We start from the raw sequence: 67978 nt of genomic DNA on the forward strand, positions 1-67978 counted from the left end.
GGAGAGGGTCACTAAAACCACTAGATAAGGAAGTGGGAGACTATCTTTGTATTAAAAGACCACAAGGCTCTCTTTTCCATTGCTAGAGATGTCCATGAAAAGGAGGTCCTACTTTGGGGTAAAACTTCACATGTGCCCTTTACCTTCATATTTATCCAAGACAAGCTAGAAGGTAGGTGGAAGTCCTTGCCTGACCACTTTACTGCATGGTAATTACAGGCTGCTAATAGTTGTGGGCGAAAATGGGCTGGTCATGGTGGTAGTCACACCCCAGGCATATAACTTATCTTTGCCTTAAGCTAGCCCTGTCCATTGTTTCTGTGCATCTAGGTTAACACGCCTTTGAAATAAGCATAATCGCCCTTAAGAGAACACATAATCTTGTTAACTATCCTATAATTCAATCTCCGCCTTGCTTTCTCCCACTTTCATGTAATCTTCCTGAAATTCCCTCCTTAATTCCAAATGCATTAAAGAAACTAAAACTGTCACTGTCTGGAGCACTTGAGATCTTTGCTTCCCAGCAATGGTCGTCAGTTTGGCTCCAATGAACTCTTATAAAAAGAGTCTGGACGTTTCTTACGTCAACACAGTAAAGAGTACAGGGGACTCTTTCCTCACAGACAATGGCAACAAGAACAAACACTTCCAGACTGAAGCTGAGGTTCTGGAAAACGGGCTTCTCAGCCCAGCTCTTAACTACATCCCGTTGATGTTCATTCACTGAGCACATCAACCCCTGCCGTGTGGTTAGGCTCTGGACTGGATCAAAATCCCGGTCGTCTTCTGGCTCCTTGGCTCACTGGGAGGAGCACTAGGGCCTGAGCCTCCATCAGGCCAGGAACTGGGGTTATCATCTTTGCTTCTCCAGCACCTCGGGCCAGAGGCCCGATAGATAGGAACTGGATGCTGGAGAAACTATGAAAGCCTGGGATTGAGGTCCCCGTGGTGGCTCCTGGAAGAATCTGCTGCCCTCATGTGGCCATCGGGGCTCAGAGCTAACAGAAGGAGAAATTCAAGGCAAATGGAGTCCCTTGGAGGGGCCAGGTGGTTAAGGACAGTTGAGATGAAAGCAGCAGCCTTCCTGGGGGGCAGCAGTCCTCCAACCTTTTGGTCTCAGGACCCCTTTACACTCATGAAAATTAGTGAGGGCCCCAAAGACTTTGTGTTATGTGGATTGTCTTATATACTTTTTTTATACCTGGATACATGGTGCAAATTAAGTCCCCCTGCATTCTGCAGCGTGGCCTTCTGGAGCCGGGAAAGGTTCCTTATGCCCCTCAGGTACCCTGTCCGAGTCCTCATGCACACACAGATGGCTCTGACCAGCTCCATTTTGCTGTTTGTTTTGCTACTGCAGCCCTCTAGGATCTGACTTGTGCTTCTGGAAACTTCTTTCAGTGACCCCAAGCCCCTTCCACTTCTGTATGTCCACATACACCAAGCACATAGTAAATTCCCTGGTATAAATAAATTTCCTCCTGAATTCAGAGCAGATCATGCCCAGAAGGGTCTCTGTCTGTGGTGCCAGCCCCTCCAAACTACCCTCAGTGCACAGAGCCCAGGCCAAGTACATAAAAATAAATTTCAGATGGATTTAAAGTCTTAATGTAAAAATAAAAATTTAAGCTTTTAGAATACCTCCAGAGTAGGGGAGGATCTCCTCAAGAAGATTCAAAGGCATGGCCACCCTGGGTGTCTGTTACAGCCGGTCAGAGCTCTGATTCCAACTGCCCAGCGCTCAGAAATGCCACCACCAGGCCAACCCACGTTGGGCCTCCGGCCTCTCACGTTGCCTCTGCTTTCTACAAACAGCCCAAGGGAAAGGAGACTCCTGTTCCTCTCATGACAAATGGCCGGCTTCACAGCACTCACATTATTTCTGGAACAAGAAGAGCCGCCAGTCTGAAGCGCACACACAGTACCTGCATTTCCTCAGTCGTCTGACAGCTGTGCTCCCAGTGAGCCTGGAGGCCTGCTCTGCTGCTTCAAGGGGCTCAAGTTCATTCCAAGAGATTCTCCTTGCAACCCGTGAATGCTCTAGAAAAAAGGAAAAACCAGCCTGTCCATATCCCCACCCCGTGCCGAGATGGCCATAGAAGGAAAGGAAGGTGAGCTTCTGAACACGAGCTCTTACCTTGGCCCCACTGCACGCTAGTATCCGTCAAGGACACTTGCTCTATGTTTTGGCAACCGCCTTGCAGGGCTTCTGGCGACATGCACAGTTGAAGCCAGCAAAAGCCATGTGCTCAGCACTGGCAGCATGTCACACCTCCAAGCTGTCAGCCACCAGGCCTCGTGGCTCTCTACACACCTTTGCTTAGGGAACTTTCTGGTTAAAGAAATGATTAGAGATGGGGGCAGGGGAGCAGTTAAGCCTCACTCCTTCATAACTGAGCGATCTCCTTTCCGTGCCCAGAGACCCTTTATCCCAGGAGTGGCCTTGAGATGCAGGGATGAAGCGGACACTGACAAACAGACCAAACTCCAGTATTCCGACGGGATTCATCTTTTTATTGATATTAATATTAAGCCACTTCCCAGCGGAACTGCTGTAACAAGATTAGGACTTGGTTTCTAAAGGTAATAAAATAACGACATCATAGACAAAGCACTGGGAACATTCTTTGCAGAGAAATTGGCTTTTCTCCTCCAGCCAGTGACCAGGTGCTTGGTGCCTCCTGGGCATGAACTCCTGGTCCTGTTATATGCACACACCTTCCTTCATCTTGGCCTTTGGAACATTCCAGGCTATGAGCCGCCTGGTCGCCTTCTCCATGCGCCTCCCCCATCACATACCCTTCCTTGTTCATCTGGACCAAGTTCCTGTCCTTCCTGTCAGTGAAGCGAGTGCTCATGAAGGGGTGAGCCATGGTCTGGTGACAAAACTAGCACCAAAAAGCTGGTTCTTCACAAAGTAAACACAGTACTTTTTTTTACTCTCGTTTATTTTTTCCTAAAGAAAGAAAAATCTTAAAAATATATGGCACTAGAGTGGTAAAACTATACAACTGCATCCAGTTAGTTTCCTACAGCGTCCAGCCACAGAGCCCACGCGTCCCCTCAGATGTAGAGCTGATGGGAGGCCAAGGTGTCCATGAAAGGGCGCACCAGGTTGTCTGTGGAGAAGTAGAAGATGAGCCCGAACGTGATGGAGATGGGAAGGGCAGGCAACGCTTTCTTGAACACCGCGAGCAGCAGGAGGGTCAGACACAAACCCTGCAGGACGCCAAGGGGAGGGGAGCAGTTAGCGATGGCCTGGGCCCCGGGATCAGGAGCTTGTCAAGGACGTGTTGGACAGTAGCCCTGGATGCCCATCACCTTCCCCGGTCCTTTCAGCAGCTCCGTGAGGGGCCCGAGAGCCAGAGTTCTCACCCCCGTCCTAACGCCCTACACGTTAACGGGTGAACCAGAAAGTGGCCTCCTGACTCGTACGTGGTGCCGCCTCCACCTGACTGCCTTCCCTGTCTGGCTATAGTAGTGACACATAGAACCTGATGGCAGCATGTGAACATACCCAGCCTTAGAGTCAGAGACCTGAGTTCAAATCACAGCGTTGTGCCCACAGGCAAAGCCCTCAACCTATTTTCTCTTCCATAAATCGGTGTCGTGACACAGGCGCACAAAACTGGCCAAGCCCTTGCCACCCTGGCGTACGTGCTCAGTGGCATCAGAGCCCCTCGGTCACCCCTCCCCTGCACCGTCACTGCATCTTGTTGCTGCCCAGAACCTCCTGTACACCTCGGTCTCACGTTGAGGATCTTGGCAACTCTGCTCCGCCCCCATCACTTCTGCCCCTAAGGACCACAGCATCTGAAAATTCCCCTGGGCGCCCCTGTGAACACCCCCAGGGCCCCCACTGCCCACTTACGATGAGGATGGCCACAAAGCAGGCCAGCGTGGTGTTCCAGTCCCCACTGCCCGTGGCCGCCGCCTTGCCCACCAGCACACTGTAGAAGATGAAGTCTCCGAGGCCGAGCTTCACGCCCCCTGTGTGGGGAAGACAGATTCAGTCCATCATCTCAGAAGCCCCAAGAGGGAGCGGCAGAGGAGGTGGACAGCAGCCAGACAGCCAGGGACCCAGGAGACACAGTCCTGGGGCACTCAGGGGGCCAGACAAGATAGTTTCACCACCCAGCCCACCTCACCGACTCTGGGAGAAGGAGTGGCTGCCTCGGAAAAACAGGCAGCGGGAAAAGGGGGAAACCGTGGGCTGGGTGACTTGCAATCTGGGCTGTGAATGCTGACATGTCTGGTAGATAACTCAGGTAAAACTGATACTTGTCACTTATTTTAATAAAAAATCAAACAAACTGCATTGTCCGGGGATGCTGGGAGGTCATACAACTTAGTGCTGAGTTTGAATTGTAAGTCTCTTTCAGGCAATTTAATTCCACTACTTGTAAGAACAGGTACAACACCTAGAGGTCCTCTCGAGACCCTTTCCCCTTAAAAATAAACAAACATTTGCAACTGGCTTATCATTACTGAAAAGTAAATGAGAGCTTCTAGAACTCCTTCATGTTTGTTTCCCTTAATACCACTGCCCCTGGACACTTGTATAGGGTAATTTTGCTCACCACAGACAATAAAAACGTTTATATAATAAACTTGACTAGGCCTGCATCAAGGAAAACTGCCTTCCTCTTCTCCCACACCCTCCTCCCTTCCAGGCTCCAAACAAGGGGTGTCCCTCTCCCTGGTCAAGGCAGTGTCTATCCCCAGCTGTGGCTGAACCTCTGGGGGCTCAGAAGTTCCTCCTCAGGTAACTCTCTCTGACCCCCGACACCTGGTCAAGGGCCCCACTGATACCCCGCATCCCGTGTTCTCCTGCACAGTCCCCCCGACTCGGAGTGTTCGTGATCAGTGCCCACCCCCAAGATGGGAGTCCCAGCAGAGCCAGGCGCCCCCAGTACTGGGCAGGCACACAGCTGGTGCTCAGTGAACGTTGCTAAATACGCACTTTAGCCTGAATGTGAAAGTCCCCACGGCCTGCCACCGAGACCTGCCACCACACCCTACCTCTGCGCGTTTCTCCTTGGCTCATGCCCTCCTCCCCGGACTGCAGGGAGCCCCATTTGCACCCCCGCCCACCCTCTGCCCCAGGCCCACACAGACCATCTGGACACGGGCACCTTACTTTCCTCCTCTTCCTCCAGCTCCTCCCCGGGGTAGCCAGGCAGGGGCGGCTCAAAGACTTCAGGGTACGTGGGCTCCCCCAAACTGTCATAGGAGTCTTCTTCTGGGTGTCCAGTGAGAGGAGATGGCCGTCATCACCATGGGGGTGGGGAGACGACAAAGGAGAGAGGAGCAGTCCAGTGAGAGGATTCCCCTGCGCTCAGGCGTCCCTGCCCCCCCACCAGCCCTGACACAGTCTCCAGACCACGCAAGAGGAACGGGGCTGGGGCAAAGGACCGTAGTCAGGCCCTCACTCAGTCCACAAGATGCCAGGAGGGCTGGTTCTCCCTTCTGCCCACCCAGACCGCGTGTCTCCCAGAGAGGCCAGGCAGGCTGAGCTGGGTGCAGGAGGAGCTGCCTCGTGACGAGAAGCTACCAGCCCCCCGCACTTACCCATCTCTGGGTCGTAGGGGAGCTGAAGGGCTCCCTGAGAGGAGGGGTCCAGCTTGGCCATGCCCACCGTCCACACCATGGCAGCTGGGGGAGAAAAAGATCACCCTCAGGCGGGGCTAGCTGGCTGCCTGGGCCTGAGAGGCAGGTGGGCCGACCTGCGTCCCCAGGAGCCTGCACAGGACCCTCAGTTCCATGGTATCTGCTTATGCCCCATTGTCCCCAAGAGCCTGCACAGGACCCTCAGTTCCATGGTATCTGCTTACGCCACATTGTTAGGGGGCCACTGGGGGCACGGTCCAGACTCACTGACCAGGTGCGGGCGGACAATGCCTCTTCCTGTCTTTTTTTTTTTGCCTCCTCATGAAAACAGTAGTAATAATGTCAGTGAACAGATTGGGAAACTGTTTTTCATTGTGGTAAAACACATGTAACATAAAACACATCACCTTAACCATTTTGAGCATGCAGTCGAATAGTGTTAAGTATATTCACGTTGTTGTGAAACAGATCTCCAGAACGTTTTCCCTCAAGGTTCATCCATGTAGCACGTGTGGGAATTTCTTTTTCAAGGCTGAACAGCATTCTGCTGTGTACCTATCCACACCACATTTTGTTTACCCGTCCATCCATCGACAGACACTTGGGTTGCTTCTCTCTTGGCTACTGTGATAGTGCTGCTGCAAACATGGTTGTACAAAAATATGTCCAAGACCCTGCTTTCAGTCCTCTTGGGTATTTACCTGTCCAGCGGTGGGACTGCAGGATTGCATGGTACTGACTGTTTTCTCTTTCTGGCCTGGAAACTGTCTTGAACTCCTGTACCATCTCTCCAGCTGAATGTCCAGTGAGCGTCTCAAGCTCAATATGCCCTCGACAACTGCCAATTCCATCCTTTCTGTTGCTCAGGCCTAAAGCTCTGACATCATCCCTGGCTCTCTCACATCATATCCCACCATCAGCCAATCTTGCCAATTCTGCCTCTAAAATGCCTCCAGAATCCAACCGCATCCTAACACCTCTACTGCTGGCCCGGGCCAAACCCCATCCCCTCTCTCCTGGGTTGTTACTCAGTCTCCAAATCTGGCTCCTGCTTCCATTCTTGAACCCCATACACTTGCTCTCCACTCAGCAATCTGTGAGGTCCTGTTAAAATGTCAACTCAGGTCAGTCCTAAACCTTCCAGTGGCATCACATCTCACTCAGGAGTAAAAGCCGAGTCCTCCCCACAGCCTGCAGGGCCTCCCGGGATCTGGACCTCCCCTCTCCTTCCTTCCCCCCACCTGCCTGGCCCTGGGGAACTCCCTGGGCACACCAGGCCAACACCCATTCCAGGGCCTTTGCACTTGCTACTGTTCCTTCTGCCTAGAATTCTGTCCCCAGGTTTTCCTAAGGCAGGAAAATGCCACCTTATGACAAAGGGCTTCCTTGACTACCTTATGCAAAATAGCATTCCCCCACTACCCTGAAGTCCTCAGGTCCCTTCCCTTGCTTTCTCCTTCCACAGAGCACTCACCTCCTGACTTAAGTATCTGTCTGGTTAGTTACTGTCTGTCTCCCCTGCTAGAACGTAAGCTCAACAGGGGTCTCAGCTCATCCTTGGAACATGCCTGGAATGTGCTTCCACACTCGAATCTTCATTTGTTAGAGATTATCCAGAACTCTATAGCTGTTTCATAAACATTTTTCCAGTGCACCCTGCAGACAGCTGAGCTGTGGAGATTCAAGCTCTCTACTTAAATTAGTGCCACCAGCAACAGACAGGAGGGCATTAAAACCACAGGGCCGTGAGCTCTTGGGGGCCCGGCCCATGTGGGCCTTGTCTCCAGTTGCCTCTCCAATGCTCAGCACAATGCCTGCCACAAAGTGGGGACCTGACACACATTTGTTACGTGCATACATAAATCAAACCCCTACACCCTGGCCTGAGCCCAGGAGCATCCCACGCACCTTCCCTTCAGAGACTTAACTTCAACCAGCCATGCAGCTGTGGAGGAAGCCCAGTGAAGGGCAGATGCACTCTGCTTCCCCAGACCCCTGCCCTGGAGAGCCCCTCTCTAAAGCCCCTTCCCCCTGGAGGGCTGAGGGGGGGACCATGGGCTCTTGGAATGTGGTCTTAACCCACCACACGCCTGTCACTGGAAGCAGATGGGATGCAGCTGTGGGGCCCCTACTGCTCTAAATTTCCAAGCTTCATCCTGTGTGTGACAGCAAGACACTGTCTGCTGTCGTCTCTAGAAGGTGGAGACCCTCCTGGGATCACCACGGCTGCCTCCTCCTCCCTTTAGTCAGGGAAAGGGTAACAATCTCCTAGACAACTCTGAAAGCCACGGCCAGGAAGCTGCCCCTGGCTCCCACCTTGGGCGCTTCTGACCCTACGTTGGGAGGAGGCATGGGGACCACTCACATGAGTATATCAGGGCAGGAAATATGGGCTCGTTTCTCTCCTGGGCAGTCTCCACCAGCATCCTCAGCGGCCCTTTGGGGCATAGCACAGCCATGAGATCTGGGAAAACAAAGTTAAGACAGACATTTATTCCCAAGCAACCCCCAAAGAGAGGAGCCAGCCCTCTAACAATAGTGTGTAGGAGGTGAGTGTGTCCCAGAGCCGTGACTGTGAGGCCCTCAGGACGGGCCCTGCCATCCTATCACTAAACCCATGGGTCCCCAGCCAGTCTCCAGAGTCTGCTCTGGCTGGAGCCCAGAGCGGGGTCTAAGAGGGCTAACTGCAAACAAGGAAGAGAATGAACTTGAGGTCCCACTTCTTCGGGCCCTAAAATGGAAGAAACAGGACTGGTGATGGTACTCACACTAACACTAATGAAATAGCAGCTAACACTCTGGATGTTCATTATGTCGAGGGGCTGTGCCCAATCCGTGCCCAACAATGGACAGTGTGTCAAGTGCTTAACAGTGTGAGGGCTCAGTAAACATTTGCTATTAATAAACCACATCAATAGCTGTGTCTACGGCACACCACATGTTTTATGAAGGTGAATCTCTCAGAAGGGAGACCACCCAGGCCCCGCAAGGAGAGAGGAGGGGACCTTCTGACCATCTGCCACATGTGTGCAGCAGTGAGGACGTGGCCCTGGATGCTGACCCCGCTGCCCACCACCAGGCTCTCGGCCCATCTGTGCCCCCTTACCATACACAGAGATGGCACCCAGGATGACCCACGCAGACCATTCCGGGAGGTACTTGATGAACACCAAGGCCATGAGCGCGCTGATCATGATGAGGTAGGCCTGCTGCAGCACCAGGGGACCCTTCCAATGGATGCACACCATGCCCACCGCCCCGAAGTTCCAGACGATCAGGAACAGGGTGGGGTAGTCCATGGCCACGTTGTAGGTCTTGAGCACTTCCCTGCAGGACCGAAGTAGAGCCCACGGGGCGCGGAAGGTACTCAGAGGAGAGGTTAGACCCTGACTCATTCAACAGCCTCTGCTCCTCAACCATTAAGCCCCAGCCTGGGTTTTTCCAACTTCTGGTGTCACTGACTAATATCCCCTTCCCTATTTCCATGAGTCCTACAGCTCATTGCTGGAAATAGTTTCTAGAACAAGGTGGGGAGTAAACCGATGTCTCATTCTTGGGTGGTTCACATAAGTGAGCACTGGGACAACCCAGAAGGATCTGAGCCCCCGGAGAAGGTCCCTGGAGAAGAGTTTTCTCCTGTCCTCCTATTTCTTTGGGCCCCTGGGTCAGGCTGATATCCCAAATCAAGGGCAACAGAGATTCCTTTTGCCACAAACTAGGAAGAACCCAGGCCCAGCCAGCCCAAAGATTAGAATGTAAATTCTGAGGGGTTCTACCATCCTTGGGTTCACAGAGAGCCTCGTCCATGATGGCTCTGTTTGTTTTAAATTAGGAAGCAGAAAGAGAGGCGTGGCCCACCATGGAGCCCACTCCTGTGTCAAAAGGCCTGTGGGAAGAGGGACCCAGGCCCTTGGAGCAGAGACACTGGGGAGGGTGTGGAACCCAAGGGGTGCCCTTCCCCACCCAGGTCCTTCATAGCCGCTCGTGCCACAGGGGGAGGGGCCCCAAGGACCCTGTGCTCGCCAGCTGCCACTTACCCGAGGTAGATATAGGTGAAGAGGAAGAGCAGCATCAGAGAGGACATGATCAACCAGCCGTGGATAAACTAGACGAAGAAACAGGTGGAATGATCACACGGTGCCCAGGGAGTCCCTTCCCACCCGAGTCTACAAATGTTCCTCTTCTCCTGGCCAAGCTTGGGAGGGTCAAGGATGAGGGTAGGGCTGTTCCTAAAGCCAGTCCCTTGGCAGCCATCAGTGGCACAGCAGTGACATTCCTTCTAGTCTCCCCACCCTGAAGACAGGCCCAGCTGGGGACACTGGGGATCTCAGGGGAGACCTGTTCTACCAGGAGTGGAACTGGTGGCCTTGGTCAGGATGTGTGTGGCTGCCTCTGGAATATGCTGACACTTTCTCACAGCCACCCCTGCCCACCCAAGGTCACTGCTATCACCTGAGTGTCATGGGACCTGCAAGTAAACCTTACTGAATGGTCCCTGGGATTGGTCACCTGACTCCTACTGACCACAGCAGCACTCTCCGTGCTCCTAGCTGGTTTCCACTTGGGCTGTATCCTCTGCTCTGAACAAGCAGCCTTCTAACCTGCTTCCACCATCCAACTCCCTCGGCACCCCAACTTAAAACTCAGGTTCATTTACACAGGTAATTATTTACTGATAAGCTTCAACTCCCACACACTTCCTGACAGCCCCGACCATCACTCACTTCCCCCTTTCTCCCCACAGCTGGGAGGGGGCTCATCTCCTTAGACTGAGCCTCTTCATCTCCCTCCACCTGCTCCACAGACGATGGCAGCCTGGATACAACATGCTACACTCACCTGTGCGTGAACGGTTTTAAGTTAGCTGATGTGTAGTTTAACTTCCTTCTAGTCCTCAGGGCTTCAAAGCCCTCCTCGGGAAAATGCCTGAAATTCACATCTAAAAGCTTATGGCATCTCTGGGGGCAATGCCCACGATTTGGGCCAGGTGGACGCCACTCTCTACCACCCCCTGGGGCCACTCCACAGCTACAGGGGGCCACCCAGCACAGCATCTGTACATCCCTGGCCTAAAGGGAAATGGGAAAATAAAAATAAGCCTGGAGGGGAAGTATAGGGTGAAGGGAGCCTGAAATAGAACATCTCACTTCTTCAGAAGGAGAAGCAAAATAAAATTAAATTTGAATATGAGAAGTAACATTTGAAAGTTTCAAGGAGGAACTCAATTAAATGGGATATGTGTATATTTAAAAGACAAGAGCACTGGGTAATCCATGGTAGGGGCAGGAGAGGGGTGGTAAGAGCACCAAATATCAGAGTCTATTTTGCAGGAAAAAAGGAACTCTGATTCTTTTTTTTTTTTTTAAAGCCAATGGCTGCTGCATAAGAGTCACCACCTGGTCGCATGGTAGGCGGGCAGGAACAGGGACAGGAAGATGGAGGGCAGGGCTCCTGCTCACCTTGTAGCAGCGGTACTTGTAGAGCACGACCAGGAAGATGGTCATGACCACGATGACACTGATCATGATGAGAGTGTTGAGCACAGAGTTGAGGAGACGCTGGCCCACCGAGGGTGTGTCTTCGGTGAACGGCGTGTAGATGCTAAGGGAGAAGGCAAGGGCCTCAGTGTTTACTCCCTGCCTGTTCTGTGTGTCCCCCACCCTAAAGGAGCCTTGGACCACTGGCGAAGATGCCCTGAGAACACCTGCCCTGGTGGAGTGCTGTTGGTCATCTCCACCAGCTGCCCTGCCTTCCAACCCATCTCCTGGTCTCCTGACCTCAGCCTGATGACTGGGCCCAAGGCCAGGGGGTGGACCCTTCATCCCTGCTCCTTACTGCCACTGGCATGGAGATGCAGGTGCAGTGGCTGGTGGAGGCCACAACCCCCCGACCCAGCCCCGCTCTCCACCCTGCCAGGGCCCCCAACTCACAGCTGTCCGTTCTTTTCCGTGTAGAAGCGCACGGACTTGATGGTGGCCACCACCACGATCATGCACAGTGTGACAGGCACAAACAGCATAATCACGTGCTTCGCCCCGTATTTGAGGGTCAGCTCTTCCTCCAGGCCTGGCAGCCGCCCGGGGACCCCACTGGAGACGTAGCGGTCAGGGTCTTCCTCCTCGTGGTCCTGGCTTCTCTGTGGAAAGCCACACTGTGAGGGCCACAGAATGCCCCCCAAGGGTGGCCTATGACGCAGCGCATGGTTATTGAAAGAGGAAAAGAGAAGTTTGTTGCTTTCCAGATATAAGGACCAGTCTACAGGCTGTAGTTTAGATGAGGGGGTGTTGGAAATCCCAGGACATCTGGAAAATTATGAGGACAACTGGAGAAGACGTAGAGTTGGTACTAACCACCGCAGATGCAAGAAGGGAGGCCAAGGTAGCCACAGAAGAGGGCAGTCTGCAGGCCCCTGGCTTAATGCTAATGGGTTTGGAGCACATCTAAAGAGCTCTCACCTAACGTCAGTACAGGGACTCAGGATGCCACTCAGCTCTGTTCACACAGCCACTCTGATTCGGGCAGAGTGAGGCCAGGGGATAGGAGGAAACCAGAAAGTAAACATTTTTGGTTGACAAGTCACAAACTAGAGTGGTCAGCACACATAGGGACTTTCTTTGATTATAAATAAGACACTGGGAATTTGGAGAGGGAGAAATTACTTTGAACTTTTGCCCCCCAAAATCAAGCATGCAAATCTGCAGCTCTGAGCCAGAGAGGCTAACCAGGAGTGAAGCATCTGGGACAACGTCGACTATGGGAAGCTGGGAAAGTACAAGTGAGTAAGCAGCTGGGGGGGGGGGGGGGGCTGGACACCTGCTAGATGCAGGCACAAATGAGTCCGCAAGAATTTGTTTTGGAATTGTGGCAACTCAGGGTCATTAGCTATCTTGGTAATTACATCAACAGCCAAAGACAAAGCCAAAAGAAACAAATCAAAAATGACTATTGCTTCAGTATTGGCACTCTGCAGAGATTCCAATCTAGATACTCAGCTGCGAAGGAAAAGAAAAAAACTCAATGAACAGGAACCGAAACAACTAAAATGCGCAAAAACTCCAGGAGATAAAAGATGAAGAAAGTAGCAAGAAAAGGCTGAGTGGCTGAGCAGTGGCCTTGAGCTGGTGCGATCTTGCTCAGGGCACAGAGGAAGACAAGAAATGAGCTCCAGTTTCAGCAAGGGGATGTTAGGTCTAGCTGGAAGAAAAAATTCCAAATGGGAAGGTTTTTAAATACTATAATGGGCAGAATAAACGAGATTCAGGTAAATTCAGACATTGTTTTGCCCTGAAGGGGAAGGAAGTGGCTTGGCTAGGTGACTCCTACATTGCCCCATTCATAAAGTTATAATCTCCTTCCCTGCAGGCTGCAGAGATAGGATCACAGTGCAGCCCACCCTTCCTGCTATGAACTGAATGTCTGCCCCTCTGAAACTCATATGTTGAAGCCTGACCCCAATGTGATGATATTAGGAGGTGGGGCGTTTGGGAGGCGATTAGGTCACTGGAGTGTAGCCCTCAAGAATAGGATTAGTGCCTTTATAAAAGGGACCACAGAGAGCTTCTTCACCCCTCCTACCACAAGGGGACACAAAGAAGACAGCTGCCTATGAACCAGGAAGCGGGCCCTCACCAGACACCAGATACCAGATCTGCTGGCACCTTGATCTTGGTGCCAATCTCCAGAACAGTGAGAATTAAACTTTTGTGTCTATAAGCCACCCAGTCTATGGTATTTTTGTTATAGCAGCCAGAATGGAATAAGACACACCCCCAGCTCAAAAGTGGAACGTGACTCAGGTATGGTCATCTCTCGGTCACATGTCTGCCATCTGCCAAAAAGGTTGCCCTCCAGCAGTTTTCCTCCTGCCATCCTTGAGCCTGTGTTACCTGTGCCAGCATCCAAACTCACTTTCACCTTCCTGCACTTGGAAGGTGAATATGCGGGGGCAGGGACTGGGGTGCAGAGACTCAGTCCACTGCAAACTTTAACAGTCTGGGAATGTGCAGAGTCTACGATAGAGCCCTCACAGGCGTGAGGCCTGGCATGGCAACCACCCACCTTTATGGACAATTCTCACTTTTACTTTCCCCTCCCTCCCGCACCTGGGAATGTCTGGTTTCCATCCATTAGGTACAGGAACCCCAGGGGCCTGTTTCGAGGTCTCAGCCCGCTGGTGGGAACCTACCCACTGGGCAGCATTCTCTCCGTCTTCCGGGCCCTGCCTGCCTTCTTGGCAGGAGCGAGGTACCGGGCTCTCGGCTGACATCAGGGACGTCCGCTCGTTGCACACTTCTTCCTCGCTGTCAGAGGCCATGAACGTGAGCATGGCCCTGCCTCCAGAAGTGCCTGGGAAAATAAACACGGGAGGTCTCATTCCAATTCCCTGGGAGGCAAAGGCAGAAGAGGACTGAGTGGGTGGCTAGAGGCCAGCAGGACACTGTGTCAAATGACTGCTGTAAAAACAACAGTCCCCATGAGCCACTACTGAGGTTGCAATGGCCTCAAGAGAGACTGGCCTTAGCAGATCCAGACCACAGGAGGCAAAACACCCAACTAGAAAAATCAGGGCCCCTCCAAACTGTCAGCACGCTCATTCATTCAATCAACATCTGTTGAGCACCTAGTATGTGCCAACGGCCGTGCTGGGCTCTGGGGATAAGATGAATAGAAGATACACTTTTATCCTTAAAAACAAAGAAAAAACCATCTGATGTAATAAATTTTATGACCCCGGTGTTCACCAGGTGGTGCAGAAGCACAAAGAAGAGACTAAACCTGAGATCAGGAATGTTTTCTAGGGAAGATAACATTGTCTGACGGACACAGAATTTTCCAGGTGGGAGGGAAGGGCACGAAGAAAACTCCCGTCAGGGCCTGGCACTGCCAGGTGGGGCTGTGGAGGTGTGAAGGGTCCGCTGTGCCATGTGAAGGAGGTACACGGCGCCCTCCACCCCACCAAGAATAGCATGGCAGACAGATCTGTGTTTAGAAATGTCAGTCTGGCCACTGACTGGAAGAGGGTAGAGGAGGGATGGGGACTCCCCTGAAGGCGTCAGCAGGGTGGATGCAAGTGAGGGGACAGAATCCACAAAGGGTCAGGAAGGAAACAGGTAGGACCAGATGTGGGAATAAAACAGAGTACAGGATGAGGCTAGGCGCAGAGGAAGGTGGGGGAGGCAGGAGGTCACCTCAGGGAAGACTGTGAATTTGGTGCAGGAACCTGGGTGTCTATGGGTTAAAAGGGAGAAGTAACTAGGAGGTGGCTGAGTGCCTGGGTCTGGGGTGCAGGGAGAAAGATGAGAGTCATGAGTTTAGAATTGAGACCACGTGGGGCGAGCCTGTGTGTGTGTGTGTGTGGTGGGAAAGTACAGCTGAGGCAAGACCCACGGGAAGACTCAGGCTGAAGGGAATACACAGGAGGGAGGTCTGTCCCCAAGGTCACTGTGCTGTCCTGAGCAGTGTATGTACACAATAGCAGCATACAGAATCCAGTGCAGCCCAAAGGGGCTGGGAAGACTTCAGATAACCCTTGATGGATCTGACTGTCCCTACCAACATGCTGGGCAGGGACGGCTGAGCTGTCACTAGGGCCAGCTCTCCCTATCACTGTCTCCTGGAAACCCTCTGTCCTATGATATATCCATCTGAGGGGGTTTATTACGTGACCACTAAAGAAATCTTATTTCAAAGAATATTTAATAGCATGAAAAAATACAACAGGCTGTTAAATTTAATAAATATAAAACTTCACAAACATAATCATTTGAATTTTCTTAGAAAATGGGTATATATATAAAAATCTGGCCAAAAAAATATTACAAAACATTAAAGCAGATTATCTTTAGATGGTGAGATTGTGAGTGATTTTTACTTAATACTTTTCTGCATTTCTAAAGCTTCTATAATAAACGTGGATTGCATTTGTAGGTTTTTTCAAGCTATTCATTTTTTTAAAGGGAAATAATGAGTATCAATATTTGACAGATTTTCTTCTACTCCCACCTCTCCTGATCCCCTCCCACTGGACTGGGGGAGCAGATGGGCTCACGAAGCCACTTTCCACCTTCTCCGGCCCCTCTTCCTGCCTGGCTCCTGAAGAACAGAGCAGCTGGGATGCATTCCCTTTGCTTCTCAGTTGCAACAGAAGCTTAATGGTATCTGAAATCCTTGCAGGGAGAAATCACCACCCAAATCTGTGCAGATAAACAACCTTGCTCAATGTTTGTCCACCTCAGAGCAGCAGTGACATCAACTCCGGAGGGAGGCTGACTCACAGGCAAGTGGGGGTGGGGCTGGGTGACTCTCCTACCACTGATGGCAAAGCCTGTTACCCACATAGCAACCAGTGCTCCATCCTCTGAAGGGGCCGCAGGAAGATGCAGGGGCTGATGGGCCCAGGGGCTGTCCAGTGCACAAGACTGTTGTTCTGGAAACCGAAAGCTGCCTTGGATTAGGACACAAAACCAAACATCCAAAACAGCCACTGCTCACCCCCATCAATCAGCTGAATGGGACAGAAATGCTGAAGTAGCCAAACCAAGGGACTGTGACCCAGAGAATTTCCCCCACCATGCTCCTATCAGCACTTCCTGCGATTATTATGGAAACCTGGTGACCCATTTCTTCAACCTTCTTTCCATTTCAGAGAAATGTAAATGTTTTGACCTTAAAATTTAAGACCAGTGGACCTCAGGAGGAAACAGATTTTAAAATGCCATAGTAAACACTGGTGCCTCATGGGAAAAGATGGAAACTGCAGCTCTCAGAGCAATTTGGGAACAACTGCACTTGCCACAAACACTTAGGGCTGCAGAGAAAGATTTGGATCCCAAACAGTTTGTTGCTGATTGTTTGGTTTTTTGCAGGCCTCGCTGAACAGGCCACTAGTTATGGTCACACCTCGCTGTGCTCCCATGACTCCTGGGAAGTTCCCAAAGGGTTTGCTAAAGTGAGGAAATTCCCTTAGAATTTTCCTTAGAAATTTCCACAGCTTCCCTGCCTGTCTGTGTCCCTAGACCCGGGGCATTTGACCATGTATTTGGCCCTGGATGACCTTCATCCATCTTCCATCTACCTTAGCCCATACCATGATGGGCATCACTTGCTGGACGGTTCTCCCCAGATGGGGGAGGAGGCTTCTGCCACATACTCCCTGGCTGCAGGGCCTCAGACAATTTATTCAACTTCACATGGCCAATTTCCTCTTCTGAAAGAAGCAAAATAGGCATACCTTGTAAGAGTACCGTAAAAACTAGAAATAATGTGTAAAGTGCCTGATACATGGTGGGTGTTCAATAAATGGTAGTTGTAATGAAGATGAAATAGAGGCAGGGACACAGTGAGAGGGAACAATGAAAGCCTGCTGATGTCCCTCTTGGGAGGGGCCGAGGGAACTCTGGCAATGTGAACATTTTGTCAAATGAAAGGGGACGTCCATAGGACCAATGTCAGAGCTGACAAGGACCTTAAAGGCCATCTGGTCAGCGTCCTATACTGGGTGGTCCAGGGCCATGGTCATGCAGGTGGCCACACAGCACACCACGTGGGCTCTCCAAGTGCACACCCACATTTAGAGGGCACATGCCTTTTCTACGGGCAGGTATGTGTCTTTTCTTTAATACACAGCTTCTCTAAAACACAGACAAGAAGTCAGTGAATTATAAATACTCACCAGATCACCTCCCACCTTACAAACTCTGTTGTCTCTCTCCTGCCCCCCCACCCCACAGTCCAGCCTGGGGGACTCCCTCTGCTACTAGTGCTCCACATGGGGGCAGAGGGAGTGGTGGCTCCAACATGGGCATGGCACAGGGACGGGGAGTGCCCACGTGTGGGCATGAGGCAGGAGTGAGGACACTGCTTCTCTGGGTCAATCAAAAGGGAAGGTGGGAAAGTGTCCTGCTACGGCACTGGTGAGATAAAAAATGGTCTACACACTAAACAAATCTGGTTTTCCAAGAAAACTCAACGAAGGCATAACATTAACAGAAAAGTAGGACGCGAAACTTCATCTGCAGTTCCCTACCTCTAACATAGTCATCTAACAGATGACTGACTATACATGGATGTGCATGAAGTGCTGGAAGGAAATGCATGTTAATAGTTATCACTGCACTGAAGGCTAATGGGCTTTTAAATCGACCTCCCTCCCTGACATCTGGTCTTTACTAAGGACTGATTCGAAATTACTCTTTCCTTGGATTTTAACAAGACATCTTCATCACCTCCAGGCCTGGAGATCAACACTGAATACACAAGGCTTGAAGCCCAGGTCAGACCAGTCAGCTCAAGGTGAGAAGAACCTCCAGGCCCTGGCCAGTGGCAGCCTGGAAGCCATGCCAGCCTGAGAGCCCTAACATTCTTCCCCCCAGCCCCTCCCCCAGCTGCTGGAGTCAGGGAACAGGTGGAAATGCTCACAAACATTTGAGTCCTAACGTCAAAGCAACAGCTGACTACCAGCCAAAGATGTCTTTAGTAGAAACATGCATGTGACCTACACACACTGCTTTGGTTTCTTTAAAAAAAAAAAAAAAAAAAAGTAGCCTGGCCAGGCGTGGCTCAGCTGTTGAGCATCGACCTAGGATCCAGAAGATCACAGTTCAATTCCAGGTTGGGGCACACGCCTGGATTGTGGACTTGATCTCCAGTCGGGGGCGTGCAGGAGGCAGCCGATCAATGACTCTCTCATCATTGATGTTTCAACTTTCTCCCTCTCTCTCTTCCTCTCTCTGAAATCAACAAAGAGATATATATTTTTTAAAAAACATATATGTACATATGTGTATATATATTTTTAATTTGTTTAGTTTTTGCTTTGTCAGGTAGTCAGGAGACCACAGGCATTTCCTGGCAGCAGTGCAGGGATACGGGTGGGCGTGAATGTGGGAAACCTCTTGCTCAAAAAACTCAAAAGATTAAGACAGCCAGCTGGGATCAAATCCTGTGCTCAGTTACCAAAGCCATGTAACAGGAAAAGTTGCTTAACTCCCTGAACCTGTTTCCCCTTCTGTAAAAATCATAGCTACTGTACTGTGATTGAAGCTGTTAATTGTGATTACTGTACAAAACAGCTTTTTACTCTACATGAAAACTCATAAAATAAGGTATGTTATGTCATGATCATCATCAATAACTAACAGAGAGGCCAAGGTAGGTGGGGAACTCTTATTTGACAAACCCTGTTTGTGCAGTGGGTCTGTGAGCAGCCCCAGAGGAGCTGAGGGCGTGGTGACAGGCATGACAACCTGCACCAGGCCTCCAGGCACATCTGAGTGGCAGCCTCTGGCGAGGCTCTTCCGCATCCTCAACTTTCTCAAACAGACAGAAAACAGGACATTCATCTCTGACACATTCACCAAGTAAGATTCTAGACCTGGTGCACAGGTACATCAACACCAACCGATACAGAATTTCCCCTGAAAACCTGAAACAATCTCCATTTCACTGTGTAGCAACATTCCTCCAAGCCCCCCACTTCCATCCTCTGCCCTAAATGCCCCCTCATGCACGCAATGCATGAACCTGGACAGCCTGCCTCCCAGTGGGTGGCTGAGGCTGCAGCTCTGAGCTGGAGCCAGGATCCCCAGCCCCTTCACCAGCTGGGCCCCCAAGACACAGCTGCTGACATGCTTCCCCACTCCCACACAACCACATTGGCACAGAGGGGAACCTGAGGCTCACACACCTGCAGCAGCTTATCCAGAGCCTTTAATTACTGCCAAAAGTCTTGGCTGAAGGCCTTGGAGGCTCAGGTGTCTACAGAATGAACTATGCAGCTACGAGGGGCATCCATAACGGAAGCCAGGGTCTGTCCTAATCAAATAACTCTTAGCACAGGCTTGGCAGCCCAGGATGGCAATTCTGAGTTAAGTTGGCTCTGCAGTTGTTCTGGTGGGATGCCTCTCAGGTTCTCCACCCCTAACGGGGATGCAGTTAGTCCACCAATCAAAAGTTCACACCTTAAAAAGGGAACAGTCGTTAAGTCAACAGACAGGAACATTTCATCCAACTATCAAGGGCTGAGGTATGGTCCAGGGCTGGACAGCGAACTAGAGGCCAAGACAATGCGTTCTAAGCCTGGCTCTGCTATATCCTACCTGGGCGACCTTGGACAAAGTTCCTTTAGCTCTGTAGTCTGAGTTTCTTCATCGATAAAATGTGGGCAGGGGACTAGCTACTGTTTCAGGTTCCTTCAGCTTCAAATGCTTGCTTCTGGGAGTCTCCCCACAGCTGTCAATGCCTGATAAAACAGCCAAACACCGCTGATGGCGAAGTCGCGGGGCTCCAGGCCCTACCCTGCGGGTCGGTTCCGCACACACGCGGGAAGACCCCCGCTCCCCTCCTGGGTCCCCTCCTGCCCGCGCAAAGCAGTACCCAGGGCCCGGTGACGGACTGGGAGCGAAGCAGGTCCCAGCCGAGAGGGAAGAGCCAGTGTCCCAGTCCCCACGCCTCCGAGCCCCACGTGCGCTGCTCCTTTAAATGCTCCGGCCCTTTAACAGCTCGCACCGCGCCCACCTCAGCGGGGAGTCGGGCGGCGGCCCAGACCCAGCCCCGCAGAAGGCCCGAGGCCTCGCCCCGAGCTCCTCTCCGCCGCTAGTTCCGGGCCGGCCCCCCGGGGTGGATGTCCGGGCGCCCTCCCCTCTGCCGCCCCCGCGCCGGCCGCGGAGGCCTGGACGGCCGCGCGCGCAGGGTCCGCAGCCCCGGAACTGGGGAAGGGACCGCGAGCGGCCGCGGCCAGGGCGCGCGGAGGGCAGGGCCCGGCTCGCGGGTCGCGGCTCCACCCGGGGCCTCCGCGCTGCGGGCGACCGGGCCCCGACCGCTAGCCCCGGGCCCCGCCTGGATGCCGGCTCACCTGCTCCGCGCTGCTCGCCGGCTGTGTTTACGCGGTTGGCCCTGCGCCCGGCCCGCCCAGGCGGCGGCGCAGACCCCGCCCCCGCCCCTGCCCCGCCCCCGCCCCGCCCCGGCGAGACCCCGCCCCTGCTCTGGTCCTGGACGCAGGCCCCGCCCCGCCACGGCGAGACCCCGCCCCTGCTCTGGCCCCGGCGCAGGCCCCGCCCCGTCGGTGACGTTGCGTCCCCGCGTCCAAGCCCCGCCCCCCGGTGCTGGCGCGCGCAGGCCTCCAGCGCGCTGCGCGCAGGTCGGTTTAAACCCGACCCGGGCCTGGGCGCCGGCCGCACCCCGAGCGGAGACCGGGCCTGTGTTCTAACGGGGCCCGGCGACACCGTGGCGCGGGCGGTAGTGCGTTTTAGATCCCCGGGTCCTAACCTTTCCCGGATTCCCGCCCCGTGATCTACTTCAAAGCCAGAGCGCGAGGGAGAGCGAATGGACATTTATTGGGTCTCAAGGACATGTGCTTTGCCATGTCGTCTTCTTTCAGTTATGGGAGCAACTCTGCGAGGGGCGGGCATTCCTACTGCTTTTTCACGCACGGGGAGATGGGGGTCCGCGCGGACAAAAGCGTTTCCCAGCTGTGCCCGGGTCGTGAATGGCAGAACTGAGTGTGGGTGTCCCGCGTGGTCTGAGGCTGCAGCCCTCGCTACCCAAGGTTCCTGGTCAGGGGATCGTTGATGGATTCATGCCCTTCAGGGGTTCTCCTTTGAGGTCATCACTCTCAGCTGCTTTTCACATGCTGGTTTCTGAGGGTGAATAAGCGCCGTCCTGACCCTGACCCTGACCCTGACCCCTGACCCCTGACCCCTGACCCTGACCCTGACCTCAGTTTGGGAAGGGGTGGCCTCTGCTGCAGGTTTTGGTGCCCCGGGGACTGTGTTTCCTTGGAGCGCCCTTGGGAAACCAGACACTGCGGGGTACACAGTGTGGGGTAGACAGTGTGGGGTAGTGGGAGCCCCAGGAGGTTAAGAACCAGATGCACCTGGCTTTGAAATCCATCTCTGCCACTTATTTGCTGCATGACCCAGGGCAATGACTTAACCTCGCTGGGCCTCCCTTTCCTCATCTGTGAAGAGCTATAATGATACCCCTCAGTGGATCGTGGAGAGGAATCAAAGAGAAATAAGGGGTAAAAGTGACAGGAGCACAGGTGACACTCAACGAATGTTAGCTGTCTTCCTTCCTCAGCCTCTCCTCTGTTGGAGGTGGGGTTTTGATTTGTTCGACATTGAAATGACAGACTGTGTTACTGTTCACAAACATTCTGCACCTCTCACTTCTGTTGTATCACGCTTTTGCGTCCTGGTGAGCACAGGACTGGCCCTGTGACTTTGACCAATGTCAGCAGAGGTGCTGCATGGCAGTTCTGGACAGAAGCTCTAAGATCCTGGGCAGGTGACACCCACTCTTCTTCTGCCAGGAGGTCAGCTGTGTTCCAGACAGAGGCTGCTCCACGAGGCTGGGTTCACAGCTAACATGGGAAGGGCATGTCATATGAGCAATAAATAAACCTTCCTTGTTTTAAACCAGAGTCACTTGTTACTGTAGCATAGCCTAGCTTGATCTGATCGATGCCTTTGACATTCAGCATCTTACAATTTTCATGAAATTTTTTCTAAACTTTTCTAAAAAGGTGTATTTACTGCATTTATGTTTTGGTAGTGGGTACTTCGTAAAGAACTAGTTCTTTTTCTTGTGCAGTTTGCATACTGTGGAGAAAATACAGAAGAGCAAGTAGAAGAAAAGTCACCTAACATTTTCATTCTTGTCTGATGTCTTTTTCTAGTATTTCTTTTGATAATTTTCTTAAATGAGAATTTGGTAGAAATTTTTGAGGTTGGAAGCCTTGCTTATCATGAAAAGGAGATTAATAGAATCTTAGATGAACGCTAATAATATCAGACCTTTTCTATGGCACAACATGGAGTGAGGCTGGCATGGTTTCTTTGTCTCCCCTGTGAGCCAAGTAGAGCCACATTCCATGACATTTGGTGCCCAAATAGTCTCACCAGTAGGGTTTCAGAACAGAGCCAGTCTGCCAGGCACAAAACCCAGCCATAGGCTAGGTACTGGCGACAGATCAACAGGTATTCCTCGTCATGTGTGACACTATGGGCACAGGGATGCTTGAAGGTCACCCTGAACCAGCCCTTCCCTTGATAGGATTTTGCCAGTATGTCTAGGAATTGCCAGCAATTGCCTGAAAGATTCTGGTCAATTCACCTAATGACCTCATATTTACAGCACTTCCTCTATGTGACAACTAAGGTGGTCTCAACCCTCCTTGGAGGATGTTTTATATTATTTTAAGGAGCTTTTGTCTGCTTCTACCATTTCAATAATTTAAGCCAGCAATTCTCAAACCTTTTGGTTTCACTACCTCTTTACACTCTTTAAAGTGAGGACTCCAAGAAGCTTTTATTTATGTGGATTATACCTATCAGCGTTTACCATATTAGAAATTAAACAGAAATTTAAAATATTAATTCAATCAAAAGTATTAACAACCAATGACATGCTAACATAACATTTTATGAAAAAGAACTATATTTTACAAAAATATAGTGAAAAAAGTGGTACTGTTTTAGATTTGTGGTAGGCAGAATAATGCCCCCAAAGATGCCCATATTCCCTGGAACCTATGAATATGTAACTTTAAATGGCAGAAGGGGCTTTGAATGGCTCCTTTACCCATGCATGATTTTGTAACATCATGTATTGATTATTTAGAAAAACATTGTTCAATGACTTATAAAGATCCTCCAAAGGTTGACACACTTCATTATACAATATAAAGAACACAACAGCATTTGTTAAAATCACCACCAACCTCACCTGAAAAATCTTTAAATATTGGGAAGCTATTAACCTTACTAGGACACACTCAAATATTCTAGAACTCTCATTTCCACTTGAAAGCTCAAATTTTTGTCATTAGCAACAAAAACCATCGGTCGTCTCCCTTGAAAGGACAGGCTCACTTTGTTCATTTTCAAGAAAATATCTACCAGATAGGCACATCTGAATAACTCGAGGTTGTCCATCCGAGTTGCAAGCAAAAACAGCGTGCGATAGAAAAATCAGCCAGCACAGCGTGCACATTGGTGTGATCACATAAATGGTTTTCCTGGGGACAACCGAGGTACTTCAGATTGTGGCAAAAATGCTTGATGCCTTCAGCCCTTTTCATTCCCTCGACCATTAAACAGAGTGCGCAAGCAAGAGTAGAGATTAAATAAAACTGATCATTTTTACTGCTTTAGGAAGTCCATTCTCAATTGAAACTGGCATTTTAAAGAAGTCACTAATTCGTGGCAGTTCCCGGTACTGTTTGGTGCCTCTGACTTCGTTTGTACTCAGGCACCAGCAGTATTACCAACCGTTGCGTTCACTCCATCGGGACACATGTCAACAGAGTGAAATAGAGTAGTAACAAAGTCTTAGCATTCACATGAAGACCACCTGCCCACACACGCCCTAGGGGCCTGCAGATGACACTTGGAGGGCCTCTGATTGGGGCTTTTTTGGCTCAGGGTTCCTCCACCGTCATCCCTGAGCTGTAGGACATGTAAGGATGGGCTTAGCATGTTGGTGTTTGTTTCTTTAAATCAGGTCAAGGGTGTGCATGTCACCTTGTCACGCCTCTGACAAGATCGATGAAGCTCACAACACATACTGTGTAGACAATTCGGCAAATGTGTGTTTTTTCTTGTAAGTAGCCTGGCTTCCTCTTTCTATTTAATTTGGCTCTGTGTGCCACCCTAGCCATGGTGGCTTATGAAGGAAAGTGGTCGCTATCAAATAGTCCCACGCAGTGAGGAATTACTCAGTTGAACGTGCAGGGGAAAGGTGTAATGCATGTTCAAGTATTTCAACAAGGAGGCCACTGGACTGAGCTGGCTCTCAGGCCTCGGCCGGCTAGGCAAGCAAACCAAAACCTCCGCCAGAGTTAATGCTTTTGAAGCCGAGAAAATGAAACTGAAGAGCAGCCACTCAGAGACGGCCTACTTGGCTTTGCCAAATAAGGCAACTGCTTACACTGTGGCCATTCAAATAGTTGCTTTGCTTTGCTTCTGCAAGTTCTCTATAAAAGCCCTTTCCCTAGCCCTGGCCCGTGTGGCTCAGTGGATAGTTTCAGCCCATGGGGTGGGTTCCCTGTCAAGGGCAGGTACCTGGCCCCAGTCAGGGCATGTGTGGGAGGCAGCCAATCCATGTGTCTCTCTCACATCAATGCTTCTCTCTCTCTCTCTCTCTCTCCTTCCCTCCCTTCCACTCTCTCTAAAAATCAATAGAAAAAATATCCTTAGGTGAAGATTAACAATATATAAATAAAAGCCCCTCCCATAACTCCAGTTGAATTCGTATGCTCAAATAAACTCTGGGGGAAAAAAAAATTTTAACATGCCTCAGTTTACCTTCAGACATGCATATGTCTGGACAACATTTAGTTTCACTATACTTTGTTTACCTCAACATCTACCTCAAAAGGTAATGTTGGGTTATGATGTGCTAATAAACACTTATTTTCTCTGGCCTTGCAAAGTTTGTTTCTATGGTGAAAGTAGTACATATTCATTAAAGAAAAAAAATTTAAATTCTAAGTAGGGAAAAGAAGACAGTAACTAATAGTCCCACCTCCCAAAGATGACCGATGATAACATTTTGATGCATTTCCTTCCAATTATTTTTTAAAATACACTATGTGAACCATTTGATAGCCAACTCCCCCCCGCCTTAACACTGCGTTATATTCATGCATTATTATGTAGTCTTTAGAAACATTATTTGAAATAGTAGAGCAATATTCCAGTGAATGGATATATTACACTATATTTAACCATTCACTTACTGTTGTACTTTTTAGACTACTTTCAAGTTTTAAAATTTTAGGACATAGACTTCTTTTTCTGTGTTTAAAATTATTTCCTTAGGCTAAATCTGCAGAAATTCAATTATTGGGTGCTTTTAAGGCATATTATCAAGTTGCTTTTTAAAAGACTTGAATTAAGGTTTACTCCCCCACAGCAACACATGAGGATGTTTCTTGCCTCTACCCTGGCCATTTTTAGATATTACCATTTTTATAAAACTGTGGATTTGAAAGATTTATTTTCAAAGCAAAACTCTGCATTGTTATAATTTACATCAGTTACTAGAAGGTATGATTCTTTTTCTATGTTTGCTTACCATTTATATTTTCTCTTTATGAATTGCCGGTTGAGTCCTTAGCCTATGTATCTTTTGGTTTCTTAATGCTTTTCTTAATACTTTATATGAACTATTTGTAACAAAAATATTGGCCCCATTTAAATACTTGCTATAAATATTTTTTGAGCCAATAAGAAAGATCAGATGTAACCGTGTTTCCATGAAGCAGAGATCTTGCCTGTATTGAAGTTAGCAAATATCAAGAGGCACATGCCAGGCAGGGCAGGCCTGGGCCGTCCTGAGTGGCTCCCAGGTCTGTCCTTGCCTAGCAGACACTCTCTGGCTTAGAGTACAGGTTTCCACCGCTTCTCACTGGGCCACTTCACATTTAAGAAAGACCCACGTCAGTAGTACCTATTTTCACTAACCAGAAGAAATCCCAAGAGGATTTTCACTGTAATGAAAAAAAAAATCTGTTACTGGACTAATGTAGGTTTTTCATAGAAGTGGGCGGCAAAAGAGTGAACTTTTGGAAAGCGGGAGATACCGGTAATGTGTGAGGTCTCCAACGAGGGGCAGCTCACACAGCAGGGTGGGGGGAAGCATTTAGGTTGTGAAAATTTCCATTTTATATTCCAGGTTGTTGTATAACTAATGTGACCTTCTCTAGTTATAAATCCACGGAGTCTAGGCTTGTTTACCATAAGCAATTCTAGGCTGGAGACATCGGGCTGAAAGAATTTCATTAATAAGCACTCTCCTCCTAGCAAATACCCAGTTATCAGTATATTTACAAAGAGATTAGCCCGGGTCACTGGCCTTCTTTCTTTCCCTGGGAGTGTCCCCTTAGTGATCGGAAAAGGAATGGGTTACACTGGCCAGCTGCTATCCTTCTCTCCTCCCCATCTTTCAAGGCAGCTGTTTGCATTTTAGTTTCCTTTCTTTCTTTCTTTCTTTCTTTCTTTCTTTCTTTCTTTCTTTCTTTCTTTCTTTCTTTCTTTCTTTCTTTCTTTCTTTCTTTCTTTCTTTCTTTCTTTCTTTCTTTCTTTCTTTCTTTCTTTCTTTCTTTCTTTCATAGTAGCTTTCCTAATGGGTGTGAGGTGGGTATGCATTTTTACTTTTTAAGCTTTTATTAAAAGCCTGGTGTTATTGAGTCACAATCGGATTTCTTTTCTTTCAAATCCTAAGTAGGCACTTTCCGGTTCATCTGTATGTTTTCTTTGTGCAAATGTGCTTTCAGTCTCTGCTTTAAGTGTAGCTGAGTTGGTATCTTCAGATGGGAGGACAATTTAGCCAGCAGAGACATCTGCTCCCACAGAGAGTGCCTGGAATGATTCAGCCAAATTTCCTGGCATGGGAGGGTGCCTTCCTCTTTTACCATCCCTGATCGTCAGTCCCAAAACTCTGTGCTCCCCCCAGGAGAGTCCCCTTTCCAGGTAGATCTCTCACTTGGCAGTCTGAGGTGCCTGGATATATTTACAGATTATATGTTACATGTGGGAATTTAGTGGTAGTAGCCTTAATCTCACTGAGAAATAATGAAAAGATTCTAAAATCCAGTGATAATGGAAGGTACCCATTATTAAAACATTATAAACTATAGGGATGTATTCTAAAATCTCGTGCAAATTAGTAAACGCAAGTTGCACAGCTTTTCCTCTTTCTAACCCCAGGCAGGGATCTTAAGGACTTGGTGTTTCCAGGGCCTCACTCAAAGCCTTGGTTGCTGCCTCCCCTGAGGGCTCAGCACCAGCCCTGCGGCCTGGTCCTTGACAAGGTCTCCAAAGCAGCTTCTCTCCGCTAGAGGGCGGAAGGCTCCTTCGTTCAGTTCATTCTTTGACAATCCAGGGAGGCCTCTTGCTCTTTTCTGGCTGGACAGGTCTCTGGGCTCTAGTTTTCCACCATCTCTTGGACTTGGGTGTTCAGGGACCTTGCTGAGTCGGGGACCTTGGCAGTGACCCCCTCAGGGTGTCGGGTCCCTGGACTGTGAGGGTGGAGTAAGACAGATAGATGATCTTTCCCAGAGCATTCAAGGCCCACGGGGGACAGAAGAAGGGGGAGAGGGGGACAGGGAATGCCTTTAGCCTCACATTTTGAATTCTCAGAACTAAAGTAAAAATTTAAAATAAAAGAAAAATTGCAAGGTCCAAAGGAAAAATTCCTTCCTCTATGGCACTTCCTAAAAAGTCGAAAAGTGTGTGGGAGGCACAGGAAGCCATCCCCTCTGCTTCCTCACTTGATTCTGTGACCTCCTGGTAGCATTTGAGACATGTAAGCTTTAAGAGTCACGAGTTAAAAGAGCAGACACCCCCACCCTCGAGGTTCTAGGGTGTAGCCCCAAAACCTGCCTTTTTGGCCAACACCTCATTTGATTTGCAGGCAGATAGATGACCCCCAAACCACGCTTTGAGAAAGTTTCCACTGGACTTATGTCCTCTGGTGCCCTTCACTTAATCTTAGAGTTCTAATGTAAATTTCATATTCCATATGGGAAAGATCCACAAGTTTATGGATCCATAAAATTATAGATTAAAGATCCATAAAGGAATTCCATAAATTTTAATATTTCAGTTAGAGACCCATTTTTTTGTATGACCCCAAGCCACCTGAGCAGGCAATAGCTTTGTTCTGAAGTGTGGTGTCTCCCAGCTGCCCCCAACTGCTTTCATTGAAGTCACTGAGCTCTTGGAAGAACTCTTCCCTCCTGGGATAGAAGCCCCCAGATGAGAGTCTGGTCGTGCCTCTCCCTCCCCCTCACCAGGGCTTCTCTCAACTCCAACTCCAAACTCGGCAAACACAAACACACACTGTGTAGCTCTAACAAGTGCCACTGTTCTTGAAGCACAGCCCAGCAGCCAGAGGGTAGCTAATTTGCAGGCTTTGTATGGGGCCTCCTGCTCTGATGGGACTTGGTAAAAGTTAATGTCAACAAGTTTAAGAATCGGTCATTACCCTCCCATGTCTTCGATAGCCAGGGTTAGAACATGCTGAACAAAACCCCCCTGTGAGAAGTAGATGCACGAGTGACAAATAATTGGAAGAGGGACTCCTAGCACCTCTCAGTCTGACACGAATGGTGCCTTTAAGACACACAGCAGCACAAACGGCTGCATCTTCAGGGTACATGAGATTGAACACACACACAACCTGATCCCCCATCCCAGCTACCTCCTGCTCCCAGCTTCCAGCACTTCCTCGCTTGATTCTCACACTAACTCCTGAGCCTCTGGTTAGCAACCCCTGGCTATCTGCCCTGAGTCTGGTATTGAGATCTCCGATTAAATCTGTCGCCAGTTTGTAATTACCTGGTCCTGAGCCCCGACATGACTCCAATGTCAGAGGCAGCCTCTTAGAAGACTGCTTCTGGGCTTGTCTTCTGAGAGGCCATCCCATTGGCCCCCAATCAAGCATTACCTCAGAGGCACAAATGACAGCCACCTAAAACAGCTGCTTGGAAACACGAAGAGGTCCAGAGCAACAGGGAAGGAGGCTGACAAGTTGGCCTGGCCCTTAATAAGGTGGGGCACCATGGTCCGGGTTCCAGACCCTGCGTGCTGGGAAGCTGTCTCATCCATGGCTCAGTGGTGCTGGGACTCAAGGAGGCTCACGAGAGATTGATGTCTGAAGCCACCGCTTACAATGAGAAGTAAGATCAGATACTTATATATTAGCCTCAGCATTTCAATAGGCAGGGGCAGGGAATGGAGGTGCCTTTCCTTGGTGGCCGTGGCTCAGAACAAGTGTAGTGGGAAGCATGATTCCAGTGTGACTGGCAGGGATCTCTGCTCACATTCAGCCCAAGCGGATATTCAGATGGAATGCCCTCCATGACTCCGCCAGCTGGTAATGGGTAGAGCCTGTTCTGTCTGGTCAGTGTCTCTGACACATCACTTAACTATTTTGAACATTACTCTTTTTTTTTTTTTTAAATATATCTTTATTGATTTCAGAGAGAGGAAGGGAGAGGAAGAGACAGAGATAGAAACATCAATGATGAGAGAGTCATTGATTGGCTGCAGCCCGCACCCCGGGCATGTGCCCTGACTGGGAATCGAACCCCGATCTCCTGGATCCTAGGTCGATGCTCAACCGCTGAGACACGCCCGGCCGGGCTGAACATCACTCTTAATAATGGGTGCACATATACCTGCTAGAGGAGTCAGAATTTCCAGTAGCCCACAGGGCTGTCTCTCCTCTGAACTCACTGTAAGCTCCTTATTAAGTGGCAAGAGGTTCCACTGACACCCTGATTTTAGCCCAGTGACATTGATTTCAAAGTTCTGACCTCCAGAAATATAAGATAATAAATTTGTGTCGTTTTAAGGCACTAAGTTTGTGGTAAGCTGTTACAGCAATAATAAGAAAATAATACACACACCAACTGCACTACCACACCTGAGACAACAAATAGTTAAAACGACAAATAGTTAAGACAACAAATGGTTAAAATAAATTAGTATAAAAGTGTATTAAAATAAAATAAAATAAATGAATAATATAATAATATATTAATATAAAATAAATGAACAGTATATATTAAATGCCTATTTTCAGGCAACAGTGACTAAAATGAAGGGCCACATAGAATGAAAATGTCATATGTGTGACTGCTTAGCATCTTTTGCATAAATACTTTTCCTATTTTTAGAGACTTTTCGGCCAGAACTACGTTTCCCAGGATCCCTTGCAGCCAGGATGCAAGCACGTGACCTGGGCCTCACCAATCAAATGTACCTTTGTGAGAATGCACCTGGAGGAGTTCTTTCCTAGGGGGCTCAGGGGAGCAATCATGGAGCTCTCGGGGTGCCAGGGCCAGCAGTGGCAGAGGTTCTGGAGGTGGTGGCCCATCTCAGTATCTGAAGTGCCAATGGCATCTGCACTCAGCAGTCGTGGGAAGATGATTTGTATATCAATTCAGACTATAGAGCCTCCAGGCCTGATTTTCTGGCCTTCCTAGAGCTTCTTCAAGCCACAGTATTCTTTAATAAGTGGGCTGGCTCCTTACTCTGGCAGTGTTGGTTTTTTCCTCCTGCAATGAAGGACTCTGGCGGATATGCCGCCTCCTGGCGTGGCAGTGAGTAGCCTGTCCATTTTAGCGCTGGAAGGTGAAATGTTTTGCTTTTCCAGCTGGGCAGAATTGTTCAGTGAGATTAGGAAACAGAGTCCAAGTGCACATTACTACCAATTACAGCTGCAGAGCCTCACGGCAACCACAGAACAGCTGGTCCCCTTTAAGCCTTGAGTGGCCATGGGGAGGGACCAGGGTCCAGACGACAAGTGAGGGTTTTCAGATGAGCTGCAGAAGGGCCCAGGGGGAAGCAAGGGATAAATAACATAGTTTCCTCAAACACAGGTAAGGGAGCCGCTAGAAGCATCTTTCAGAGCCGGTCTCCCCCATGGGTAGCAGGTCCCCATTTCCAGTTTGGGAGAAGCCCCTGATGTGTTCCTGCCCTTTCTGGAGCTGAGAGCTCTCAGGATGAGGCAGCCGAGCTGGGGGCAGAGACTTGACATACATCCCGCTTCCCGGAGCTCGTGCTCAGCCTGGAACACTGTCAAGGACAAAACAGATGTGCCTTCTTCCTTGGGTCAGTGTCAGATTAAGTCATCCTTTCCCTCTGGACTTTATCAGGATTTGTCCTTGGTATTTCTGAGTCACTTGAGAGTTTCTGAAGCACTGTGGAAACCAGAGGTGTTTGGTGAGCGTCTCTGTAAATCAGATTTTAGCCTGTGCCTTCTTCACTCCTAAGGTTGCTCTGGAAACCCTGGACCAAGAATGTTGACCAGACTATTAAATGGTTTACAGAGGCTCTTGAGGATTAAGGAGCATAAAAGAAGGGCAAGTAAATGGGCATTCAGGAAGGCATAGGAATTTCAGCTGCTATGACAAAAAGCCCACGTCTCCAAAGGATCCCCCAGCCTCTGGGGAAAGCTGTTTGTGTTTTCTTGGATCTTACAAGGGACAGAAATGGTGGAGTGGCGTTATATATGGCTTTGTTTGAGGAATGCTAATCCCAGGAAGATCTTTTTCCTCACAAAATACTGTTGAGGAGATGTTTTCTGATCGCCATTGCCTGAAATCTACCTTTAGACATTTTTATTTCTTTGGCTTAAAGGCTAAAGCATCCCGATCCAAAGTCTTTAGAATGGTAAAAGTTAAGGCCTTGCCAGTAATTCATAATTTAATAATCATCAATGTAAGTATTTTATCAGATCCTTCCCAAGGTCCCTTCAGCAGGGCAGTTTCCCAAGTAATGAATTTGAATAGTTATGTTTGATTGGGGGAAGCGGGAATACGTGAAGATATTAATTGAGGAGCTATGTACAGTTAGGGAAAAACTTGTGGATAAACAGGAAGTCCTTCGAAAGGAAAGCTGGGGAGGTGTCCTGGGTACTTTGTCCCTCCCTTAATGGTGCGTGTGCTTTGTTCATTACACTGGGAAGAGCAGCCCTAGAAAGAGTTTGTCTTGGGCCTGACCCTACCAGTTAAAAGTTCAAGTAGAATTCTGATCATAACTAAGATTACTACCCAGTGTAACATAAAAATCAGTGGTCCATGTTAATTGTCCTTTGCCGATATGGCTGCAATAAATGAAAATCATTGTGGATGTGGCCACACTGAGTTTCATCGGAACAATAACTTCGATTTAACGCTTGTTTTCCCAAGTGAACGTTCATTTAAAGCAGAATCTTTAAAGATCTTCAGCTCTGGTTCCAGCCAACCACTTGGTATATGTAGTAAACACAGACAGGAGACCAAGGGCTCCCTGGGTCATGTCCGTTTGTCCCCACAGCCACCCAGTTCACCCATGGGGGATGATCTCTGTCCCATTCCATTCCTGAAGCAAGTGTCTTGCCTTTCTCATGGGTGTCCTTGGCCAGCTTCTGTACCCTCCAGAAAGTCTAAACATTATTCCCTCTCCTGCTTGCCCCAAACCATCTCTTTCCTCAAATCTGGGTCTCAGAGCCGGGCAGTCCCTGCTGCTGTTTCCATGTGTCCAGGTGGGGTGCATTTAGCAGACAGAACTATACACACATCTACCCAGCTCATCTTCATATTCTGCTATACAACCCTTCTTGACACTCTTAGAACCCAACTTAACATCCAGAACACAAGTAATGTGCAAAAAATTTGCTTGGATCGCCTGAGCCTCAGGACCCTGACTCCTGAAGTTAGGACCTCCCTGGAGCAAACTGTAATTGTCACCAGTTAGTTTTCCCCAGTGCTGGCACCGGTTTCATTCCAAGATGGCCTAACACGGAGTGACCCACAACATTTTGTTGTTTGTTTCTGCTTCGAGGTGACCCCAGCCCTTCCTGCACCCCAGGAAGCAGGATGTAGTCACTCTTCAATAATCTATAAAATACCAAGAATCACCCACTCAACATTCTGCAGATGATAGCAAACGTTTTTAAGTACAATTACAGCAGGAGGACATGGTAACATGAACGTGTATCCTGCTTTGGAACTAACAAAACATCCCCTTTAGCCCTCTGCTTCCTTTCCCTCCCCGAAGGAATGTGCTATTGTTTGTAAATATAGTATACCCCGAATACCAGCCTTTATTTAACCACATTTCAAACTTAGCCTTTCTGATAGTTCTAAGTGGGTTGGCTCTGATTTTTTTATTTATTGATTTTAGAGAGAGAGAAACATCAATCTTTTGTTCCACTTAACTTATGCACTCACTGGCTGATTCCTGTATGTGCCTGGATCAGGGATCAAACCCGAAATCTTGGCGTATCAGGATGACGCTCTCACTGAACACCTGGCCAGGGCTGGCTTTGTGGGTTTTTAAAAACCAATTCTATTGAGGTATAATTTACATATAATAAAATACACCTGTTTCAAGTGTAGACTTCAATGAGTTTTGACAAATGTATATACCTATTTAACTACCAACATACTCAAAATATAGACTATTTTCCATCACCCCAAAAAGTTTCCTACTGTCAACCCCCCTCCACACCCCCAGCCCCAGGCACCTACTGATCTGCTTTCTGTCACTATAGGTTAGTTTTGAAGGGCTTTGATTTTAATGAGAATGTCCTGTACTCAATAAAATGGAGTTCTGCATGTTTCTACTTGAAACCTTGCAAGTGGACCACATGAGACAATTTGAGCATTGGAAAAAATTGCAATTTGTATGTTACCTGAGCCACATATAATTTATCCCTTGTTGCCTTCCTTTCTTTTGTTAGTGTTGTAAATTTTTTCCAAAAATGGCACCAACAATTCCTCCCCTCCCTATGACCTCATGCAACGCCTCCCAACAAGAGTGGAGTCTGTCTCCCCTCCCCTTGAACCTAGACTATCTTTGTGACTGATTTGACCAAAAGAATGTGGGGGAAGTGATGCTCTGGCAGTTCCAGAGCATGAGAAATAACGAATCTTTATTGTTTTAAGCCGCTAAGTTTGGGGATATTTTGTTATACAGCAACAGACAGCTCATGCAATCAGGAATGTTGATGGCAAGTAATGTCCTCATAAAAGTACTTGAAGCCAACATCGGCGAAAGAAAAGAACACCCAGCTTCCATAATACTACAAAGCACTGTGGGCGCCTTTGTGAATTCCCAGGTCCACTTCATTAAACTTCCTCCCACCGAAGGCACCAGAGCCCAGGGTGCAGTCATGGACCAACAGGGGTCTCATCAGGGGCTCTCAGGAACTCAATGTGGGGGTTGGTTCTAGGAGGAAAGGGGCTCCAGGTCTTCTTTCTTCCCTTTCTCTCTGTGGCTTTCAAAGGGAGAGTCTCACAGGGTGGGAAGAGTCATAGCTGAAGAATGTGAGTCTCTATGGAGACCTAGGACACTTTATGAGGTTAAGAACATCTTAGAGCCAAGTCTCCTTAGGAAGACCCAGATAAGAAACAATTCAGGAATTCTTATGATCAAGTCCAGGCATGGTCCGTAGCAAGAGATAGTTACTTATGGAAGTGTTTGTTAAATAGATTTATGCCGAGTTACCTGGGTTATCTGATATTCCCACAAGCCCATTAGAATCAGGGAATCTGAGACTGGTACTCAGGTACCCACCAGGCACGGACAATCCGCTTGGACAATTCCTGGATCATAGCGCACCGGGCCAGAGGGAGCAATAGGAACTTTAATCTGGAGATGAGTTATTTAGCCTGTGGTAGGCTTGGCCTTCACCTACCATGGAACCATAGTGTGGGGTGAGCTGGGGACATCAACGTAAGCTGATCACTTGCCCTTTCTTTCCTGGGAGACCTGATCTATGGTCTTCAACCCAATCTCCGAGTCATGGAAAAAGATCTCCTCCAGCAGTAACTCATTTGAATTGGGGAGAACTCCTAGTGGAATGTATGCAAATCATCGCTCTAAACGTTTGAATAGCCCCATGGTAAAAACAAGGGGACAGCGTTTCCTGATAGACACAGGTGGGAGCTGCTAGCAGAGGCTGTTTTGAATTGGATGCAGTGAGCAACGATAGCAAAACTACTTTGCCTGAAGTCTCCACTGGCTGCTGAGCCCCTGAGAACAAGGCCAGGGGACAAAGAAATTTCCTGTATTTGGAAGGATACCTGCCCCTCTAGCTTAATTTTTCAATGTCCCAGCCCATCTTTGGGGTCTTTGTGTTCCCTGTGCGTGCACTGAGGTGGGTTTCCATAGTGTCACCTCTCAGAAAGCCTAGGGAGAGGATGTGGCAACCCCAGGAGTCTGCCTGCGATAAAGGCCACGGGTGAGTGGCAATGACAGGGAAGGCCAGGGAGCGGGCCAGCAGTAAATGTGGGAGCAGCCCAAGGATGCGTCAAAAAGGCAGAGTTTTCCCTCGCTAAGTGGGTTCGGGTTTTTGTGAATAAATGGAAAAGACCGACTCTCTGCTTATGCAAGATCTTAGTTGCGCGCAAGCATTTGGAAAGGCAGAGCGACTGCTGTTCCCAGCTCCGCCTGTGGCTGGAAGACAGCCACACCCGCTGGCATCTGACTGAGTAGGAAAAAGGCCCCAGGGTGTCCTGCGCTGGGGACACCAGGTGACTGCAGAGTCCATGCCAGCCAAGAGATCCCAGCAGGTGCAGGGCCAATGGGAAATGCGCAAGCTTGGACGGTTTTCCTGCCTAGATGGAGCGTCCGGCTGAGTCACTCTTCCCTCTGCCTGGGGGGTGGTGACAAATATTCTGCTGTCTTGCCAGCCTTTTTTTCCCTTTTCCCTGACGCTCTTGCCTCCTCTAGGACAGCAAACTAATGGTAACAAAAAATTCAGAACACTCACTTTGATAGGAAGTGTTCCCTTATATACTCAATGACTAAGAAAAAGGGTCTCATGGCAAACACACCCCCCAAAACAACAACCAGCTACTCAGCAAAAACCAAGCTACTATCAAGGATTTTTAAACAAAGGGGTGGGATATAATCTAGGATCAAGGGCAAGTACAGAACACGCTCTGCTCATAGTACATTTATAGGCTGAAAAACGATAGATATTCTTAACCTCAGAACACAGATCCTCAGACATATTAAAAACAATATTTTACTATTAATATCTAATTTATGTAATGTTCAACATTCTTTTTGGAATGAAACAAGGCAATGATAATAATGTATTTAATGGTTATTAGCAAGTACTTCCACATATATTATTTCTTTGGTCTTACAAAGGCCACTTGAACTGGTAGAGTCTTTTTTTTTTTTTAATATGTTTTTATTGATTTTAGAGAGGGAGAGGGAAAGAGAGGTGGACACATCAATCGGCTGCCTCCTGTATGCCCCCTACTGGGGCTGAGCCTGAAACCCTGGCATGTGCCCTGACTGGGAATTGAACCTGTGACCTCTTAGTGCACAGGACGTCGCTCAACTAACTGAGCCACACCAGCCAGGGTAAACTGGTAGAGTCTTGAACGGGTCAGGGACAGCCTGCCTTTCTGGGTTTGTCTGAACCTGTAGCTCAGTGTTGGGGTGCCTGTTAACATCAAGGCAGCAGGAGGGTGGGTAGGTGGGGCCTGATTCACCAATGTCCTGAAGACTTTCCTGTCTTTTGCTGACCCTGTTGGCAGATAACTTTCTGAAGACGTATTAGGGACAGCATTTTAATCTCTGTGACGTAAGAATGCAGTCTCATTGGCCGGGGATGTTCCTCAGGCCATTATAAAGGTGAAGTTTACCTTTGTACAAGTCACAAGTCACAGAAACCTGTTTAAATTGGCTCAAGTAAAAAGGGGACATGTATATCAGGATATACTGTGTCCCAAGGAACCCAAGGGCAGGAAGGACAAGTACTCTTGCGAGGGACTGGAACCAGCACAAACATGAGATCCAAAAGGACATCACATTTCTGAATCTGTGAGCAGAGGATGTTGGGGTCTTCCACAACTCGAACAAGTTGGGAGCCTGACCCACTCAGTGACCCAGTGCCAACCAGTGTAGCCCCAGCCCAGGAGGGCACAGGGAGACAGACTCGACCGACAGCCAGAAAAAATACCCTATTATACAGGGATGGGCAAAAGTAGGTTTACAGTCACAACACAAATAAATAATACAATAATTAATAAATAATAATACAAGAATAAACTCTGTGTTTCACGTACTCACAACTGTAAACCCGCTTTTGCCCACCCCGTATACAAAAGTTGAATGTGTCATAAAGCACAGCAAATGAGAAAGATTTGTTAACAAATGGTGCCGATACCGCTGAGAAGTTCAATTTATTTAATACACCAAAGTAAGTTCCAAAGCATTTAAAGGTTAAACAATTTTTTAAGTTTTTTTTAAGTACACCATAAAAGCTAACATAAAAATGCCATTTAATGTTAATTAAGGTTTTAGCAAAAAGAAGGAATGACTTCTAAGGCCAGAAATCACAGGGGAAACATCATAAAGAAACCCTGAGCAGTCTTGGCAATTATTGAGCGCTGTTTCTTGTTTGTCTCTATTTTTAAGCACTTTGTCCACATTAGCTAATGACTCTTCCAACCTTATGAAGATGGTATTATGAGTCTCATTTTTAAAGATGTTAAGTAACTTGCCCAAGATCATATAGTAAATGGTAGAGCCCAGCTTTATACCTGGAACTGTCTTCCCACAGCCAATGCTCTAAGCCTCTATGTCGTGAGGTCTCCTTCATACAAATTTAAATGGGTTTAAAGGGGCAAAGTCCATTCATTCATTCATTCATTCATTCATTCATTCATTCATTCAACATGTATTTATTGAGTTCCCACTAAAGGATCAGCATTGCTCTAAGCACTGGGTATATGGTGATGAACCTGGCAGGCAAGCTCCTGAGTCCATGCAGCTTACATTCTAGACTTGAGAATCTGGACAGGTTATACACCCTGAAGAGGCTAGTGAATGAATGAGCAAGAGGACTCCTGATTATGAAAAATGCCATAAAGAAGAAAACACAGGGCTATGTGACGATTAGTGACTGGGGTAGAGGCCTTGCCTAGGTTGGGGGGTAGGAGGGCTGGAGGAGGGAGCCTGCTGGTGGCTATGTGATGTCAAGGAACAAGGACAATCCAGAAGGACTGAGGTGTGGGCCGATGGTAGTGCCATTTACTAAGATGGGGGAGACCAGAGACATAGCCGAGGTTTAGGGAGGAAAATTTAAGGTCCCATTTTGACATGTTAAATTTGAATGGCCCAGGAGACATCCAAGCGAAGTTGTAAGACAAACAATAGCCTTACAACTTACCATACGTACATAGCAAATATCACAAAGTGTTAATATCAGATATTTTGACAAGAAAAACACTCCAAACTTCTAACAGATGTGCGGGCAAAGGATGGGAAAAGACGATGTAGAAAAGAGAAAATGTAACCAATAAACAAACGTAGGAAAATATTCGGTCTCGCTAGTGATCCAAGAAATGCAACCTGAAACATCCATGAGGTAACACATTTCTAACTATTAAATCAGAATGATATTTAAACAATAATGACACCGAGTGGGGCCAGAGCAAAATTGGTACTTTTCAGACGCTGATGGTGACATTGTAAAGAGGAACACATATTTTGGAAAGTAATTTGGCAGGAGTCATAAAAATGCTTATATTTCTTGACCCAATGTTTTCACTTGGGGGATTGATTGTATCTTTCAGAGAAGACACTGCGTGCGCATGGTATATGTACCACAGGGTCATTAATAGTGAAAATTCAAAAAACAAAATCAGAGCGTCCAACAGGAGGGGGATGGTTGCAGAAATGATAATAAATCTCCATTCGAATGTGTGCAGCCATCACGCCTGGGCTGTGTCCCCAAGACACCTGAAATCAAAAGCGAGGTGGCTCAAGGTCATCTCCTGCTCAGCTGCTCAGTGAGCTATTCAAATGTGTGGTGTTGGGCAGAATGTCACACAATCAAGCCCCTGCCACCGGTTACTAGGCAATTTCCCTGGGGACTGCTAAAGCCGGCTTGGAATGCATTCTCCGGTTTTTAGTGGTTAGCTGGCAATCAGCAGTCTTCTCGGGGGATATTTTGTAGGAGTCTAATGACCTGCCAGTTTTTCCATTCCTGCAAGGAGGCTGGAGCTCAGCCCCTGCCTCCTGGGGAGCATCGTGACCCCTCAGAGCAGCTTTGGCCAGGGGCACTTCAAAAAGGAGCCAGGGAGGTAAAAACTGACCAGAGAATTTGGCCAAGGGGGTCGGAAGAGGCTCATAGGAACACTCACACCATACCACAGAGAATCAGGAATTCAGAATCACTTCACGCTCCTTCCCACGACTCCCTTGAAGAGACGACTGTGTCCAAGTCAAACAGCCCTCGGGAGCCTCCCTGCACTCCGAGCTGGGCCTGGATTGTGTTCCAGGGACTACGGCACACCCCTGCCAGGCCACCAGCCTGCAGACGGAGCTGCCACAGGAGGTCACAGCAAGCAGCACCGTGGAGATGTTCCAAGTGAGGGCAACAATAACAGGGCACCCCAAATGCTCCTGATGCCTCTGCCCACCCACTCTGATCCCTGTCCTGGAATCAGCCGTGTTCACCTGTCCCAAGGTTTGGTCTCCCAGGAAGGCAATATCTACACAGACCTCCTGGTGACCACCTGCTGGCATTCTTATGCAGGACACGATGCTGAGACCCAGAGTTTGCCTCAAAACACAAAGGAAGTCTTGGATCTCCTCACCAGAATCTCTCTGATATGAATTTTGAATACTGGGTGTATTGCCCTCCCTGGTCCCTACCTGGCTCAAACACCCACCATGAGGCAGGCGACAGAGGTCTCTTTAGAGGTGCAAATCATGGCTTGTCACCCCACCTCCCTCCCACAACACTGCTAAATGGACCCAGCCACGCTCATAATTTAGATCTGTGGCCCTGTCCCTGATTACAGTGGATGGGACCCAGTGGAGCCATATGAACATGGACCAGCGAACTGCGGCTGGAGCTCTGGCCTGAGAGGGCCTGATCAGATCTCTCCCTTGATTCACTCTGAATGGAGAAACTGAGGGCTCTGGCAGAAGGAAGGGCCTACAAAGTGTCTCCATAGGAATCTGAAGGAAGCGCTTGGTCCCTGCCAACGCGTGGTCAGTGGCAGGGAGAAGAAACCTTTTTTAGAAGCCCTTGGGAGTGACTGCTGTTCTAAAGCTTTGTGATGAGCTTCATCCCAAGGCTCCCAACAAGGGGAATGCCCACTAGGGACCCTGTCCCCCAGACACATGCGTCTGGGACTCAACTATGCACAGGAGCATCCCCAGGGGATGGGCCTGACTTATTTCCTTAGACAACAGAAGGAGGAAGCTGGGCTTCCAGTTGTCTCATTCATCTTCTCTCAGGCGCTTGACTGCCCACTGCGCCTTCTCTGAGATCGAAAGGCCCACAGCCATCCTGACACCCTCGTTGAAGGCCACAAGGTGTCCTCTGTTTCCCTCGTCACAAGCCCATGTGATCTGTGCAGCTTGGATTCCATGCTGCATCAGCATCACCGGAAAAGAAAGGCTATTTATTAATAATACAGACTCCCAGGTCTCACCCCAGACTGGGCGAATCAGAATCCCCAGATGCAGAGCCCTGAATCTGTATTTTTAAAGCTTCCCCGGGGATTCTGATGTGCAGCCCAGTGGGATCCCCTGGAGACAGTCCCTAGGATCTCAGTGAGAGGTCTCACTGATGCCACTCAACTTTTGGTAGCAGCCAGGTGCTTTCCTCTCCAAACGAAGTGAATCCCCAAAGAAGACCCTTTGGTGCGGTCACCAGGGTATGATTCCTTCTGGGGCTCAGCGGGCCTCAGGCAGGAGAAAGGAAACGGACAGGCTGACATTTATTTAGCACAGGATCTGGGCTCTGGGCACGCCCCACTGTCCACACCCCTAAGGAGATGTACATATATGTAAACATTCACACAAAGCTTTTAAATCCTGCAGAAGGAGAACTGAAAAGTCAGCACTTAGACTTTCCATTATGGCTGATTGAGTAATGTCTGGTCACTGGGTGCAGATTCCCTAGTCAGAGCTCCCCCCAGCACCTCCCTAAGGCCCATAACAACAGAAAGTCAACACACTCGAACCTTCGGCATTGACAAGCGTCCCCTGAAAGGGAGAACTTCTACTCCCCAGCCCTCGAAGGAACCAGCAAACAAGATGAAACTGGAGAGACCCTGATAAACTCCCAAGGGCAGAGCCAGAAGCGTTTTTTTGTTGATCACTGACTATATCTTCAGGCCTGAGTGCAGTATCTGACATACAGTGGCACTCACTGAATGTCTGTCAAGCAAATCAAACTTTGAACATGTTATTGCTTCTATGGACCCAGCTTTGTTGGTTTCTTCTGTTTGGTTAGCTCTGGTGATCCTTCTGGCCTCCCGTAAGACATGAGCAATGCCAGCTTCTAGAACTTTGCAGACGAGATTTCCCCCATGCCCGGCCATGACAAACCTCTCTTTCCAAACTGTTGAGTTTCCCACCCCAGTGAATGGCACCTGCATCCACGGAGGCTCCCTGGCCAGGGAGCATCCAGGGTTCCCTCCAACTGCTGATCTCATCCCGTTGTACCTACCGGTTCTACAGCTTATGCAGGTCTCTCTCTTCTCTCCTGTCTCCTCTGTGGGCCTCACTCCTTCTTTGTTCCTCCCCCAGATGATTCTTCCTCCCTCACTTCTTTCCCAGGAGAAAGCATGTTGGCCTAATGAGTCAGTTTCCCAGTCACTGACTGGGCCACGATTCCCTGTGGGTGCCATCCTGAGGTTACTCATGACCCTTCATGGGACAAACAAGTTTTACCCCTCTCTCCCTCCTGAGGCTGCCCTGAGGCTTTTCCTCATGTTAAAGGTTCCCCCTTCCACTTTGCAGTTGGGATTTAGAGCAAATAAGGTGCACTGATCTTTAGCCTAGGCCAAAGAAATATGACACAGGGTTCAGCCCGGTTTGACAGATAATGTTTGCACCAACAGTGGCAGAACTTCAACTATGTTTTCACCCAACTGAGTGGATGGAGACAGGGCTCTGGGAGGAAATGCCTGTCTCACAAGGTCTCACCATCTCACCTACCACCCAGTGCAATGGCGAGAGTCCCTTGTCTGCCTCTGCAGACTCTCCGCTCAGCTCTCTCCTAAGCAACCTCCAGGGCTGGTGATTCACTCCCCTCCCACACCTCCCAGCCCCTTTGCAGCGGGGCATCCAGAGGTCACCGCTGTCCCCTGTCCAGTCTCCTCTGGATGTGGAAATCAGCCTGAGAGGTGTAAAGTAAACTGTTTTCTGCTGACAGATGGTTCTGGGGTGGAAACTAAAAGCAAGAAAAGAATAATGGTACTAGTTATTCCAACTTCTTTTTTGCTTTGGGGAAAATGTCATACATAAAACAGAAGGAAGCAAGATTTTTATCATAAAACATCTCTTCCCAGAATACTCCAACAGTGGCTCTGTTGAGTGGTCAAGTCCTGGTCTGTCTGAACTAGATACTTACACAGTCAAGGGTGAGAAAGAGCACAGCCCAGGCCCCGGAGGCTCCTGCAACTTCTGCAGGGATGTCCTGGGGTGGGACTCAGCTCCCCCAGGCAGAGCAGGGGCCCAGCAGCAGCTTTTCCAGAGCTAACAGACATGAGTAGCTTTTGTTTTGAAGTCTGTGACCTCAATGCCCCTGCAAGCTGTTGGAGCCCGGTGGGTAATCAGGTGGCACTTTCGTTTACTGAGCACTTACTATGCGCCTCCTAGCTGCCAACCCCCGTCCTAGGCTGCGGGATCCATGTAGAAGCAAACCAGCCCTCAGCCCTGAGACATGACAGCTTATTATATGCAATTTCCATGATCTCAGGTAAAGCAAAGTGCCACAAACATGCCCTCACTCACCGGAAGCCATTTAAGGTTTTGTCTTTTTTTTTAAAAAAAAAAAAGCTATTGATTACTCCTTTCTCGTCTTTTGCAAAAGTTTCTTCTCAAGAACTGAAGTGTTTCTGCTTACTTGCTGGAGTATGCAGTGTATCGATGAACTGTTTTCTTCCTGTGTTGCTTTTGTTAAGAAAAATGAGATGAGCACCCCTTTCCTTTCTCCTAATGATGCAGCAGAGAACATTTTCAACTTGACCCCACCCCCCTGCCGCTTCCTCTCCCCACCCCTTCCCTAACCAGTCTGGCATTTTTCCACTTTCCACCAGCAGGTTCAAAGTGAATCTGTGTGATGTGAAAACCAGGTCGTGCCTGGAACTCACCTCTACCCCGTTTGCTATAACATTCTAGGTTTTGCTTTTTTCCAGCAGTAATACCTGGGCGCAGTGGGAAGAAATCAAGCAGATCTGAGTTCGAATCCCAGCTCCAGCACTTACCACTCACATGACCGTGGGTGGGTGGTTTAACCTCTCTGACCCAGTTTCTTCCTCTGTAAAGTTGAGCTGAACCACCAAGCCCAGTTGTTGACTTTTTCAGGTTGGATGGCATAGTGACAAATGCTGTTCAGCACAGGAGAGGGAGGGCCACCATGAAAATGTCCCGGGAGTAAAGAAACACAGCAAAAAGTCCAGCATCAAGACAGACCACCGATGGAATCACTTGTCAAATTGCCTGCACAGCCCTGGTCCCCCTGGGGCTCAGTCAATGCATCTTCCCTTCCCATCCACCTTCCCAATGAGGCCAAGGACAGGGACAATCCAGAAGACTTTATCATATGTGTTCTGGGATTTTCAGGACAGGATAATCCTGATTTCTTTTCAAATATTCTCTGCAGAGAGCCTCATACAACATCAAAATGGTTGAGCAGCCCAACTGGCATGGCTCAGTGGTTCAGCATCGACCTCGGATCCAGGAGATTGCGGTTTGATTCCCGGCCAGGGCACAGGCCCGGGTTGTGGGCTCAATCCTCAGGGGTGCAGGAGGCAACCGATCAATGACTCTCATCATTGATGTTTCTCTCTCTCTCTCCCTCCCCCTTCCTCTCTCTGAAATCAATACAAACATATTTTTAAAAAATGCTTGAGCAACCCAAAGTTTCAGCATCCATCCAATGACTCTCAGAATACCTCTCACCCGGGGAACTAGCACAGGAGTGACTTGTGCCAGCATTGTCCTGTGTTTTGTTTTTAAATCCTGTTCATGTAGCTGTGAGGTCGCCAGAGGGACAGAACAGGAGAATGAACTGGGTCCATACAGCCCAGATCACTGGTGAAAAAACAGCTCTACTCGAGGTGTTAACACCTGGCTGCTGTGCGGTCTGCTGAAAAGAGTCTTTGGGCTCTGCCATCAGGCTGTGTGTTCAATTCCTTGGCAATAACAGCTACCCTTTGATTACCTGTTGAGCCTGTGGGCCTCTCAGAGACCATTTTCCATATATGGTGTTGACTGATTTTCATAACAAGGTAGGACTTTGTTTCACTTTTTCAGATTGCAAGAGATGGAGCCAATGCTGTTCACACCAGGCCAGGGAGGACTGTTTTCCCTAAAGACACACTAGAAGAAAAGAAGCACAGGATATCTGTGGGTGTCGAGATAATGAGACCTCAAGGGAAACAGGGATGTTGTTCAGGATCCCACAGCAGCGGGTGTGCATGTGCTGGGCCCCATCCCAGTGATTCTGCCCAAGATGTGACTCAGTTTCCCCAGATCTCTGCAGTGCCTGCAGCTGGTCCCCTTGCCCCTGCCCTCTCCATCTCTCCTCACCCACCTTCTCTGCCTTGTGGCTTCTGCTTACTCGCAGTTTTCCTTGCTGTCCTGTTCCCGACAGACCCTCAGCCCTGGGAGTCCCTTTGTGTGTCTCTCTGTAGCCACTCTCCTGTACAGTGGGTGTGGTCCTTCTGCAGGGCCAACCTCAGAGCCTCTGCAGGGCTCCCACAGGGCTGCCTGGGAGGCTGCCAAGATCAATCAGTGGGGGGGACAACTGTGCAGAACCAGGTCCCCCACCCCAAGAAATGGCAGGGGCTGCTGGTCTCAGCTCTGCTCTCTCCAAACCCAGCCACACCCCTCTGCTTCCTGTTACTGTTCGCCCACGCAAGATGGGAAGGAAGAGGGGCTTCTCCTGGCTTCTACCTGATATGGCCGGAGAGCCCTCCATCAAAAGACCCCTCAACCCCACAGCATCCCCCTCACCTCCCAGCAGCTGCCCAAGACTCGCAAGTCCTCCTGTTATGGTTCCTAATATATTAGACAGCAAGGGCTTTGGTCTCCCCAGGGCCCCAGTGGCCACTGGCATAGTGGCCAGGTGAGTCTTGTGACAGTGTGAGGTATGGTCCAGGCTTACGTCACCGAGGCTGAGAGCTAAGAAAATGGAGGAGCAGCGAGAAAGGTGGCCCCATGTGGCTACAGGTCAGAGAGGCAGTGGATAACGAGGGACATGGAAAGTGTCCACTGTAACCTTCCACCTAGAGACCCCCAATCTGTAGCTGATCAGATTTCTGGGGCCCAACCTAGAACATGTGCTCAAAGATATCATGTTCAGACAGTGAGATGCAAGATTCAAAATCATTACTGCCCTGGAAAATCCAATTCCTCTTGCGGTGTTCAGGTTGGGGGTGTGCGGTTGGGTCAAACTTCACTTGGGAGCTTCATTCAACCACAAGTGGCTGGGGCCCAGGAAAGAGGTGGCTCTTGCAAAGAGATAAGGACCGCCCTTGTGAGAGGTGCTCTCCCCAGAGCAGCCAGCCCCAACTGCTTCTCAGTTCCTGTGGTAAACTCATGAAGATCAAAGGACAAAGAACCTGTTACCTTCCCCTTCTCCGCCCCTTTGTCTTCATCCTGTGTCCCCTCAGCCGCTGAAGATCTGATGAGCCCTGATCTGTCTTTTCTTCCCAGCTCTCTGTATTCATGAAGTGCCCAGCTATTGCTCCCACTTTGCAGATGGAGAAATGGAGGCCTTAGGGAAGATCACAGAGCAAATTTATAAGCTGAAAACGGGTTAGCCCAAGTTTCTATCATTTAAGACTCAGTCTGTAAGTTGTCTACCCCCAGGAAGGTATTGTGCCATGTGTCCAGCACTGAGTTGGGAACCATCAGCTCCTTAGCATGTTTTCTTTAGGAATCTGACATCTATCAGGGACACAGTAAGATTGCCAGGGCCTCAGCCTGAAGACTTGTTCTGAGGCCTCTGTCCCAGTGGCCTCACTTGCAGCTATTTTTCAGATTCACCAAGAAACCATTCCTACAATTCTCCTCCCCCTTTGTCCTAGGGCTTTCCCATGGCCCAGAAGAGCTTGGGGAAGGCTGTCCTTCCACTCCCTAATGGAAGTGACGGCATGCCTTTGGACCTGAACTTTTCACCTGCAGCCTGGCCGCCGAGCTTTCCTAGTGAGGTGCCTGGGTGTTTGGGACAACGTTGGGCTTCTGCACTATTACTCTGTTCCAAGTTCTCTGAGTCCCTTTCCAAACCTGCTCCTTGACTCGTTCAAACAGTTGACTCAGCCATCAGCGTATCACCAAAATGAGTTATAAAGCTTCTTAAAATTATGTGCTTTAAGTTTTCATAATTCTGGGTTTTCAGGATGATGCTGGTTCCTTCTGAGTCTCTTCTGTGGACAACTCTGGTACTCTGGAATAAGTATAGGAGGTGTGTAGGCAGGGATGGAAAGAGGTGTCTCTGCCTGCCCCGTATATACCATCGGCAATTGCAGCCCCAGGGGCTCTAAGAAGAAGGATTCTGAGGCCATGTCCAAGTTTGGGGGTGGAGGGAGAGGAGTGATGCAGTTGATTAGTTATGTCTGCCCTGAGCATGGAATGGGAATGGGGAACGCTATCTCCCCTTATTGCTATCCTGAATATAAGAGGCTAGGCCTTCAAGGACCTTAGTGATTTCTTTGCGAAAGAACTTCAGTCCCTTTAACTATCACTCCATTCAATTCCCCAGAAGCAACAACCACCACTCTCAGAAATTTGAATTCTATCCTTCTGGACCACTTTAAATATTTTTACATACCAACCTAACCAACCTATGTACACACGGACATTTCTTGACTCTTTACCTGGCCTATCTGACTATCCGCTTGGAAGTTGAACATTTCTATTTTATTAATTTAGATGATTTAGATGACTGAGAGGAGAAGCCAGATCTTCTTGTATCCATCACACTCTACAACACAGACTGGGGCTGAAAATAGGACCTCAATTGCTTAATGAGTAAATAAAGTCATTCTGTAGGGTTTTTTCCTATGTCAAGTGTCAGAGGCTGGGAACTGTCTCCCTTTTTCTTTACTGTAGAGGGGATTCTTAACTTGGGGCCTTCAGATCTCAACGAGTTTGTCAAGAGAACCCTATTTCAATTGGAAGTTTTTTGGTAATCTTTTTTATTTTATGCATTCAAAAATATTATTCTGAGAAGGTATCCATAGGCTTACCTAAATTGCTAAAGGGGTTCATGGCACCAAAAAAAAAAAAAAAAAAAAAGCCTAAAAATTCCTCTAACTCTGATGTTTAGCTGTGTATGTTGCTGCCTAGAATAGCGATCATACTTCCCAGCTTGTTCTCACAAATACAGTGTTAGAGAAATGGTGTTTACAACTTCTTCAAAGAGTCCTTAAAAAGAGGGAATCTCTCTCTCTCTTTCTCCCTTCTTTCTGCTTCCCGGATTACAGGCAAAATGGCTGGAGCTCTGGCAGCTACCTTGGGCCTTGGGAATGGAAGCCACAGATGATAGTAAAATAACATAGAAGGCCTGGTCCCCTGACAGAGAAGAGGGCTGCACCAACCCTAGACTGGCTACCTCCAGACTTCTAAAATATGGGAAGGAAATAAACTTCTGGCTAAATTAAGCTCCTGTTATTCTGGGCCTCTGTTACTTGTCACCAGGCCTAAAGCAAACGAATGCGAGAAGCCTTGCTGAAGATCAATTGAAAACGGCGTTGTTTATCTAAAGAATTTCCAGAAATCATCTCTCATTCTAGAGAAAGAATCATTTCAGACCTAGACAGTGACTCTTTTAGTGCCTAACCTTCTATCTAGTATTTAAACAAAGTGAATTGTGTGGGAACATATTTTATTCAGAGTTTCCGTTTTTCAGAGTATTGACTAATAAACTTGATAACTTTTGGAAACTCTCATTTTTCAGCCACTTTTTTAGTCTACTTTGGTCTCCCCTAGAGAGCATTTAAGAACAGCCTGGCTTTGTGGTCACCAGCTCTTAATTTATGACAGTGACTCTTTTGAGAAAGCATCTGAAGAATTTTAAAAACCAAATAGTAAAGGTTCTTCTGGCATGTCCATTATATTATTGATAAATTCATAATATGTGTATAATATCATAACCATCAATAACACACTTTTTTAGGGTGCTGTGGTGACTGAAATGTATAGAATAGCAGTGCCTGTCCTCAAAAAGATTATGATATAACTGGGGCAAAATCCAATGAAGACTAAGAAAGTGAAGGAGATGGGTGAACCACTTAGCTGGAACAGAAGCCTGGCTCAAATGACATCTCTATAAGGCCCTTCCGGACTCATTTGAGTAGAATTAATCCATCTTTCTATATAGCTGTGCTTCCATATAGCTTTGTGAATGCTTCTAGTGTCACAGGAAGGTGATGGTCACTGTGAACACTCTTAGAGCAGAGGCATTCTTATTTTTACAAGTGCCACATGTACATGGGCTTCTAAAGTTCTAATGAATGAATATAATTTTTATGAGTGTATATGCTACATCTTTTTTTTTTAATTAAAAAAATATATATAATCAAAAAATCTTTATTGATTTTGGAGAGAGGAAGGGAGAGGGAGAGAGAGAGATAGGGTTTAAAGAATAACTCATCCCAGTGTTCCCAGGCAGCCACTGCTGAGGTTCCATTGTGAAATGCTATCACTTAATTAGTTCTCTTAATTTAAAAAAATTACAGTCACACACCATATAACCTTTCCATCAACACCGGTCTGCACATTCGATGGTGGTCTCATAAGATTATAATGGTGTCGAACATTTTCTATGGCCATCAGAGCCGTCGTAATGTCGCTGTGCAACGCATTGCTCACATGTGTGGTGACGCTGGTGTCAAGGAACCTACTTCGCTGCCAGTCATATAAAAACACAGCACACAATACTTGATCATAAACGACCAGGTTACTGGTTTATGTATTTACTATGCTATACTTTTTACGGTTATTCTAGAGTGTACTCTTTCTACTTATATATTTTTAGAAAGTTTGCTGTAAACAGTGGCCTGTGTTACTCCAGCAGCTTCATACCTCTTCTGGTTACCGCACCTCTGATTGCATCATTTTCTGGTGTTGTTTTATAAATTGAGTGCAGCCTAAGTGTACAGTGTTTATAAAGTCTACAGTAGTGGACAGTAATGCCCAGGCCTTCACATTCACTCACTGCTCACTCACTGACTCACCCAGAGCATCTTCCATTCATGGTAGTGAATGATACACAAACACTTACCATGGTGTTACCTACAGTGCTTAGTACAGTGACACGCTGTGTGGGCTAACAGCCTAGGAGCAGCAGGCTATACCGCATGGCCTGGGAGTGCGGTAAGCTAGACACTCTGATACAATCACCTAACAATGCATTTCTCAGAATGTATTCACTTCGTAAAGCAGCGCATAACTATATTGACGTGAAATTCACATAACATAAAATTAGCCACTTTTTAAATTATTTTTTTAAACCTCATCTGAGGATATTTTTTCCATTGCTTTTCAGAGAGAGTGGAAGGGAGAGAGAGAGAGAGAGAGAGAAACATCGATGTGAGAGAGACATGTTGATTGGTTGCCTCCCACACACTCCCTGACTGGGGCCAGGGATTGAGCCTGCAACAGAGGTACATGCCCTTGGCCAGAATTGAACCCAGGACCCTTCAGTCCGAGGGTGAACATTCTGACCACTGAGCCAAACCCGCTGGTTAGGAGGAAGATTTGAGTGTCAGGAATAAATCTGGAGAATGTTTTTCTTTACCCAACACTCTGTCCTCATTGCTCTCCCTACTGCCCACACATGAAAGCATGTGACCAGGAACTCAGATTTCATCTCTGTGGATCCTGCTTCCTGAAGACCTTGGAAGATGGCATCCTGGACATGGTGGGCACAGGGTGGGCAGAAAATGTTTGGAATGGGAGGCAGGCAGCATATGGCCTTCTTACACACATAGGTGCTTAGGCAATGTTTGTGAAGTGAATGGATGGATGAATGAATGAATGAATGAATAAGTATGATTCAAAGCACTTTGCAACTTTTTTTGCCAAGCTGCTCATTCTTTTTGCATTGAAAACAAAAGCAAAAATCTCTACTGAACAGTGACTGTCAATAGAGCCTCTGCCTCTTGCCCTCTGAGCTTTCTTATGTGCTTGAGTTAGGGTGGAGGCTAGACTGCTGTAGCAAAATCCCCAAGATATCAGTGGCTTAAAGAACCAATGTGTTCAAATCTCTCTCCTGTGCAGTTTCAGGTGAGCATTCCAAGCTGATGGGCATCTTTGCTCTGCCTAGTCACTCAGAAACCCAGCCTCCTTCCCAGTCATTGCTCTGCAACACTGTTGTCATCTGCCTACCAAAGCTTGGTTGCTGCAAGTTCCAACTGTCCTGCTGGTGAAAAGAGAAAAAGCATGGAGGAAGAATACTTATTTCTCTTAATGCCCAGCAGGAATTACATGTATCACTTCTGCTCAAATCCTATTGACAGGAACTTCATCACATTAGCATACTAACTGCAAGGGAGGCAGGGAAATGTAGTTTGGCTCCGAGTCCTGGAAGAAAGGGACAATAGATCTTTAACCTCCACCACCTCCATGTGCTTGCAGTTTGTTTCTAGAAGACAGCATAGACAGCTCAACTCCACTCCCAGACAGAAGGCCTCTCTTCTTGGCTAGAAACTTTTTACTTGCCTTTCCATTTTCATATGGAAGGGAGTCAGCTTTGAAGGATGCACATGAGCTTGCCCTTGGGAGGAAGACCCCCTCAGTCTGGAAAGGAACCGTTGAGAGTGATGAGAACAAACATGACCTGGGTGCAATAAATACTCATTAACCCACACAGCTTGTCTCCTCTGACACTTAAAGAAAAAAAAAAGGTAAATTGTATACAAGATACTCAGTTCCACACAGTGGGCAATAAATGCAAGGAGTTTTTAGAAAAGCTTCTGACAATACAGGGATTCATATAACTTTCAACTTCACTTCAGGGGGGATACCAATGCCCCCCAAAACATACACACATACACACACTCACGCACAACTCGCATACACTCTCATGCTCACTCATCCATACACAGTCACACACATATTTACACATGCACACTCACACACATATATGCAAGCATACGCCCACACCAACTAACACATCCCTTGGGGGTAGGCCCTATTAACAAATAAAGGAGCCTGACCCAGCCTACATCTCGGTGCCTGTGAAGAATCTTGAATCAAGCCCTGATCACACAAGGACAAGGTGGCCTTAGAAGATCTGGCCTTCGTCAAATGGCATCCATCATGTCACAGCCACCTGCAGTAAACTGTTCAGCTGTTTTTGTCCCTAAGCCAAAACCAGTGGTCTCACAGATCTTTTTCTCAGTCTTAAAACACAAGAGCTCTCCCCTAGGTGTTTATAATGATATCAGGCAGCTTTTAGGGAAGAAAGACTGGCAGGTGCGGAATGAAACCCATCAATGGCCATCTTCATACTTTGGAGGCTCTCGGGACTCAAGCCATCTCTTGCCTCTGGAAGGAACACAGCCTGAGCAGACTCCCCCTCCATTGTAATGGGGGCCTCAGTGACTCTGAGGACACAGAGCCCCTTCAGACTTCGTGTTCCCACAAGGCAAGGTTCCCATTTCCCATCTAGTGCTCCAGAAGCTCAGCTGCTCAGACAGTGGAAATTCTGATTCCATTTCCTGCAGCTTCCTGTTCGGCTCATCCCTAAGAAGGTGCTATGGATCATCTCAACAGTGTCAAGACATGAAATAAATTTTTACGCAAGCAAAAGACCAAAAACACTTGGGCTGGGGGTGGGGTGGAGGGAAGGAAAGGGAGAGGAGAGGGAAATGAAAAAAGTTTGTGGCTGACATATAACAGACCAAAGAAATATCAGCTGCTCCTTTCCAGCCCTAAGAACAAAAAGGCCTTGCAAGGCTGCTCTTTTTTCCCCATTATGGAGATGTGGTTGGGCTACAGGAAGGGCTGTTTGCAATAAACAGAGGTGCGCAGGGGCCTTCTCTCTCTTTCCCTTTGGGAGTCATACGGGCTTTGTTTATGGCCCTAGGAACTCTCCCTACCATGTGTTACACTTCATTTACATTTTTAAATTTAAATTTATTATTTATTTACTTAGTTACTTTTATCTTTATTGTTGAGAGTATTACAGGTGTCCCATTTTTCCCCCCCAATTGACCCCCTCCCCTTCGGTCCCACCCCCCTCCCCAGGCTGTCACTCCGTTATTGACTGTGTCCAAGGGTTATGCATATATGCATATAATTTCTTTGGTTAATCTCTTCCCACCCTCCGCCCTCCTTCCCTCTTTCCTCTGAAATATGATCGTCTGTTGCATGCATCAATGTCTCTGGGTCTATTTAGTTTGTCAGATTCTTTTATTCATTAGCTTCTTAAAGAAGACCCTTCAACTTTTCCTGTAGTGCTGGTCGGGTGGTGATGCACTCCTTTAGCTTTTTCTTATCTGTGAAGCTCTTTATCTGACCTTCAATTCGAAATGATAGCTTTGCTGGGTAGAGCAATCTTGGTTGTAGTTCCATGTTTTTCATCACTTTGACTATTTCTTGCCACTCCCTTCTCGCCTGCAAGGTTTCTATTGACAAATAAGCTGGGTGCTCTCTTGTAGGTAACTAATTGCTTTTCTCTTGCTGCTATTAAGATTCTTTCTTTGTCTTTAACCTTTGGCATTTTAATTATGATGTGTCTTGCTGTGGGCCTCTTTGGGTTCCTCTTGTTTGGTACTCTCTGTGCTTCCAGGACTTGTAAGTCTATTTCTTTCACTAGGCAGGGGAAGTTTTCTGTAATTATTTTTTTCAAATAGGTTTTCAATTTCTTGCTCTCTTTCTTTCCCTTCTGGCATCCCAATATATGAATGTTGGGCCTCTTGAAGTTGTCCCAGAGCCTCCTTATACTATCTTCATATTTCTGGTTCTTCTTTTTTTTTTTTTGCTCTTCTGGTTGGGTTTTTTTGTTTCCTCATGTTCCAAATTGCTGATTTGACTCTCAACGTCCTCTACTCTACTCTTGATTCCCTGTAAATTATTCTTCATTTCAGTTCCTTTAGCCTTCATTTCAAATTGGTACTTTATTATGTTATCGATTTTCTCAGTTATTTCCCTAATAGTATGCTTAAACATCTTTATAAACAAAATTCTGAACTCTTTATGTTAGCTTGCTTGGATCTATTTCATTTAGTTCCTCTTCTAGAGATTTCTTCTGTTCTTTCCTTTGTGACATGTTTCTTTGCCTCCACATTTTGGCTGCTTCCAGGTGTTTGTTTCTATGTATTAGGTAGAGCTGCTATGTCTCCTGGAATTTGTAGAGTGGCTTTGTGTAGTAGGTGTCCTGTAGGGTCCAGTGGCTCCGCCTCCCCAGTCACCTGAGCTGGGCCTTCTAGGTGCTCCCCTGTGTGGGCTGTGTGCACTCTCCTGTTGTAGTTGAGCCTTGGTTGCTGTTGGCATCCCTGGGAGGAATTGACCCCCAGGCCAGTCAGCTGTGAGGACCAGCTGCAACTACAGCCAAAGAGCTGCTGTGCTGGAGACACCCCTATGGAGCAGGGTTTCCTTCAGTGGGGCTTTGGTGTTCACCAAGTGCGTCCCTTGAGTGTGCCACTCATGGATGTGGCAGGGTTGTAATCCAGCGTGGTCGAGTCTGACCACCAGGTGCACTGTCTCTGGGGCCTCCCGGGAGGTGCACAGTCAGCCTGTGCCAGTGCCTTGCCCAGGGCCCCCCAGCATGAGCTACACAGCAAACTAGTTGGCTGCTCCTTGTGCTGGGCTTTTCGTTGTCCAGGAGAGGCCAAGCTATGAGTCAATGCAGCTGCCGCTAGTGCCAGGCCTGGGGCCGCTTATCAAGCCGTATGGGGCCCGCTGCTGCTTGTTGGAGAGATTTTAGGAAAGCCCTAAGCATGAGGCTGGAGAGGCCCCTTGCACAGAAAAGCCCCTGGAAATGGCCTGGATGAGCTGCAGGTGGGGAGGGGCGGGGCCTCTGGGGATCACGGGGCGGGGCCAAAGGTGGGAGTCAGGTGCTGGCGACTCAAACATGGCGCCTGCCCGCCGGCTGTGTGCGGGGAGGACTCGCCACAGGAGCCATGGCCTCCGCCAGCCCTTCTGCCCGGGAGGAAGCCGCCCTCCGCCTCTCGCCCGGATCTCAGGCAGGTTAGTTCCTCCCCGAGTGTCCCGGGTCCTTTCCGGCTGCTCCCGGCGCTGGGCTGAGGGAGCGTCCCAGTGAGTCCGTGCCGGGCCCTTTAGAGGAGCTGCTGGGGCTCCTGCAGCCTCCGCGACCCTCAGGGACAGTCCCCGCTGGGTTCACAGCCCGGAGTTGTGGGGATGTCTCTTCCCGGCCTGGAGCCCTGGGCTGGGGGCCTGCTGTGGGGCTGGGACCCCTCGCTCCTCCGGGAAACCTCTGCTACCGAGATTCCCTCCCGGGTTTAACCCGGGGCACCGGGTGTGGGCCCGCGGCCGCTTCTCGGGGATCCAGCCCCGATCCGCCCGCGTCTGCGCCCCTCCTCCCGGTCTCGGTGCTTCCTCAGCTCCCTGGTTGCGGGGCTTCTGCTCAGCCAGATGTCAGGAGGCTCTGAGTGATGGCGGTTCTGTGTTTTAGTTGTCATTTTGATGTGGTTGCGGGACGAGGCCCGTGCCGCTGCTCCCTGCGCCGCCATCTTGTTTCTCCTCGTTTACACTTATTAAACTTTAAGGAGTTTACTGCTGGTTTTAGGGCGCAGCCCCTTATTTGGCTTTGGAAGAGGACACTTTCCCTGGGGGAATGTAAACAAAGGGACAAAGGACTTGGATGGTAAAGCGATGACATGCGGCCGGCGCATGGGTTGTTTACCCGTCCTTGTGTTATTAGGCACAGTCACTTACGTGAATATAGTTGATTATTTCTACGGTGAGAAGGGGCCTTTGGAGCCTCAGAGTCTGTCCTGTTAGCTGTTGCTAATGTACCGAGAGGCAGGGGAGTAATAATAATAATGGGAGACTTGTGTGGTCAACTCTTGGCTCCTCTTCTATGGGCTGTGTGTGCCCCAGGACAATCATTTAACCTCTCTGAGCCTCAGTTTCTCCACCTGCAGTTCAGACTAAGAACACTGCAGAAGGTGGGCGGCCGGTGGAACATGGCAGCATGGAGAGGGCTCACCAGGGGGGGCTGGCTGGGCAGCCAGCAGGATGCCTCCTGGGGTCAGTTATCTTAGCAAGTTCACCACAGTCAGGTTCAGTGGTGCAGGCTCAGGCATCTAATGTCACTCCCCATGAGGGTTGTCCATTTTTCAGGGGCCAATCAACACTAACCTGGCTTCAGGTTCCAATCTGAGTGCCCTGTTGCCAATTCAAAGTGAGAAATACAGTCACTAGGAGGAGTCACCAGGGAAGGTGAAATTACTCAGCAGATTCAGAGAACAGCATTGGAGGACTGTTATTATCAACCCTATCCGACCCAAAGTCCCTTTTCTAACAAACAGTTTGTATCTCCTGGAATAGAATTAATGCATATAAACCTACATGTATACATACGTTTTTAAAAAGCACAATATGAGGTCCTAACTAGGCCATAGAGGTCTCACAGAGGGGGAAAAAAGGGAACATAATTATAATAAAATAATATATATTTCATTTTGTGAACTTTTGAGGGTGAGACGTTGGCATTTGCACTTAGAATCGCCAAAAATGTGACTGTGACAAACGCAGGCTGATAGATTTGTTGCTTTGGCGACTCAGATATCAAAAGCAGCTTTGCCATAATTGATGTGATTTTCTGAAATGGGGAATGACTCTTGGTAACACTCTGAATAAAGTGAAGAGCAGTCTTCCCTGGAAAATCTTGTCTATTCCAACACTGTGAAAAAAGCCCTTGGGTTTTTACATAAAAAGGAATTAAGTTTTAGGCTCAATAAATTATAATCAGGTGAAACTGCCCCAGGGTCCTTCACACATATCTTTTTGTGTATTAGTTTCCTATGGCTGCTGTAACAAATTACCACCAATTTAGTGGCTTAACACAACATAAATTTATTCTCTTACAGTTCTGGAAGTCAGAAGTCTAAAACCAGTGTCTGTGCTAAAGTCAAGGTGTTATCAAGACTGGTTCTTTCTGGAGACACTGAGAGGAGAATCAGTTTCCTTACTTTTTTCATCTTCTAGAGGCCACTCAATTTTTAAAGTTTATCACTCCAATCTCTGTTTGTCATCACATAGATTGTGACTTTGTGTCCCTCTGATAAGGAGTGCTGTGTTTACATCAGGCCCAACCAGATGATCCAGGATAATCTCTCCATCTCAAGATCCTTAACTTAATCACACCTGCCCGGTAACATTCATGGGTAGTAAGGATTAGAACATGGGCATATTTGGGGGCTAATATTCTGCCTACCAGACTTTGATTCCAGCTCTTGCTGCAGTGTGCAAGTCCATGAAGACTTTGACCTTCAGTAAAGAGCATCTCGCCTCAGGGGCACCCCAAGCATCTTGGTTTTCTCTCCTGGGCTTCTCCCACCCTGGATATCATTGGGGCACCAGCACAAGCGCAGCGAGGAGGCGGAGGTAAGAGTAGCCTCTGGGATACTCTTGGCCAATAAGAAATAAGAAATAGATGCTGCTGTCTCTTATTCTTCAGGTGGGATTGAGTCCCAGTCACTACTGTGTTTTTCTCTTTCCTAGTCTCACTCTCTACATTAGTCAGGGTTCTCCAGAGTGACAGCAAATGGAGGGAATAGATAGAGAGAAAGATGATAGATGATTGATAGATAGATGATTGATAGATAGATAGATAGATAGATAGATAGATAGATAGATAGATAGAGAGAGAGAGAGAGAGAGAGAGAGAGATGATAGATAATTATCTATCACATGGCTCATGTGATTATGGAGGCTGAAAAGTCCCAAGATCTGCAGTCAAAGGAACCAATGGTGTGATCCATGCAAGTTTGAAGGCCTGAGAAGCAGGAGAGCCAGTGGTCTAAGTTTCAGTTTGAATCCAAGTTCAAAAGCAGCAGAAGACCAATATCCCAGCTCAAAGACAGTCAGGCAGAGAGAGAGTTGGACACACCCAACTCAACCTTTAATTCTACTCAGATTTTCAACTGATTGGATGAGGCCCACCCACACTGGGAAGGGCAATCTGCTTTACTCAGTCTACCAATTCAGATGTTAATCTCATTCAGAAGCACCCTCACAGACACAGCTAGAATAATGTCTGACTAAATATCTGGGCACTCCATGGTCCAGTCAGGTTGATATATAAAATTAACCATTACATTCTTCCTGCCTACTGAAATTGCTTCCTAAAGAAACCACACATAAGTCTATACTTCAAGCTCTGCTTTGTGGAAAACTAAAACTAAAACTATAGGATTTTCATCAACATTCATGTTGAATGAGACATATGCAAGTCTTACTGGACTGTAGACAGTTCTCTGGCACGTGGGATAGTCCACACATTACAGAATGCCTAACATTCTTAGCACCTGCAAACTAAATGCCTGTAACATGTAACATCCCCAATCACTATGACAACCAAAAGAACCCTATACATTTCCATAATGCCTCAAGGAGCAGTACTACCTGCCTATCCCCCCACTTGTCTAGAGGATGTGAGCTTCAGGCATGGCTTGATCAAGGCTGCAGATTTATTTTCCACTATTATTTTTAGCTCTGCCCTCCTCTGTGTGTCAGCTTAATCCTCAGCCTACCTTTCTTGGAGGCAAGTTGGTGGCAGCTGTTTCAGAAGCATGTATCCACAGACTTGCCCCCATATTTCCAGCAAGATTCCTGAGATCTGCCCTGACTGGGTGAGATGAACTTACATATCCACCCCTATTGATGGTTTACGTGGATTACAAACTTTTTTATGGATTTTTTTGGGGGGGAGTTAATCATGGTCCACTCTGGAGTGGGAGCTGGGGTGGTCAGTCTCCCTGAAGGCCATCAGGTGTGTGTGGGTGATGCTGGATAAAAAGTTGAGTGCTGTTCAGAGGGGAAAAGATGCTGGGTGGGGAACCAAATAATGTACACAATAGAGAATGGGGCACCTTCAGGTTGTTTGGTGTGACTCCCGTGTGGGGGCACTGAAGAGGCGTGGAGCTGAGCCACAGGAGTGAGCAGATAATAGGACCATTTAATTTAATGAACCTAATCAGTTCCCCATGCTCCTCAGCATGTTTACCAAGCAAAGTCCCAGCGACAGTTTCACTTCCCACATTACTCACCCATCAACTGGGGATACTCTGATTGGTTTCTAAGACTGGCCTGATGATTACCTGCCTTGTGTCCTGCAGGTCCCCACTCCCTTACCCACAGCACTCTTTTCCATGTAGCCCTGATTTAGTCTAAAAATTCTTCTCTACTGAGTGTTCTAGGCAGCCCATTGGCTGGTGTTAGTACCCTAGATGACTGCCCTAATTCTGATGCCTTGGCCTGCTGCACCCTTCTCCCCACCTGGGCTGAGGCATCTGCTCCTCCAAGGGCAGGCACAGGAGTCTCTTCCTAGCCTTCCCATGGCCCCTGTGTGCACCAAGCTCTGTGGCTGCACTGGAATTCTGCCCTCATTACCCAGGAGAGGAGCCAGGCTCGCTGCCCCACCCTGGGTGAGAGTGGACATAGGCACTCCGGTTGGAATTTCCTAGTTGGTATTCCCCAAAGGTAAGGTAGAACCAAAATCTAGAGGAGCTATTAGATTAAGACTCATTCGTTTTGTTTTCCATATGTTCATATGTTTATTTTTCTTGTCCAACACTATATGTAAAGAGCAATTATTTTCTTAGTTCAATAGGAGCCCAACTAACCCATGTTGTCAGTCAACCCATGTGTGGCAAGGAGCAGCTTTGGTTTCTTCCTGCTCCTCCCAGGGGCCCACCTGGCTCATAAAAGAGCAACATTAATCTTTAATGACTCCTTGTTTTGTTACCCTGGAAGGGCTCCAAGTTCAATGAAATTCTTCTGATGGAAGAGGGTGGAGAGATTAGTCAAACCCTCTCACCACAATAACAACAACAAGGTTGACCTGGTCTTCAACTCGTGGTACGAGAATGTCACTTACTGTCACAACAATCCCATGTGGTGGCCACAAGTAGCTCCACTCCATCAATGTGGAAATGGAGATACAGAGGGACTTTCCAAAGATCACAGAACTAGCAAGGGCAGCCTTGGATGCTAAACCCTGAAGGATGGAAATAAAAATAAAAGGAAAATGCAATAGAGCGGCAGAGTAACTCCTCCTGGAAAAATAGTTAAGATTGCGGGACAATCCCGATCTTCTAGAATCTAGGGCACAGAACTAGTGCAAGAGATTGTATGCCAAGTAAGGTACGTTTTGTAAAAAATAATAAAATAAAATAAAAATAATTAAAAAATACAATAAAATAAATGAAATGAAATAATAAAATAATTTTTAAAATAAAATCATTTTAAAAATAAAATACTGTTGGTTTTTAAGTACATTGACTATCTGCTGTCCCTTCTCCAAAACAATAAACAAACCTCTTGTGAGAAGATGACTGCAAAACTTTAACACAAACAAGTTATTCTGAAAAAACTCACATACAATATTTCACTCCCCTACTGGAACCTCAGGGCTTGCAGAGTTGGCTTGTAATAAAAGACTGGATGAAGGACCATATGAACACAGTATTTGGTTTGGACGCTTCCTGGGCAGAAGTGGGTCGCTGAGCTGCAGGTGACCGGGGAGTTCCACCCTCAGACAGTGCTCTGTTCAAACACGTGCACCAAAACTGAATGCATGAAATAACACACAGAAAGAAGGCTTTGTCACCAGGATCTCGTGCCCAGTGCTGGCTCAGCAAGGTCTGTAACCTTAAACATCCGTCCTGTTGACTACCACCATTCAGGCCCCAGAAAAGCGCTTCTCCACGTCTCTTGCCCTGGGTTTTCAAAACAAAAAGTGACTACGTCTGAATGCCATGAAGTTTGTGGGCTGTATCACTGTCAACGTTGGACATGGGTGCTGTTTTGGGAGTGAGGAAAGATTTGAGCAGTGGGAGAATTTAGATAACAGGCGAATTAATGAACTTAAGTCCTGTGCTCAGCCTGAATGCAATAGATTCCTGTACAATAATTTTCTTATTTGTCTTTGGATTTTCATTTGTGGTTTGGAACCTTTTGCCACAGTTACACAGGCCAGTCGTAGAATATTTAGCAATATTAAGCATCACATTTTCATCAGCCAATCGATGCATAACCTTGTTTTATGTGTGTTTCTGTTTAAAGACACCTTATTTAATAGATATTGTTGATTCATTAGTATTGAATCATGGCCAGCAGCTCTATAGCTCAGGCCTGGATGAAGCTTACCTAACACATTATTTCCTTCTTGATCTTAGGGACACCACACCCTTCTTGCACTTAGGAACACTCAGCAGCATTGTAGCACTGTCAGGTGGCTACTTTAAACAGCACAAGGGGCTACTAAATAGACCACAGAAGGGACATTGTTTACGGTACGAGAGCTGAAACAAGAGTGCAGAGTGTCACCTTGTCCCACCTCAGCTGTGCATGAGGCAACTCTGTGTATGTCCCCAAATGACCAAAAAAGTGCTGTAAGTATTGATTTGGGGGTTACAATGAAATTTTAGCAAGTAGGTGCATTCATAAATACAGGACTCAAGAATAAAGAAGTCAACTGTACATAATCTAGATGTAACGTGTGAAGTGAGAGGTACTAACTTTTTGTATTAACTAGTTGGGCATAGAATGCTAAAATGCAGTTTTATTTTTATTAAAAGGTATAATAAGATTTCATTAAATTTTGAAAAGAGTAAATAAAAATGTTATCTTTAAAGAGTTTTGATTAAAATTTTTATATTCCTTAATTATAATTTGGCTTTTAATTTTAATAGGTAAGTTTAAGTTTTTAAGAAAAAAAATAAATAACTTTTAAAAAACATAATTTTAATTTTTTACATTTTCCTTATAGTTTTGTGAAAATATATTAAAATTTGAGGTCTGAATTGAATTGCCTTTATCATTTACTTTTTAGATCATTCCTGTTATGGAAAATAAACTATGTGAACATCTTTATTACAATAATATAATTAACAATGTAGCTAAAATGAAAACAAGAAAAATTAATTATATGGCATAAATACTATGATAATATGTGAATTATACATGTCTTTATTTTGTTACTCTTCTAGATATTGTCAGCCCATCAACTAAACACCAGACATGTCCTACAATAAAAAAATTTAGATACCTTTGATACTTTGTTGACTTGTAGTCATATAAAAATCAAAACTTTACACATATTTTAATATTTTGTTGCTAGAAAGATAAATTTATCAGGATAGGAGTATGGAATACATTTTATTTAACAGTTTATTGGTTTGACTTATTGCTTCTTACATTTAGACAGATGGTGTATGGAGTTCTATTCGTGCTCTTGCCCTTGGGCCCACACACAATTAGGGTGGGCCTGTTACTATGGAGATTGAGGGTGTTAGGGGGTTTTGGAGTTTGCATCTAAAAGAAGAAGCAGCACAGCCAAGAGATATTCTGATGTTCTGATCAGGTGTAGCCCCAAATCTCAGAATGAGAGAGAACCTCAAATCAAGCTAGAAACTCCCCTACAATAGTGCTAAACGTGGTCCCAAGGTTGGAAAGGGCCACCATGGCAGGCTGGTAGCTGAGAGTGGAAAGGTTCAGAAAATCCATGGTGGCCGTGATGCCATGGCAGGGAAAGAATCCTCGGTAAGCTGCTGGGGTCAGAGGGTCATTTGTTCTGCTGATCAGAACGTGAAATCAAAGCCCTTCACACCCTGCTCCGGAGAAATGCAGTGGGCCTCTCCAGTGGGACATCCCGGTCCTGAGCCCCCACCTCTGACTGGTCTCAAACCAAGGCTTCTCCAGAGCTTGTTTACAATAAACTAAAGACAAAACATGTAGGCCACCTGCCCAGTTCATGATCTCGCCTTTAAGTATTGAAGTTGGAAGCTGTGAATCATCTCAGCAGAACTTCAGCATGTATAAAACCTCAGAGAACACAGAAAGTGACCCAAGTTCTACTTCCAGTACTTGCTGTCTGACCTTGCATCATTTCTTTAACCTCTACAGGCCTCTGTTTCCTCAACTTGAAAACAAAACCATAGTCTTGGATGATTTTTAAGGTCCCTCTTGCTTGCGATGCCATGATTTATCTTCCAAAAGGATTCCTTCTGTGTGTCTTGGACAATATCCAGTCTCAGGATTACTTATTCCAAAAGGCAATTGTTCTTTTGTTTGCTGGCTTTAGGGGGAACCCAGATATTTTATGTTATGGGGGAGCTGGGGCAGCTGGGGCCCTCTGCCTCTGGGCCAGCGTCATTGGTTTTGGCCCAGTCTCTTTGGTGGAGGTCATCCCACCCTTGTTATGACCTCAGACACGCTACCTTCAGGGAAGTACCCATAAGACAATAGGTCTCTTTGACAGCACCAGGTCCTTTAAACTGTAATAGACAGCCCTTGAGCTCCATAATGGGGTTCCGTTTGTAACTTCTTTAAACTATGACTTAATTTTATTAACTGATTCAAGAAATAGTTCAATGGTGGATAATAATACCTTCCTCATGGTAGGCCTGTGAAGAGTAAAGAAGTTCCCATAGAACTTTGGACTGTGTCTAACACATAATAAATTCCAATAAACATTAGTTATTGAGTCTTGCTCCCCTGGGATGAATGACTTTTTCTGTCCAAGATGCTTAAAGAATTTTTCTTTATTACCAAGTTCACCAATTTAACTAGAATATATTTTGGTATTTAATATTTTGCATCCCGTTTGCTTGGAATAGAGTTTGATCTTTTTAGTTGTATATTCAGCCCTCCCTTTCATGCAAATTAACTTGATTATACATTTAAATACATCTTATGTCCCATATGTTGGGCTCTCTACTTAAGGGCCATCAGTTATATTTAAGTTTTTCTCTCTTCCATATGTATTTCTTTCTCTTATTTATATTCGCTGTGTCTTAAGCCTTTCTTCTACACCAGTTTTCAAATTTCAGCAGCATCTATTTGTTTCTTCTTATTTATAATTTAGAGTTTAATTTTATAATAATGTTGTCCTCCATTTTCTTAAATCTGAAATCTCCCTTTTCATCTCATTTCTGTTATCATCTCATCTGTGAGTCTGTGTTTCATGGGATCCATGAGGAAACTGGGAGGAATTGCCTTCTGTTGCTTGACGTCTTCTCATTGGGGTTGCTGGTCGTTTGCTCCCCTGGGATGAATGGCTTTTTCTGTCCAAGATGCTTAAAGAATTTTCCCCACCTCTGTAGTGCGATTTTAGTGTTGTCATGCTTTTTCTTTTCTTTTTGCTAATGCTTAGGGAACTTCATCCATTGGCCTGACTTGTTCTGATAGGGTGTGGGTGACTTCTGGACGCTCTTCCCCTTGTGATTGAGATCACTTTGTCTTTCTCAGTTTCACTGGGAGGGTTGAGGGAACTGGGTGGGCAGCGGGCAGAGTGGCGGAGGTTTGAATACCTGGGCTCTGCTCTACCTGCTGTGATTTCAGAGCCATGTCAGGATCTACTCCTCACGGTTGGGTAGTATATACGTTCCCTGGGGTCGAACCTTAGACTTGCATTGTCCACATTCAGTTTGTTGCTCTAAAGCCTTCCCTTTGGTCAGAATCAGCCCCATTGTTCACTTACACCCCTGTCCCCCCGCATGTCACCCATTTCTTCTCCCATAGCCACTTGGACCACTTTTCAGCCAGTGGAGGAAATGAATACAGATGCTGACATGCTTGACCTTTCTCAGCCTTGTGGGTTCTCATGAGAATTCAAAGGACTAGGTAGATTCTCCTTGGTAGCTTCCAGGGAAGTAGGAATCCAGTTAGGAGCTAAGGCCTGCGAGGTTTCTCTGCTCTACCCCAGAATCTTGTTTCTTTCCTTGGTTAACAGTTTTGAAGTTTATTGTACTAAGGATGAATTTCTTTGGGTTATTTTGTTCTCTTGGCTATTTTTGAGGTATTGGTGGAACAAAACTCTATGAGAAAGTTTCAATCTACCATCTTAGTCCAGAAGTCCTTTATTTGTTGTATGTTACCCGACTACCTCATTAGAATGGAAATTCCGTAAGGACAGGAATCTTGCTTGGTTTATCCCTGTGTCCCCAGGTCCTAAAACAGTGCTTGGTACTCAATAAATATGTAGGATGATGGATGGATGGATGGATGGATGGATGGATGGATGGATGGATGGATGGATGGATGGACCGACGAAACAAAAGAGTCAGTTAGGAGGCTATCACATAGTCTCCTGCAGGAGTGATGTGAGCCTGAACAGGGGAGGCAGAAATAGAGAGGAAGGGGAGGATTTGAGACACACTGAAAGCTGGAGTAGAACTGAGTTTGATAACGCAAGTGGACAAGGAACTGTGAGTAAAAAGCAAAGTCTATCCCTTAAGGTAAACAGAAGGCTCTAGGGTTTCTAGCTTGAATGAATGGGTGGTGTCATTAGATTCTTAATTGAGAGAGGGAACATCAAGAGCAGAAGATACTGGGTTCAATTTGAATTCACTGGGTTTGATATCACTGAGCTGCCTTAGCCACGGGGCTGATGTTCCGGAGAGAACAGGACTGGACAGAGCCTGGGGTGACATCAGCGAACGTGGAGGTTGAGGCATTGGAGTTAGACAAGAAAAGGGGCAGAGGAGTGAACCACTTATCTGCATTTAAGGTGGGCAACGGATCAGAGGCAAAACACACACACACAAAAACAACCAACCACAAACCAATTCCATTAAGCTCCAAGTCCCAGAAAATGTTTCTAGAAACAGAAAAAAAATGGTTATGCAGATATATGTCACATTTGTGCCAAATTTGACTTCCTCCAAGGTCTGCCCTCTTCCCCATTCTGCCCTGCCATCATTCACCCCCTCATCAAGCGTTTCCACAATACTCAGAGAAAATGCAGATTTACATAATCTAAAAAAATGTGAAACCACTGCCTTTAGCAGCAGGAATGATCTGCATTCACTAACGTGCACAGTATGAGTCATCTGAGGTTCTGAAAATTCAGCAGGAACTAGGCATTTTAATGCCTTAATCAGTGGGGCAAATGGAGGTGGGTGTAGACAAGCACCAGGCAGGAAATGCTGAGCATCAGACAAGGGAAGATCTCTGAAGGTTCACCTTCAGTGACAACTCAGAGTCTGGAAACAGTGATGTCAGCACAAGTCATGACTAGGAGATGGAGCCAGCTCTCTGCTTGCTTGGAACAGAGACCCAAGAGTGAGGACATTTCTACTGATTTCCCAGCCTACCCCCTCCCCTGCATGCAGCCCCTCTATCCTGTAGCCTTGGGCTAAATTTTGGGCTGGGGTGATGATTTCATCCTGCATCTCTGAGTCCCATCTCTGTGAGCTGACCCGTGCAAGCTGTGGGTGTCATCATCGGAATTGAACACTAGGAATTCAGGTTGAAGTGGAGTTTCCTTGGACTCCACAAGGCTTTAGTTACTGAATAGCCACGTGGAGATCTGAGCCAGAAAGTCTGGCCCAGTCGCGCAGGTAGGAGGCCCTGTTATGAATTTTCATCCAGTCAACTCACCAACTAGCTGAGACATCAGAGTAAGCTTTATTGCAATGGTCACCAACACCACAATTATAATCATTAATAATATGAATGGCTAATTATTGCTAAATTCTTCTCCAGGGAATTGCCTTGGCCAAATGGGACCTGGGCTATGGGGCCTGCAGCCCATAGCCAATGACTCACTGACACATAGAGGTACGAAAGGATGGCTTCCTTCTTGTCTCAAGGTGGGACAAACTCTGCTGTAATTCTTGCTCTAGAGCTCCCCGTGGGTGGATGGATGGTTCGGGGTGCCACAGATAGCTGTTGCCTGAACTGTAACACTCTTTGTTGGCTTTCATTCATATTGGGGAATGTTTGGCTCTCTATATGAAAGAGTACAATATTTCTAAATAAAGGAACACTATCAAACTAATTATCCGTAACAATTACTTCAGCGACAACATAAATAGTTCATGAAATCAAGTTATTCTTTAAAATAATCTTTAATTGCTCATTGCAGGCATTGAGAAAGCATGAATTGTTTATAATGCAAGGGAAGCAAAAGGGACAATATTTTCTTTCCTAGCAATGAAGGATTCACAGATAGTCACAGCTAAAGGACCTTAGCAATCACCCCTCCTAACACCCTCATTCTGCAGATGAGTAAAGAAGCCCCAATGAGGAGTGTATTTGTTCAGGTGGTTGTTTAATAATTACTCCATCTTTCACTGCAGAGAAAACCTCATTTCTCTGTAAGTGGTTCTTCTCTAACTTACTAAACGATTCTATAACTAATTTCATTGCCTTGAAAATGGGAATAATAATATTACCCACCTATGGCGCAGCTGTGATAATGAAGTGATTAATACATGTAAATGGCTTATGTAAGGTGCTTAGGTCAGAGTCTGGAACCCAGTAAGTACTCAAACAATTTCAATATCATTATGATTATTATTACCTCGAGGCAGGGATTGAGAGCTTGTGCTAATCAATTCTTAGCTTAATAACTGAACTAATCTCTTTTTTCTTTGTTATCTCTGTTTATTTTACTATGTAATGTTAACTTTGGAACAGCACTCTGGTTAGATTAAGATTTTCTCTCATTTTGCCTAAATACACAGATATATATATAGATATGCATATAAATGTATATATGCATATGTGTGTATGTGTGTGTGTGTATATACATGTGTGTGTATATATATATATGAAAGTATGAAATAGCCAATCCATCAAATCCCGATGACTCTCCATTCAAAATGCATCTAGAATCTGCCTCTTTCTTACCACAGCCACCCTGCCGCCCGGCCCCACCTCTGCCCCTCCCGCCTGGGTCACTGTAGGGGCCTCCTACATGCTCCCCCTGCCTGCACTCTTGCCTCTCTGCAGCGTGTTCCCCACCAGCAGCCAGAGGGCTCCTTCTAAAATAGGAGTCAATAATTTCACTTCTCTGTTTAGAGCCTTTCATCAGCTCCTTCGCCTGTGCTGAGCGAAACCTCTCCTATCTCTCTGACCTTGCTTCCTCCCAGTCTCCCCTCACTCACTCTGCCCCAGACACAATGGCTGTGTTGTTCCTTGAATGCCCTGCTGTGCCCTATTGGCTTTAGCTAAGATGTAGCCTGGTTACTGGTTGAGTTCAGGTGTGGCAGGGCCTGTGCTAGATATTTTCATATATGCCATCTCATTTAATCCCTCAAGAGGGTAAGCAACAGTGTTCCCATTTTGTAGATTAGGAAACCGATGCTCAGAGAGGCTACCTAACTCCCCAATTCACATAGCTGTAAATGGCAGATCTCGTATTTACACTTGAGTCCATCACAGACTTTTAAACTAAAGGACCCTATGGCTAATAAGAATAAAATGATGACTAGAGAACGTTCAGGTATTTGACACCTCATAAGCCCACAGTGATAACCTCCTAATCGAACTCCTTGAGGAAGCATTGCCTTAATCGCTGGATTGGTCCATCTAACCTCTCTGATCGCACAGCCCGTGGAGAGCATCCCACCTTATCTTTCCCTGATTATTCAGAGATAGTTTAAGATGTCTCCCTCTGTAGACACAGACTCTAAAATGGTCCCAAAGTGTTCCTGCCTACAGGTGTTCATGCCCCGGTGCAATCCCCTCCCCCCAAGTGTGGGTAGGACCTGGGACTTGCTTCTAAGCAAAGATGATGGACTGTCATTTCTGTGATAGGTTATGTAAGTTTGCAATTTGGGTCTTGTGAGTACATTCTCTCTAGTGCCTTCTTAGCTAGTGTGCTTTCATGAAGCATGTGGTCGTGCTAAGGAGGTCCACATGGCAGAGAACGGAGGGCGGCCTCTGGCCAA

At 47.4% G+C, this 67978-nt stretch overlaps 1 protein-coding gene across 4 annotated transcripts; it reads right to left on the reverse strand.

The window, feature by feature from the left end:
- Positions 1-2493: 2493 nt before the first annotated feature.
- On the reverse strand, positions 2494-20500 carry PSEN2 (presenilin 2). Of its 4 annotated transcripts, none has more exons than XM_087828962.1 (12): positions 20462-20487; positions 19707-19849; positions 13796-13956; positions 11541-11746; positions 11070-11211; positions 9648-9715; positions 8717-8937; positions 7976-8074; positions 5572-5655; positions 5141-5239; positions 3872-3990; positions 2494-3219 (listed from the first exon to the last, which is right to left on the reverse strand). In XM_087828962.1, exons 3-12 carry the CDS (start codon positions 13934-13936, stop codon positions 3064-3066), a joined length of 1335 nt encoding a protein of 444 aa, XP_087685088.1. In that variant the 5' UTR covers positions 13937-13956; positions 19707-19849; positions 20462-20487; the 3' UTR covers positions 2494-3063. The 4 variants fall into 4 exon arrangements, with proteins under 4 accessions (XP_087685088.1, XP_087685086.1, XP_087685087.1 ...); XM_087828960.1 differs by having other exon boundaries at positions 5141-5242; XM_087828961.1 differs by lacking the exon at positions 19707-19849 and having other exon boundaries at positions 5141-5242; positions 20462-20500.
- Positions 20501-67978: the final 47478 nt, after the last annotated feature.

The sequence above is a fragment of the Miniopterus natalensis genome, chromosome 21 (genome assembly GCF_054644295.1).
Source record: "Miniopterus natalensis isolate mMinNat1 chromosome 21, mMinNat1.hap1, whole genome shotgun sequence".
NCBI lineage: Eukaryota > Metazoa > Chordata > Mammalia > Chiroptera > Miniopteridae > Miniopterus > Miniopterus natalensis.

Coding starts and splice junctions, on each gene's coding strand:
- PSEN2 (XM_087828961.1), bottom strand. CDS start 13,936: ATGCTCACGTTCATGGCCTCTGACAGCGAGGAAGAAGTGTGCAACGAG. Junction 5,656..7,975: donor TCCTGCCCTGATATACTCAT/GTGAGTGGTCCC, acceptor TTTCTCCCCCAG/CTGCCATGGTGTGGACGGTG. Junction 3,991..5,140: donor GCTGGAGGAAGAGGAGGAAA/GTAAGGTGCCCG, acceptor TTCCCCACACAG/GGGGCGTGAAGCTCGGCCTC.